At 55.0% G+C, this 69,083-nt stretch overlaps 1 protein-coding gene across 1 annotated transcript; it reads left to right on the plus strand.

Moving 5' to 3' along the window:
* Positions 1–31,467: 31,467 nt before the first annotated feature.
* Positions 31,468–57,601, plus strand: CTTNBP2NL (CTTNBP2 N-terminal like). The gene is made up of 5 exons (XM_054176543.1): positions 31,468–31,519; positions 40,041–40,148; positions 51,491–51,721; positions 54,815–54,922; positions 55,987–57,601. The coding sequence occupies exons 2-5, from the start codon at positions 40,050–40,052 to the stop codon at positions 57,451–57,453; spliced, it is 1,905 nt and encodes a 634-aa protein (XP_054032518.1). The 5' UTR covers positions 31,468–31,519; positions 40,041–40,049; the 3' UTR covers positions 57,454–57,601.
* The last annotated feature ends 11,482 nt before the right edge of the window (positions 57,602–69,083 follow it).

Here is a 69,083-nt window from a genome sequence, read left to right on the forward strand (position 1 = left end):
AGCCACGCAGCACCAAGCCCTCCCCACCTGAGGGCTGCAGCTCCTTGGCCTGGGGAGAACTTGGCCTCAGGCATGGAGGAGCCCATTGCCTGTGCCACCTGCAGGAGTTTTCCCTTGGATGCTCTGCCCACTTCTGCTTGACATTGTTAATCAGAGACCATATGGCTCTGTGTCCCTTTGCTGTCCCTGTGACATTAAAATGCTAATTCTTTAGATCTGATACACTTGTTACTAAAGGGCCACTGTATTTAGTGGGGATTGAGTTAACCCTTCCTTGGGGATCTTCTTTTCTTTTCCAGGAGAGGCTGAGCAGGACTGGAAGGGAGAGGAGCCTCCAGGTTCCACTTGATGCTTTCAGTGGCCACAGGAGAAGCTGGAGCTGGAGAAGGAGGTGCACTGGAAACCAGTGTGTGGGGGGGGTTGAAACCAACAACCTGCCAGTTGATTATTTTCCATCTTGGCTGGGAGAAGCTGGCACTGCCTGTTCTGCTCCTACAAAGCCATCCATCACTGTCCTTGAGGCTGAAGTTTTCTGAGCATCCCCAGCACAAGATGTTTGCTCCCAGCCCTCCACACCAGCTGCCGAATGCGACTCAGCGCAGAGGTTTGCTTCCAGTCATTAATATTCTCCAGCCTGTGAGGGTGACTCAAATTGTCCCTGCCACTGGGAGGCCTGCAGAGTGGGAAGGTTGTGATTCACTCCTCCTGAACTTCTGCTCTAGGTGCAGCCCACTTGCCTCTGGAGGAGTTGTAACCTCCTCTTCCAGCCTCACACACAAGAGCCTGAGCTCTCAAGGCTGGAGCCGCAGTCATGAGTGGGCTCTGTTATCACCAGCAGGGAACCATTAAGGTTGGAAAACATCTCCAGGATCAGCAAGTCAAGCCAACCCCACCATGGCCACTAAACCACATCCCCAAGTGCCATGGCCACAGGTTTCTTGAACACCTCCAGGGATGGGGACTCCACCAGCTCCTCGGGCAGCCTGTTCCAAAGCCTGCCTTGCAGGAAAGGCATTTTCTCACTATCCAGCTTACACCTCCCCTGGTGCACCTTGAGGCCATTTCCTCTCATCCTATCCCTTGTCCCTTGAGAGAAGAGACCAACCCCCACCTGGCTCCAGTCTCCTGTAGAGAGCAATGAGGTCTCCCCTCAGCCTCCTTTTGTCCAGGCTGAACAACCCCCAGCTCCCTCAGCTGCTCCTCACCAGAGCTGTTCTCCAGCTTCATTGCCCTTCTCTGGACCAGCTCCAGACCCTCAGCACCATTCCCACAGCAGATGTCAGCAGCCCCCCTCAAGAGAGCCTGTGTCTCACCAGCCTTGGACTTGCCAAGCCCTCCCCCCCCAGCTCAGGAGCCACCAGGGTGCTGTGCTGGTTTCCCTGCAGTGGGTGCCCCTCGTTTCCACATCCTCCTTCCCTTTTCATTGCCTCATTCTCTCCCAGGCCTCTCAGCCTGTTCAAGCCAGTGGTTTCACTCTGCCCATCACAAACTGTTCCCCTTCTTGATAAGATTCAGTTAAATGCCTTCTGCTGCCTTTGGGGGGGAAATTTATGCAGAGCTGATAAACAACCACCCCAAAACAGGAAGTCCTCAGCACAAACCTCACTTCTTTCCTTTTTTTCCCTTCATTTTTTTCTTCCTTTCTCTCCTAAAGAATGTTCTGAACAAGACTTGTGGAACATCAGAAATAATGATTCAATCCTTCTGGATTTCAACAGCCAGAATGGGGGGGAGGGTGGAAAAAAAAATGAAGCCTCTGGAGAAGGGCAGCTTGAGCAATGACCACATTAAACAGCACAAAAAGTGTGGAGGGCTTCCTACCTTGGGCCATTTTAGAGGGTAGGAGAGCTCTGCAGAGACACCTTGCCAGGCTGGGCAGCTGGGCAGAGGCCAACAGGATGGCATCCAAGTGCTGGGTGCTGCACTTTGGCCACAACAACCCCAGGCAGTGCCACAGGCTGGGGGCAGAGTGGCTGAGAGCAGCCAGGCAGAAAGGGACCTGGGGGTACTGGTTGGCAGCTGAACATGAGCCAGCAGTGTGCCCAGGTGGCCAAGAAGGCCAATGGCATCCTGGCCTGCATCAGGAAGAGTGTGGCCAGCAGGAGCAGGGAGGTCATTCTGCCCTGTGCTCAGCACTGCTGAGGCCACACCTTGAGTCCTGTGTCCAGTTCTGGGCTCCTCAGGTTAGGAAAGATGTTGAGATGCTGAAAGGTGTCCAGCCCTGGGATGGGGACTCCACCACTGCCCTGGGCAGCCTGGGCCAGGGCTGGACATCCCATTTGGGGAAGAAATTGAAAGAAAAGGGAGAAGAACAAGGAGGGGAAGAGGAGATGGAAGAGGAGAGGGTGCGGAGGGGGAGAGGATGGGGAGAAGAGAGGGAGAGGAGGGGGTGAGGAAAGGAAGAGGAGAGAGGAGGGGAGGGGAAGAGAGGAGAAAGGAAGGGGAGAGGAGACTCCAGGAGAGGAGACTCCATGAAAGGAGAGGAGACTCGAGGAGAGGAGACTCGAGGAGAGGAGAGGAGACTCGAGGAGAGGAGAGGAGACTCGAGGAGAGGAGAGGAGACTCGAGGAGAGGAGACTCGAGGAGAGGAGACTCGAGGAGAGGAGACTCGAGGAGAGGAGACTCGAGGAGACTCGAGGAGAGGAGAGGAGAGGAGAGGAGAGGAGAGGAGAGGAGAGGAGAGGAGAGGAGAGGAGAGGAGAGGAGAGGAGAGGAGAGGAGAGGAGAGGAGAGGAGAGGAGAGGAGAGGAGAGGAGAGGAGAGGAGAGGAGAGGAGAGGAGAGGAGAGGAGAGCTCAGTCAGTCAGCTCCTCTAAATCACTATTAATGTGTTAATTAAAATGCATTGTTTACCTAAAATGCAGCAGTAATGGCTTATTAATTATATATAATGTCTCTCAGTGGCTAATTATTTTATACTCTGCCCAAACTGAGGAAGGATGATTTGCAAACATTAAAAGGTCTGATTCCAGGTTTTATCCCAGTGCCCAGCTCGGATTGGGCTCATGATGTGATTTTGGTTTTTGGGGAGGTTTAGGCTGGAGGTGAGGAGAAAGCTCTTCACACAGAGAGAGTCGTTCACCATTGGGATGTGCTGCCCAGGGAGGTGGTGGAGTCCCCATCCCTGGAGGTGTTCAAGAGGGGATTGGATGTGGCACTTGGTGCTATGGTCTAGTCATGAGGTCTGTGGTGCCAGGTTGGACTTGATGATCTTTGAGGTCTCTTCCAACCTTAGTGATACTGTGATTCGGTGATGCTGTGGTACTGAGACCTTCATCCACAACCTGAGCAGAGCCACTGGGCAAACAAAAGAGGGTTTGTGGCTGGCAGGGGTTTTGTCCTTTATGGCAAAGTATTTCTTGGGGTGGGGGGAGGGTGCAGTGTTTTTGAGCTTCAGAAGGTTCATCCAGGCACCTCATGGAGCTTTCAGCAGTGCCTGGCCCCATTGATTTTGTGCCAGCCTGCACCTTCCAGGGCTGAGGAATCTGGCTGGAGGATCTCTGCCGCAGCAGCTTTTGGCAGGGCTGTCGGGCCAAATCCCCAGCTGCCATCAATCACTGACACCAGTGGAAACTTTGCTGATCTGCACCAGTCACAGGCTTTAAATTAAAATTTAATTGAAAACTTAAGCTACCATTAATTTTCAATGAATGGCTGCTGCAAGGATGCAGCCAGGTCTCCACCGCTTCCACCTCCTGCCTGCCTCTCACAAAGGAACAAAGAAATGCTCCTCAGGACAACCACAGCTGATGTGTTCTGACCCCCTCTCCCTACCTTTCCCTCCAGTCCTGTCCACCAGCACAGCCTCTGTGATGCCTTCCAGCAGGAGATCTCTTGCTTCCAAGCAAATCTCCTCAGTTATCATCACCCTCTCCTAAAGTCTGATTGACTGGAGGAGAATTCAGACAGGTGGGGCTTGGTCTCTCCTCCCAGGCAAGCAGCACCAGAACAAGAGGACACAGTCTCAAGCTGTGCCACGGGAGGTTTAGGCTGGAGGTGAGGAGAAAGTTCTTCCCAGAAAGAGAGATTGGCCATTGGGATGTGCTGCCCAGGGAGGTGGTGGAGTCACCATCACTGGAAGTGTTTAAGAAGAGCCTGGATGAGGCCCTTGGTGCCATGGTTGAGTTGATCAGATGGTGCTGGGTGAGAGGTTGGACTTGATGGTCTCAAAGGTCTTTTCCAACCTGGTTAATTGTGTGAACCTGTGATAGATGCCTTTGGGGGTTGTTGTCTCAGTGTCTGAGTCTTTGCTGTACCCTGCACACACCGCTCAGTCTGGGGGCTTCAAAGAGCAACCACTTTGCTTTGGTGATCTTTGGGATCAGCCAGGAGATCCCAGAACCTGCTCTAGGGTGAGCCAGCCCTGGCAGGCAGGTCCTGCTGCTTGTAGAGAGCAATTCTTCAGGACTCCAGCTGCTCCCCAAAGAAATCCAAGTGCAATATTTACATTCCCTAAGCAGTGTGTGGGAATCCCTTGTCCAAGGTCAAAATCATTACAGTGCTAAAGCAAACACCCTGCTGTGTACATGTAAATATTTGCATGTCCCTGCACACACACACACACACACACACACACATCCTAACTCATCAGTTCCTGCTTTCCCCTGCCATTTCTAGGACAACACTTCATAGAAGATGCCACATAAGAGAAGGCCCAGCTGGGGAGGACTTGATAGAGCCAATGCCCCCCAAGTCATAGAATCAACCAGGTTGGAAAAGACCTCAGAGATCATCCAGTCCAACCTATCACCCAACACCTCCTGACTGATGAAACCATGGCTCCAAGTGCCACATCCAATCCCCTTTTTTGCTTGGTGCCATGGTTTAGTTGATCAGATGGTGTTGGGTGATAGGTTGGACTGGATGATCTCAAAGGTCTTTTCCAACCTGGTTAAGTCTATTCTATTCTATTCTATTCTATTCTATTCTATTCTATTCTATTCATTTCTATTCATTTCTATTCATTTCTATTCTATTCATTTCTATTCTATTCTAGGCAAGCTCTGGCTGTTAGTAGGTGCCCTCCCAGGAGAAAACCTCAGGATTCAGGTTATTTGCTGCCAGCCTCTCTGCTCTGCTGAGCAGCATCCTGGCTCCTGCTGCCCGGCTCCTGCTGCTCAGCTCCTGCTCCTCAGCGCCTGCTGCTCAGCTCCTGCTCCTCAGCTCCTGCTCCTCAGCTCCTGCTGCTCAGCTCCCGCTCCTCAGCTCCTGCTGCTCAGCTCCAGCTCCTCAGCTCCTGCTGCCCGGCTCCTGCTCCTCAGCTCCTGCTCCTCAGCTCCTGCTGCTCAGCTCCAGCTCCTCAGCTCCTGCTGCCCAGCTCCTGCTCCCCGGCTCCTGCTCCTCAGCGCCTGCTGCCCGGCTCCTGCTCCTCAGCTCCTGCCGCTCAGCTCCTGCTCCTCAGCTCCTGCTGCCCAGCTCCTGCTCCTCAGCTCCTGCTGCTCGGCTCCTGCTCCTCAGCTCCTGCTCCTCAGCTCCTGCTGCCCGGCTCCTGCTCCCCAGCTCCTGCTGCTCAGCTCCTGCTCCCAAGCTCCTGCTCCCCGGCTCCTGCTGCCCACCTCCTGCTCCCCAGCTCCTGCCGCCCAGCTCCTGCCGCCCAGCTCCTGCTCCCAAGCTCCTGCTCCCCAGTTCCTGCTGCCCAGCTCCTGCCTCTCCACTGCAGCGAAGCCCTGTGGAGCAGGAAGGAGCAGGGAGTGCAGGATGATGGATGCCACGAGTGATCTAATTTCCCGATCGGTTAATCCCGAATTAAAACCCTGGTGGTGAGATTTCGGTCTCCGTGCGGCAGGAAGCGGCCGCCGGAGCGCAGCCTCTCCTTGTAAGGAAGTGACAGCAGGGGACAGCAGCGGAGGACAGCAGCACAGTGTCCCCCATTAAGAGTTTCCACAGCTCCTGTAAATGATGAAAAATCTTTCAGATGGGATGTAACAGGGCGTGGAGAGCAGCAAAGGCGCTGGGGTGAAGACGACTCGGGAGAGAGGAGGCTGCAGGCAGCAGCAGCAGCTCCACAGAAGCTCTGCTGCTGGGGCTTTAAAAGAAGAGAGCCAGAGGAACTGCTGCTGAAATTCAGGCCAGAGCTGGGGAGGATTTCTCAGCCCCAAAGCCTCTGCAGGGCTAACTTGACGTTGGTATAAGCTTCAGAGAAAGAGAGATGTCGGGAGCAGAGGTCACAGGGAAGAGCTCAGAGAGATGAACTGTGAGGGTAATTGGAAGAGAGGGAGGCAAGCAGCCAGAGGAGGGCTTTGCACTGGCACTGCTGGGATGTGGATGGATGAGAAGAAGGAGCCAGGATGGGCCCAGCCTGCTAAAAAGAGGCCCCTGGGATGCAAGGGATGTAGGGGGACAGCCCCCTCCCTACTTTATCACCTTGTAAAATGTGCTGAATGATTTCAGTCAATGACAGTTTGTTGTGCCTGCATCTCCAGCCAGCAGCTTGCTCTCCATCATACAGCTGTCAGAGATTCTTGGCCCAGGAAGGCAGCAGTGGGGAGCTGGGGCAGCCAGCAACCCCCATTAGAGGCTCAGTGTCCACTGAGAGCCAAGTTGAACCCCTGAAGTTTTCCAGTGTGCAATGGGTGGAAGCAGACCCCATGGTCCCCATGGGGTGGTCCAGCAGGGAGGCTTTTCCAGGAGCTTTGTGCTCAGCTCCATCCCCAACTGTTCCAAGCTGTGGAGTGAACAAAGGAGCAGCTGCAGCAAGGTATCAGCTCTGCAGCTCAGCTGTGAACTTCAGTTTCTTGTCTTGTGACTTCCACCAGGAGAGAGCCCAAGCAAGGATAACCTTCCACCAGCATCAGGTGTCTCAAAACCTGCCTCTGCTCCTTTTTCACAAGAACAAATTGAACATGATGTGGGCAAGAGAAGGAGCAAAGCCTCCCCAGGCCTCCTGCATTGTGGTGCCCTCTGCCTGGCTCTCAGGGCTGGGCCATGCTGGGTGGGAAGCTGCTCAGCAGATCCTGGCCACAGGGCCCAAAGCATCCTTGGACACAGGACCCAGCCATTCAAAAGAGAGGGTTCCTGTCCCCAGCATGAGTGGTGTGGGTTGGTGCTGTCACAGCAGCCACCAGCACTCCCTCCCTGGGGAGCTGGGGTGTCCTTGGGAGCGAGGGAAATGACCTGGAAACCAGTATGGAATGTGTGAGACCTGGAAACTGTGCCAGGGCAGCCTCTCTTCTTGTTCTCTGATGTAAGATTAGAGTTGTTGGAAAGAATTCATCTCCAGGGTCTTCTCTTGCCAGATTTGGGCATCTTTGGCCCAGTCTGCTGTAGCTTGTCCCTGGGCTCCTGCTCTGCTCTGTCCATTTCCAGCACTATGACTTAAAACTCACCCCTCCTTACACAGGCATCCCTCCCCCTCTTTGTTTCCCTTCTTCCATCCCTGTTCCCACACACCCTGGTCCTCTTCACTCCTGAACTCAGCCCTGGGCCAGGGCTTCTTCCCTGAGTGCTCCTCAGAAATGCCTGTTGGAGCTTTTCTGCTCCCCAGGGATTTTCCAGGGGCTCCTCTGTGCTGTGCACTGTTTCCAGCATGAAGCAGCATCACACAGTTGCTGAGCTGCTGGGGTTCAGGTTCAGGCACTGAAGGTCCATTCTTGGCCTTGCAGAGTTCAGGACAGGTTTCTTGCAAACAAGATCTGCAAGATGTGTCCAGTTCTGGGCTCCTCAATTTAAGGCTATTGAGGCACTTGAAGGTGTCCAGAGAAGGGCAACAAGGCTGGGGAGGGGTCTGGAGCACAGCCCTGGGAGGAGAGGCTGAGGGAGCTGGGGTTGCTTAGCCTGGAGAAGAGGAGGCTCAGGGGAGACCTTCTTGCTCTCTCCAACTCCCTGAAGGGAGGTTGTAGCCAGGTGGAGGTTGGTCTCTTCTCCCAGAACAAGAGGACACAGTCTCAAGCTATGCCAGGGGAGGTTTAGATTCGAGGTGAGGAGAAAGTTCTTCCCAGAGAGAGCTGTTAGCCATTAGGATGTGCTGCCCAGGGAGGTGGTGGAGTCCCCATCCCTGGAGGTGTTCAAGAGGGGATTGGATGTGGCACTTGGAGCCATGGTTTAGTAGTCAGGAGGTGCTGGGTGCCAGCTTGGACTTGATGCTCTCTGAGGACTTTTCCAACCTTACTGATTCTATGATTCTGTGATTCTGCTTCTCCTCTGGCTGCAGCACAAACCCCAAAGGCAGGCAGCCTGGGTCCCTGCTGGGAGCAGGCTCTGCCTCCCAGCTCATGCAATCCATTTTCCACCACTGCCCACTCCAGGAGGTAGCTTCAGGATCTTCATCAGAGACAAATTGTGCTGAAGTGCATCCCAGAGATAAAACGCTGCTGTCTCTGCCTCTGAGCAGCTTAAAGGCACCAAAGTCTGTTTATAAACTGTCCCTTCCTTCCCTCTGCTGCTGGAGGAAGCCTGATGAAATGCCTGCAGGATGGATTGTGCTGGGAAGTCAAGGGCAGCAATTTCCAGGGTGACACCGGTGGTAAGGCTGAAAAGAAGTCAGTTCAGTCGTTTTAGGCAGGAATTGATTAAAGAATCTGCAGAGGCAATCAGCAAACCTCATTGTGGCCTTCCAGTATCTTAAAGGGGGCTACAAGAAAGCTGGGGAGGGACTTGTGAGGGTGTCAGGGAGTGATAGGACTGGGAGGCATGGAGCAAAAGTTGAAGTGGGGAGATTCAGATTGGATGTGAGGAAGGAGTTTTTCGCTGTAAGAGTGGTGAGAGCCTGGCACAGGCTGCCCAGGGAGGTGGTGGAAGCCTCATCCCTGGAGGTGTTTGCAGCCAGGCTGGAGGTGGCTGTGAGCAACCTGCTGTGGTGTGAGGTGTCCCTGCCCATGGCAGGGGGGTTGGAACCGGCTGAGCCTTGAGGTCCCTTCCAACCCTGACAATTCTGTGATTCTATGATTCAAACAAGAAAGGGAATAGGGTGGAGCATCTATCCTGCCCCAAGAGGTACTGAGCTCTTCTTGGGCCTCAGCTCCCCAGCACCAGCTGCTCTCTGTTTGGAGCCTGGGTGAGGTGTGATGGCTCGAGCAGCGTGAGCCCCACAGCCAGGAGCAGCATCCCCTGCACACAGGGCTGCTGCCAGTCTGTGCTCCTTAGCAGGTGGTGTTGTTGTTGTTGCCCTCACCTCAGATGCCAAATTCTGGCCCAGACAATCCACTTATAGCTTCAATTGCTCTAAGACCATCAAAGAGGAGAAAGTTCTTCCCAGAGAGAGCTGTTGGCCATTGGAATGTGCTGCCCAGGGAGGTGGTGGAGTCCCCATCCCTGGAGGTGTTCAAGAACGGATTGGATGTGGCACTTGGTGCCATGGTTTAGTCATGAGGTCTGTGGTGACAAGCTGGACTTAATGATCTTTGAGGTCTCTTCCAAGAGGTGAAGAATTTTCTCCTCACCTCCAGCCTACACTTCCCCTGGCACAGCTTGAGACTGTGTCCTCTTGTTCTGGTGCTGCTTGCCTGGGAGAAGAGACCAACCCCTTCCTGGCTACAACCTCCCTTCAGGCAGTTGTAGAGAGCAATGAGGTCTCCCCTGAGCCTCCTCTTCTGCAGGCTAAGCAACCCCAGCTCCCTCAGCCTCTCCTCCCAGGGCTGTGCTCAAGGCCTCTCCCCAGCCTTGTTGCCCTTCTCTGGACACCTTCAAGTGTCTCAACATCCTTTTTAAGCACTCACAAGCCCTCCCCCCTTTGTTTTCAGGATGGGCATTAACCCACCACACACTGCTGGCCAAACTGGGAGGAACAAAGGGAAAAGGAAGGAGAGGGAGGAAGGTGAAGGAGCAGCTGCTGCTCCCTGTGTGCCTGAAGAGCAGAGGATGGATTCATCCATCGGGCAGGTAGAGATCTTGAGAAGGGGTGGGGGGTGGGGGTGGGGCAGGGGGGAGAACAAAATTCAGATTGATCAAAAGATTAAATATTCATAGGACATTATTCATTAAGATTCATCTTGCCAAGTGGGTGAAATGAGGCAAGGGAAGAAATTAGCTTGCTTGAGAGTGTCAAAGTGATTATGTGATTAAATTGCAATTTGTAATTTCTCCTTCAAAAATGTTACTCCCTGATTGGTGTTGCTGCCCCTCTCTATTTTTCTTGAAGTCTCCCATGACTGTGTGTGTGTGTGAGCAGGGAATGCACAGGGCTGCAGGAGCAGCCTGCAGACATCAAGCTGCAGGCACTTGTGGGGGCCAGAGCAGAGTCCACTCCCTGCTGCCCTCCTCTGCCAGCCTTCCCCGTGGTTTATTCGTCCTAGAGGCCTCTGGCATGCCTCGTGACCATCCTCTTCCCCCCTGCACATCACACAATCACAGAATCAACCAGGTTGGAAAAGACCTCAGAGATCAGCAACCAGCAGTAGAGATCAGGCAAGCAGCACCAGAACAAGAGGACACAGTCTCAAGCTGTGCCAGGGGAGGTTTAGGCTGGAGGTGAGGAGAAAGTTCTTCCCAGAAAGAGGAATTTGCCATTGGAATGCACTGCCCAGGGAGGTGGTGGAGTCCCCATCCCTGGAGGTGTGCACAAAAGGCTTGCATGTGGCCCTTGGAGCCATGGTTTAGTAGTCATGAGGTGTTGGCTGACAGCTTGGACTTGATGATCTCTGAGGTCTTTTCCAACCTTATTGATTCTATGATTCTATGATCATCAAGTCCAACCTATTGCCTAATACCTAACACCTCCTGACAACCAAACCATGGCTCCAAGTTCCACATCAAAGCCCCTCTTCAACACCATCCAGGTATGGCAACTCCACCACCTCCCTGGGCAGCTTGAGACTGTGTCCTCTTGTTCTGCTGCTGGGTGCCTGGGAGAAGAGACCAACCCCCTCCTGGCTACAACCTCCCTTCAGGGAGTTGCAGAGAGCAAGAAGGTCTCCCCTGAGCCTCCTCTTCTGCAGGCTAAGCAACCCCAGCTCCCTCAGCCTCTCCTCACAGGGCTGTGCTCCAGACCCCTCCCCAGCTTTCTTGCCCTTCTCTGGACACCTTTCAGCACCTCAACATCTTTCCTAACCTGAGGAGCCCAGAACTGGACACAGGACTCAAGGCGTGGCCTCAGCAGTGCAGTGTACAGGGGCAGAATGACCTCCCTGCTCCTGCTGGCCACACTGTTCCTGCTGCAGGCCAGGATGCCATTGGCCTTCTTGGCCACCTGGGCACACTGCAGGCTCATGTTCAGCCTGAGCTCAGCCTCCTCTGGTTGTGCCTAGCCCCAAAGGAGAAGCTGTCACTTCTTTGCTGCCCAATGAGGATTTAGTGGCTGTTTGCAAAACCACAGCATTCATTCCTGGCTGCTTTCTGGACAGCACAAGGCTTGCACAGGTTAATTACACAAGGGTTTGGGTTTGCCCCTCAAGGTAATGAGCATGGTAAGGTTTACAGCCCTGCCCCCTCCCCCAGGTTGGGTTTTCACATTCTGCTTTACTTGGAATTGCACCTACAGCACAGGAAATAAACCCAGCCATGGCCAAGCTTCTGTCTGCAGCAAGCTGTGAGCCAAGGCACTGATGCATCCTCACAGCACTTGAAGTTCTTGGTCTGGGAGATTTGGGAGTCTCTGGAGTGGGGGGAGAGGTGCTGGGGGACCCTCGAGCTGAGAGGGATGGGGAATGGGGAGGGATGTGAGAAGTGATGGTGTGGGGAAAGAACCTTCTTTGCCCAGACATCATTAGGGGGTAGATGAGACACATTGAGGAGGTGGAAGAGAGTTAACCTTGGCTCTTAAGCCAAGCATCCTGCTCCTGATGAAATGAAACTTCTCCACTTGCAGTGCAGACGCCTGAGAGAGAGCTGGAGCACCACTGTGGAGGGGAGAAGGTGGGAGAAGGGAGTTTGGCAGCACGTGGACAGAGGCAGGGTGGCAATCTCAGAGGTCTTGAGGCCTTCTGTCCTTTTTCTCCTTCCCTCACCTTTTCCCATGTGCATGGACAGTGAGCTGCAGCATGGGGAAGTTGGGTGAGGAGCAGCCTGGCTTGGGGATGTCTGGGATCAACTCCCTGCAGTCACTTTGGGGACAGCAACTCATTGACCCCTCCCCTGCCCTTCTCTGATGCCTGAAACAAAAGCAAAGCACAAAGGGCAGGTGAGGAGCCGGGCTGGGACCAGCCTGATGCATGCCTGGATCTGAAAGCAGGACACTCCCCAGGTCCCCAGCAGGGAAAGCCACAGAGAACTTCTAACAGCACAAGTCGAGGCTGACAAAATGAGAGGTGGAACCTTGCAGACAGGGAGCTGCAGGAGAACTGAGCCTGATTTAAGTGCCTTAAATCAGTTTACTTGCTTGCTTCTGCTTGACTTGCAAGACATCGTTATAATTACTTGGCATCAGCCAGCCATTACTCAGGGGTTCTGGGCCAGGCTAGCAGAAGACATGATTGTCTCATAAACCTAATGAGCCGTATTGATTACTGGAGGATAAGGACTGAGCTATAAACAGCTCATATTCTTTATTTGTCTGGTTGTTAGATCTGTGTTTGCAGCCCAGCCTTGGCAGGGAGCTGCGTGGGGCTGCCGCCGCGGGAGGCATCGCCTCTGGCCCCAGCACAGCCAAGTGTCCCCTTCCAGCCTGCCCAAGGAGCTGTGCAGGAGGGAATCACACAATCAATAAGGTTGGAAAAGACCTCAGAGATCAAGTCCAACTTATTACCCAATATCTAACACATCCTGACAACTAAACCATGGCTCCAAGGGCCACATCCAAGCCTTTCTTGAACACCTCCAAGGACAGGGACTCCACCACCTCCCCAGGCAGCACATTCCAGTGGCCAATTACTCTTTCTGGGAAGAACTTTCTCCTCACCTCCAGCCTAAACCTCCCCTGGCACAGCTTGAGACTGTGTCCTCTTGTTCTGGTGCTGCTTGCCTGGGAGAAGAGACCAACTCCTTCCTGGCTACAACCTCCCTTCAGGGAGCTGTAGGCAGCAAGAAGGTCTCCCCTGAGCCTCCTCTTCTGCAGGCTAAGCAACCCCAGCTCCCTCAGCCTATCCTCCCAGGGCTGTGCTCCAGACCCCTCCCCAGCCTCATTGCCCTTCTCTGGACACCTTCAAGTCTCTCAATGTCCTGCTTAAATTGAGGATCCCAGAACTGGACACAGGACTCCAGGTGTGGCCTAACCAGTGCTGAGCACAGGACAGAATGACCTTCCTGCTCCTGCTGGCCACACTATTGCTGATCCAGGCCAGGATGCCATTGGCCTTCTTGGCCCCCTGGGCACTGCTGGCTCGTGTTCAGCTGCTGACAACCAATACCCACAAGTCCCAAGAAAGTGAATGTGGATCCTGCTTTGGATCCTGCTTTGGGTTCTGCATCCACCTGAGGAGATGCTGGTGGGAAGTGCAGCTCAGAGTGCTGGTGAGCTGGCAGCAGCAGTGGTGCAGGGCTTAGGGCACTTCTGAAGTCATCTGGCCAAGGAAGGGTCAGCAGCAGTCAATGCAGTGCAGTCCAGCCAGCCTCTGCCAGGGAAAGGAGAAAGTGTTTGTAGTGGAGTGGGTGCCAGGCCCTGCTTTTCTGGGGAGAACATGCCCCTGAATGGTGCCCGGTGGCAGGACAAGGGATAGCAGGCATGAGCTTGACCACAGGGAGTTCCATCTAAACACAAGGAGGAACTTCTTTACTTTGAGGCTGGTAGAGCACTGGAAAAGGCTGCCCAGGAGAGGTGGTGGAGTCTTCATCTGTGGAGTCATTCCAAACCCACCTAGACATTGTGATCCTGGGCACCCTGCTCGGGGTGACCCTACTAGAGCAAGGGCTTTGGCCTAGGGGATCTCCAGAGGTCCCTTCCAACTCCCCACCATTCTGTGACTCCACAGCAGGGCTTTGGCATCAAACCAGTTGCTCTATTTTGTGCTGCAGGACAGCTGTCTGCTAGGACTGTCCAGCATGGGAGGCCCCCAGTGCTCCCAGTTAAACCCTTCCAGTGGTCAGCTGCTAGTAAGGGTGCAGGAGCTGAGCCCTGGCTGGGCAGCACCATGGGCTCAGCTCTGCCCTGCACCGTGGTGCTCCCAATGGCAAGGCTCTGCCATTGCCACTCTTCCCACAGCTCCAACTGGGAATGGCTCTGAGCTGCCCTTCCTCTGCATCTCACCTCTTCAGCAAGCAACCTCTGATGTTGTGTGGATTTAATGATCTGAGCCAGATGGTACTGGGGGCACTCAAAGTGTGGGCTCCTTGCCCAGAAGACCCACAGGAGCCTCAGGGCTGCCCCTGCTGAGGTGGTTCCTTACTGCATCCCAGGCTTTGGTGGTGCCAAGAGGAGCAGCATCACTTTGGATGCCTGAGGGACATGAACCAGCTGCAGAGCACCAAGCCCAGCCTGGCCAGCAGCGTGGGGCTGGTCCTCACCTGCTCCCCAGGGACCTGCTCAGCAATGCTGCTTGCAGGAAACAGTCGAGATGAGGAGGTAGGAAATTAAATATGCTGATTAGAGCTAAAAATAGCAGCTTGATTCTTGGTGAGGCATGAAAAAAAGCCCCTTGTACCAGAAAAAAATGCTTTGGGCCTCTGCCAGGCAACAGATGCAGGAAACCTTTTGCAGCCTCGCTGGGGAGCTGGTGGCCTTGCCGCTGAACCTTGGAGCTTCTATTTTTAGCAGCAGATCAATGCTGGCTCCTCTGCCCGTGCAGGGAGGGCAGCCTGGCCAGCCAGCACCACAGGAGTGGAGAAGCCCAGGTGAACTCTTCCCCCCTGGTAGACAAAGAGCCATTCCCTCTCCATCTCTCAGGTGAAGCAGATGGAAAGTCCCTGTGGGCTCTGGAGGGTGCTGGGGACACCTCGCTGAGCTGGCAGCTTTAGGGGACCCCTCCTCCTCCTCCTCCTCCTCCATGAGCAAGAAGCTGAAAGCTCATTGATGGGTGATGGGTCCATGGATTAGGTGAGGTGTGGGTGGAGATGGAGGTGGCATGCTCTGGAGCAGGGTGTTGGGTAGGAACCCCCTGTGTGAGGAGCTCTGTGCAAGCTGATGTGAACCCACCTGGCAGTGCCCTTGGTCTGGCAGTCATGGCCAGTGCTGCCTCCCCTGATGTGGGGTGAGATGTCTCCTCTGTCCCCTCCAAAGCGCACCAGGGCCAGTGGTGTCCTGGATAGCAGCCCCAGGTATCCAGAGGGTGTTGCTCCCGAGGCTTGTGTGCTTCAGACAAGCTACAAAGCTGCTCTTTCCCCGGTGGCTGCTTCCTTCACAGGCGGCTGCATCCCGTTTCTGCCCATGCGAGGGAGCTGAGACGTCAAAGCAGCTCCGTTCCCCTGGGCAGAAGGTGCAATGCTGCACCCCTGTGGGAACTGGAAGCCTTGGACCTCAACCCAGGGATCTCTGGGTGGACGTGAGGATGCTTTCTGTGATCTACAGCATCCCCATCTACATCTACACGTGGCCCAGGCACTGAAGGAAGGAGAGAAAAGGGGATCCTGGGTGGATGTTATATGAGACTTCACTCTCAAAGCCTTGGAGGTGGTGGGGATGCAGTTCCCAGTGACAAGGAGGGCAGAGAGGCTTTGCAGAAGGACCTCAACAGGCTGGACAGGTGGACAGAGTCCAAGGGCATGAGATTGAACACATCCAAGTGCCAGTTTCTGCACATTGGCCACAGCAACCCCAGGCAGTGCTACAGGCTGGGGGCAGAGTGGCTGAGAGCAGCCAGACAGAAAGGGACCTGGGGGTACTGGTTGGTGGTAGGCTGAGCATGAGCCTGCAGTGTGCCCAGGTGGCCAAGAAGGTCAAGGGCATCCTGGCCTGCATCAGGAACAGTGTGGCCAGCAGGAGCAGGGAGGTCATTGTGCCCTGTGCTCAGCACTGCTGAGGCCACACCTTGAGTCCTGTGTCCAGTTCTGGGCCCCTCAAATTAAGAAGGACATTGAGAGACTTGAAGGTGTCCAGAGAAGGGCAAGAAAGCTGGGGAAGGGTCTGGAGCACAGCCCTGGGAGGAGAGGCTGAGGGAGCTGGGGTTGCTTAGCCTGCAGAAGAGGAGGCTCAGGGGAGACCTTCTTGCTCTCTGTAACTCCCTGAAGGGAGGTTGTAGCCAGGTGGGGGTTGGTCTCTTCTCCCAGGCAAGCAGCAGCAGAACAAGAGGACACAGTCTCAAGCTGTGCCAGGGGAGGTTTAGGCTGGATGTTAGGTGGAAATTCTACACAGAGAGAGTGATTGCCCATTGGAATGGGCTGCCTGGGGAGGTGGTGGAGTCACCATCCCTGGAGGTGTTCAGAAGGAGACTTGATGGGGTGCTTGGTGCCATGGTTTAGTTGATTAGGTGGTGTTGGGTGATAGGGTGGACTAGATGATCTCGAAGGTCTCTTCCAACCTGGTCTATTCTATTCTATTCTATTCTATTCTATTCTATTCTATTCTATTCTATTCTATTCTATTCTGTTCTAAGGGATGGAGACAGAGGAGATTTCCCCAGCTTGCAAGGAGCCTGGAGTCATGTCTTGCAGACAAGCAGCAGTCAGCACTGTCACATCTTGCAGGCAGGTTAATCCTCCAGAGCTGAAACACTTTTCATCTCCAAGTTGCTTTATTTGATCATAGAGGGAGGGGGAGGGAAAAAAAAAAAAAGAAACAGGAGGCCCATGCAAATAGGAAATTATGCAGATCACCTCCTCTATTAGGCTGATAAATTTGGTGGCTGCCATCTCAACTCACGCTGCCTGAACGCAGTTTCTGCAGGAAGCTGCTAACTGCGAGCAAGGCTGATGGGGAGGGAGACCACCAGGGCAGTGCCCAGCTCCCCTGGGCTGCAGACCCCCAGTGCTGCTCCCTGCAGCAGCTGCTGGGTTTGGCTGAGCAGCCTCTGCCACTTTTGGTTCCCTCTGATATGAGAGCTGTTAGAACTGGTTGATAGTAGGCTGAACATGAGCCATGTCTCCTCTTTCTAGGAAGAACTTCTTCCTAACATCAACCTGTCACCCAGCACCTCCTCACTACTAAACCATGGCACCAAGTGCCACATCCAATCAGCTCTTGAACACCTCCAGGGATGGGGACTCCACCACCTCCCTGGGCAGCACATCCCAATGGCCAACAACTCTCTCTGGGAAGAACTTTCTCCTCACCTCCAGCCTAAACCTCCCCTGGCACAGCCTGAGACTGTGTCCTCTTGTTCAGGTGCTGCTTGCCTGGGAGAAGAGCCCATCCTGGGTGCCCCCCAGCTCACTGTCCTGAGCCTGGCTATGCTGAGAAAGCACTTGAGAAAGCACTGAGGTCTGTGAGCCAGGCAGAGCAGTTCTCCAGTCCCCAGCAGCCCCAGGACTCTGCCTGCTGATTTAATCAGCTGTGAAATCACATTGATCTCCTGGCTGCCTCCTGCCAGTCGTTTGTAAGTGAAGTCCTAATCCAGGGGCTCTGATCATTCCTCCTGACTTGCCTCATTGCTCCTGGCCTTTCAAATGGTCCTCTCCCATCTCCTTTCTTCTCTTCTCCCATTCCCTCTTTGCCAGCTCAGAAATAACCGGAGCAGGATCCAGGTTCTCGGTGCCTTCTCCTCTGCCGGAGCCACATCAGCACTGCCTGGTGCCTGCCTCACTCCTCAGGAAATCAGGAATCTCGCTGAGGCTTTTGGGGTAAGAGATGAGCTGGGCTCAAGGGAGGGGAGGGAGCCTGGCACTACATATTAAACACCATATTGGCCCCAGCAACCCCAGGCAGTGCTACAGGCTGGGGTCAGAGTGGGTGGAGATAAGCCAGGCAGAGAGGGACCTGGGGGTACTGGTTGGACAGCAGCTGAACAGGAGCCAGCAGAGTGCCCAGGTGGCCAAGAAGACCAATGGCATCCTGGCCTGCATCAGGAACAGTGTGGCCAGCAGGAGCAGGGAAGTCATTCTGCCCCTATACTCAGCACTGGTTAGGCCACACCTTGAGTCCTGTGTCCAGCTCTGGGCTCCTCAGGTCAGGAAAGAGGTTGAGCTGCTGGAAGGTGTCCAGAGAAGGGCAACAAAGCTGGGGAGGGGTCTGGAACACAGCCCTGGGAGGAGAGGCTGAGGGAGCTGGGGTTGCTTAGCCTGCAGAAGAGGAGGCTCAGGGGAGACCTTCTTGCTCTCTCCAACTCCCTGAAGGGAGGCTGTAGCCAGGTGGGGGTTGGTCTCTTCTCCCAGGCAAGCAGCACCAGAACAAGAGGACACAGTCTCAAGCTGTGCCAGAGGAAGTTTAGGCTGGAGGTGAGGAGAAAGCCTGCTGAGCTGAAGTAGCCACTAGTGAATTAACCCAGAATCTCTGGCCTTGGCATGGTTTTGGCCTTGGCATGGTTTTGGCCTTGGCATGGTTTTGGCAGGTGAGGGCAGGATGGAGCTGCAGAGCCCTGCCTCGCTCTTTGCTTTCTGCCCCATTGAGCCCCATTAGGGAAGCCCTGGGTGCAGCACTGCCTGCAGAGAGAACCCTCCTCAGCACATTAACCTAACAGCAGAGCTGGCACACAGCTCATCCCTGAAAGCCAAGAACTGCAGAGTCAGAGGGAGCTGCTGGAGGCTTTTGCTAGTGCTGGCAGACTTCGTGTGGAGAGCTTAGGGGCTAGGGCCACGCTCCTGTGGGCAGAGGATGCTCCACGAAGGTGCCAGGGGATAATCTGGATAATGTGACACCAGGATCTGAGTCACACAGGAGAGTGGCTTTGGACAGCCTGGACTCCCAGCTGTGCCTGGGCTGTGGGGCTGAGCATGATCCTCCCCTGTCTCACAGATGGCTGAGCACAGGACCTGATGGGGTGGAGAAGGAGCAGAAAGACTCCAGACTCCTGTGCTGTGGCAGAGCTGGATCCAGCCTCTTCCCAGCACTGCTCCCCACCCTGTGACAGCAGCTTCTCAAGGGCTCATGTAGGGGAAACTCAGGAGAGCTGATTCCTGCAAGGGGCTGGAGGAAAGCCTCAATCTTGTGGGCTTGGTTTCTAAAGCCCCAAGATGCCATTTCCAGCAGAGAGAGAAATAATCTGCTGCAAGGGCAGGCATGGGATTACAGCTCTCATGCTGCTGAGAGGAGGGAGCTGAATCCTGAATGAAGACCTTGTGGGGATGCAGTGAGGTGGGTTGTAAAGGCAAATTTAAAGTCAGGCCACACATATCATTAAGGATGGGGGGAGCTTAAGAGGCTTTATTATTAATTAACATTTATGTTGCAGTAATGTCTAGGGAACCCCAAATGAAATCCTGGTCCCATTGTGCTGGGGCAGAACAAACCTGCTGTGCAGTGTGGCCTCTGCTGCAGGAGCACACAAAACAGATCCACTGGATGGGGGAAGGAGGTAAATGGAGCTGCAGAAAGGGCAGATTTAGACTGGAGTTTAGGAAGAATGATCTCAAAGGGCTTTTCCAACCTGGTCTATTCTATTCTATTCTACTCCATCCTATTCTACTCTACTCTATTCTATTCTTATTCTATTCTATTCTATTCTATTCTATTCTATTCTATTCTATTCTATTCTATTCTATTCTACTCTATTCTATTCTTATTCTATTCTATTCTATTCTATTCCATTCCATTCCATTCCATTCCATTCCATTCCATTCCATTCTACTCTATTCCATTCTACTCTATTCCATTCCATTCCATTCCATTCCATTCCATTCCATTCCATTCCATTCCATTCCATTCTATTAAAGAAAATCTTTCCAGTGAGGGTGGTGAGACACTGGAAGAGGTTGCCCAGGGGGGTCATGGATGCCTCCTCCCTGGAGGTGTTCAAGGCCAGGCTGGATGAGGCCTTGAGCAACCTGGGCTGGTGGGAGATGTCCTTGCCCATGGCAGCAGAGTTGGAACTGGATGAGCTTTAAGATCCCTTCCAACCCAAACCATTCTGTGATTCTATGAGATAAGAAAGGGTACTGGGTTTGGGGCAGGTCCTCAGCAGCTCTCCAAGGGAAATGTCACCGTTTCTGTGTGATGGCTCCAACAGCCTCCTCTGACATCATAGAATCATAGAATCAATAAGGTTGGAAAAGACCTCCAAGATTATCAAGTCCAACCTGTCACCCAACACCTCAAGGCTACCAAAGCATGGCTCCAAGTGCCGCATCCAGTTTGGCTCTGAGGAAGATCCTGAAGCTACCTCCTGGAGTGGGCACTGGTGGAAAATGGATTGCATGAGCTGGGAGGCAGAGCCTGCTCCCAGCAGGGACCCAGGCTGCCTGCCTTTGGGGTTTGTGCTGCAGCCAGGGGAGAAGCAGAATCACAGAATCATAGAATCAATAAGGTTGGAAAAGACCTCAGAGATCATCAAGTCCAACGTGGCACCCAGCACCTCCTGACTACTAAACCATGGCTCCAAGTGCCACATCCAATCCCCTCTTGAACACCTCCAGGGATGGGGACTCCACCACCTCCCTGGGCAGCACATCCCAATGGCTAACAGCTCTCTCTGGGAAGAACTTTCTCCTCACCTCCAGCCTAAACCTCCCCTGGCACAGCTTGAGACTGTGTCCTCTTGTTCAGGTGCTGCTTGCCTGGGAGAAGAGCCCAACCCCCTCCTGGCTACAACCTCCCTTCAGGCAGATTCTTCTTTGCTGCTCAGCCAGTGTATCTGGCAGCAGCAGCCCACCTGCAGAACCCTCCTGCTGCTGTTAACCTGCCCCAGGGGGAGGTGCAGGTGGCCTCATGTGCCAGAGCTGGCTGCCTAGGGCTGGCTCCTCTGCCGTGGGCCGTGGCTCTGTGACCTTCATAACCCCCCCGTGGGAACGGCCCCGGGTGTGAATGTCACTGAAACATAAGGTTACTGCTGTAGGCACCAGCTGCTCATCCTCTCCTTCTGCTGCAAAATCCAAGCCAAGCATGGAAACTTCTGGCTGCTGTGCTGTGAAGATGCTCCTCTGTATCTGCCTGGCAGCAGAAGCTGGAGGGTGAGCAGCTGAAGCTGGGGGGTGAGCAGCAGAAGCTGGGGGGTGAGCAGCTCTGGCCCCAGGTTTTACTTAGCTGGGCTCTTTCTGCATGAACCAAGACCCAGCAGTAGCTTTTTTCCCTTCCTTCAGTGATAGATGGAATACATTTTCCAAGCTGTCTGCATTTTCTGGAGCATTTTCTGTATCCCAGGTGAAGACAGACAGAGAGTACAGAGTGCTCCTGGTGCTCCCTCCCACAGCAAGTTGGGCACAGAGTGAGGAGCACGGAGCCAGCGCTGCCTGTGCTGCAAGGTTTGCTTCTCCTCTGGCCAGGTTCCTCCTCTCCAAGGGTGCAGGGATCATCCTAAAAATACCAACTCCTGCCAGCAGCCAGCATTTCTTATTCCAGATAAACCCACAGAGAATAAGGCTGCTCTCTACTGACTGCTCCCTGAAAGCAGGTTGCAGTGAGGTGGGGGTTGGGCTCTTCTCCCTAGTATCAGGTGATAGAATGAGAGGAAATGGCCTGGTCCCAACTCCAGCACAGGAGGTTCCACCTCGACATGAGGAGGGATTTCTTCACTGTGAGGGTCACAGAGCACTGGAGCAGGCTGCCCAGAGAGGTTGGGGAGTCTCCTTCTCTGCAGCCTTACCAGCCCCATCTGGATGTGCTCCTGTGTGACCTGTGCTGGAGTCTCTGCTCCTGCTCTGGCAGGGGGTTGGATTTGATGATCTCCAGAGGTCCCTTCAAACTCCTAACATCCTGTGAGCCTGTGATCCTAGCAGAAGCTGGGAGCAGCCCCAAGATCTCCTGGGTGGGTTTTATAGTGACACTTGTGCTAGCATCAGGAGCCTGCAGCCCCTATGGCCCAGCCTAACCCCTCACAGCATGGAGCTCCCCACATCCCCACACTGCTGGGCATGGCTGGTCCCTGCTGTGGGACCAGTCTGGCAGCACTTGGGCTGAGATCTCCTCTGGGCTGAGCTGCTCAGCAGCCACCAAACACAGCCAGGGGCTCCTGCAGCCCATAGTAGGTTGAACATGAGGCAGCAGTGCCCACGGGGTGTGTGGCCATGGCACTGAGCTGCCTGATGGCCACCAAACACAGCTCAAGCCAAGAGCATCCCCAAGTGACAATCCAGGCTGGGTTCTTACCCCAGGGAGCTCCTGTCTGCAGAGGATGAATGGTGCAAAGCCCTGAAAGGTTACCTGGGCTGTTAACTGCTGGAAAACACCTTTGCATGGAATATTTATTGGGGGGAGGGGGGGGGAGTGGAATGTTACCAAGTGCTCATCCCAGCCTGGCACTGCACCAGTCCTTGGGGGGGGTTATGTAAAGACTGCAGGCCCCCAGCACAGGCTGAGGTTATTTTCTCATCATAAGCCTCTTGATTAAAGAGAAAAGGGGGGGGGGAAGGGGTAGGGGGTGGGGAGGGAAATCACTGTGATTGCAATGTCCAATTGTCAACTGTGGTCAGCCTGGAAATCAATCCAATAAAAATGGAAAGCAGGGGGCTGGGGGCAGGGAGGCTGCAGAGGCAGGAGAAAGGTTTTGCTTGGAGACTTTAATTAAAATGCCATAAGAGGTTTTCAGGACACACAGCAGCTCTTCCTGCTTTGGCAAAGAGATAAAAGCATCTCAGTAAATGCTGACACGCTCTGGCAACCTGCTGCTGCTCCCAGGACAGCTGAGAGATGGTGTTTGCAGTGTCCTCCTTGGGGTGTGCAGGCCTGGGGCTGGTTACACTCTTGGTCAATGTCTGAGCACAGCACAGCCAGGGGGATGGAGCTGCAGCATCCCTGAGATCCAGAGCATCCCTCTGACCTGCAGCATCCCTGAGATCCAGAGCATCCCTCTGACCTGCAGCATCCCTCTGACCTGCAGCATCCCTGAGATCCAGAGCATCCCTCTAACCTGGGGAGGGGTCTGGAGCACAGCCCTGGGAGGAGAGGCTGAGGGAGCTGGGGTTGCTTAGCCTGGAGAAGAGGAGGCTCAGGGGAGACCTTCTTGCTCTCTGCAACTCCCTGAAGGGAGGTTGTAGCCAGGAGGGGGTTGGTCTCTTCTCCCAGGCAAGCAGCACCAGAACAAGAGGACACAGTCTCAAGCTGTGCCAGGGGAGGTGAGGAGAAAGTTCTTCCCAGAGAGAGAGTTGTTAGCCATTGGGATGTGCTTCCCAGGGAGGTGGTGGAGTCCCCATCCCTGGAGGTGTTCAAGAGGGGACTGGATGTGGCACTTGGTGCCATGGTTTAGTAGTCATGAGGTGTTGGGTGACAGCTTGGACTTGATGATCTCTGAGGTCTTTTCCAACCTTATTGATTCCATGATTCTATGATTGCTCAAAGCCTGACTAGGCTTAAAGGCTTAAAAATGAGCTGAAAGGGAGAAGGGGCCATGGTCAGCATCTGCAGTAACTGGCAGGCCCCACTCAGCAAGGCAACACTGGCCAAAGCAGAAGGAGAAAGGAGAAAGGTTTCCTCCCCAGATTACTCAGGGAAGAAATAAAACACAGATTCTGGGGGGTGAGCAGTGCACAGCTCCTGTTTCCCCACTCCTGTCCATGCAGAGGGATGATAAGAACACATCAGCTGCTGCTTAGCTCAGGCAGGATTTATCCTTCCCTTTTCTCCTCCTGGCTTTCACACTTCTCCCTGCTCTGCTCCCCTGACTGCAGGGGCAGAGATCATGCAGGGTCCTAGGGCTCTGGCAAGCAATGGTCCCTCAGGGAAAGCCATTTCCCAACCCCTGGAGCCGAGGGTAACTGACAGAAAGTGAAGCCAGGGGCAAAGAAGGTGTTAGGTGAGGGTCATTTCCAAGTGCATTCTGCTCTCTCTCTCACACCCTGCTCTGGTGAGAGCAGCACTCTGTGCTTTGCAGAGAGAGGTCAGCACGAGAAACGAGCTGGCAAACAAACTCCTGCTCTTATCAAAGCCTTCCATCACCATCAGGAAAGTCAGGCAGCAGAGCAGCAGCTCCTGGAGTGCTTCTTGCGGGTAAATTGCTGAAGAGGTTCAGGGAAGCACAGTGACATTGCTCCTCACTGCCACATGTCAGGAAGCTGCAGCTCCGGGATGGGTGGAAAAATGTGGGAGGGGAGGGCAGAGGAGGGGAGGGGAGGAGAGAGGAGAGGAGAGGAGACTCGAGGAGAGGAGAGGAGACTCGAGGAAAGGAGACTCGAGGAGAGGAGAGGAGACTCGAGGAGAGGAGACTCGAGGAGAGGAGACTCGAAGAGAGGAGACTCGAGGAGAGGAGAGGAGACTCGAGGAGAGGAGACTCGAGGAGTGGAGAGGAGAGGAGACTCGAGGAGAGGAGACTCGAGGAGACTCGAGGAGAGGAGACTCCAGGAGACTCGAGGAGAGGAGACTCGAGGAGAGGAGACTCGAGGAGACTCGAGGAGAGGAGAGGAGACTCGAGGAGAGGAGACTCGAGGAGAGGAGACTCGAGGAGACTCGAGGAGACTCGAGGAGAGGAGAGGAGACTCGAGGAGAGGAGACTCGAGGAGACTCGAGGAGAGGAGAGGAGACTCGAGGAGAGGAGACTCGAGGAGAGGAGACTCGAGGAGACTCGAGGAGAGGAGAGGAGACTCGAGGAGAGGAGACTCGAGGAGAGGAGACTCGAGGAGAGGAGACTCGAGGAGACTCGAGGAGAGGAGAGGAGACTCGAGGAGAGGAGAGGAGAGGAGAGGAGAGGAGAGGAGACTCGAGGAGAGGAGAGGAGACTCGAGGAGAGGAGACTCGAGGAGAGGAGACTCGAGGAGAGGAGAGGAGAGGAGACTCGAGGAGAGGAGAGGAGACTCGAGGAGAGGAGAGGAGACTCGAGGAGAGGAGACTCGAGGAGAGGAGACTCGAGGAGACTCGAGGAGAGGAGAGGAGACTCGAGGAGAGGAGACTCGAGGAGAGGAGACTCGAGGAGACTCGAGGAGAGGAGAGGAGACTCGAGGAGAGGAGACTCGAGGAGAGGAGACTCGAGGAGAGGAGAGGAGACTCGAGGAGAGGAGAGGAGACTCGAGGAGAGGAGACTCGAGGAGAGGAGAGGAGACTCGAGGAGAGGAGAGGAGAGGAGAGGAGAGGAGAGGAGAGGAGAGGAGAGGAGAGGAGAGGAGAGGAGAGGAGAGGAGAGGAGAGGAGAGGAGAGGAGAGGAGAGGAGAGGAGAGGAGAGGAGAGGAGAGGAGAGGAGAGGAGAGGAGAGGAGAGGAGAGGAGAGGAGAGGAGAGGAGAGGAGAGGAGAGGAGAGGAGAGGAGAGGAGAGGAGAGGAGAGGAGAGGAGAGCTCAGTGAGGACTTCATCTGCCAGCTTCATGTGGGACAGCTCCCGGGGTGACCAAGTCCTTCCTGGAGACCACAAGCAGTTTGCTCAGCTGCGGATTCAGAGGCAGCATCCTGAGGAGGGCTCTTGATGTTTCAGCACATGCATAGGAACAGGTACAGCGTGCACCTAGAAGGACAAAGATGCACAGTGGCCTTTTCCTTGCAGCTGGCTCCTTCCATTTAGCAGAAAGGTCAGCAGAAATTCTTGGGGCTTTTGTTTTCAACCGAGGACACAAAAAATTAATAATCACAATACTAAAAAGAATTTAGTCCTTAAATCAGAGTTGTGTGAAGGATGCAGAGGAAGAGTCGTTTGGGAGCAGCAAAGAATCAGCTTCCCAAACGAGCAATCTCCCTCTTGTGTCGTAAAGCAGGCATTTCTCCGTTGCCTCCGGAGAAGTGGTGGCTGCTAAATCTTGCATACTGTCACAAAAGCCTTTCCTGAAGTGCTGAGGAAGCCAGTTCAGACGGCGCTGGAGTGCCAAGAACGAAAGGGGAACACTCAGCAATTGAGATTGCAAACTGCCTGATTGGAAATGAAAAAAAGAAGAAGGAAAAAAGGGAAGGGGGGGCTGGGGGGGTGGGTGGATGTGTGTGCTCCAAACATCCTTTGAACTGGAGCAGCTTCTTGGCTGCTCTGATGGCTCACTCCGGCACTGCCATCCTTGGCGCCAGCCTGGCTCTGCAGGCAGGGAAACCCTGGCTGAAGGTCATTTCCCTGCCAAGCAGCTTCACCCACAAGGTCCCAACTGCAGCACAGGAGGTTCCACCTCGACATGAGGAGGGATTTCTTCACTGTGAGGGTCACAGAGCCCTGGAGCAGGCTGCCCAGAGAGGTTGTGGAGTTCTCCTTCTCTGCAGCCTTTCCAGCCCCATCTGGATTTGTTCCTGTGTGACCTGTGGATGGCATCCTGGCCTGCATCAGCAATAGTGTGGCCAGCAGAAGCAGGGAAGTCATTGTGCCCTGTGCTCAGCTGTGCCAGGGGAGGTTCAGGCTGGCTGTTAGGAAGAAATTCTTCCCAGCAAGAGAGATTTGCCACTGGGATGTGCTGCCCAGGGAGGTGGTGGAGTCAGTGTTCCTGGAAATGTTCAAAAAGAGCCTGGATGAGGCATTTGGTGCCATGGTTTAGTTGATTAGATGATGTTGGGTGATAGGTTGGACTTGATGGTCTCAAAGGTCTTTTCTGACCTGGTTAATTCTATTCTATTCTATTCTATTCTATCCTATCCTATCCTATCCTATCCTATCCTGTTCTATCCTATCCTGTTCTATCCTATCCTATCCTATCCTATCCTATCCTATCCTATCCTATCCTATCCCATTCCATTAGCAGAAGATCTGAAGGCTCACACTAGAAATGCTGCTCCTGCTCTAAACCTGTATTCTCATTCTGACTGAGGGTTTTCCTTTTGTTCCTCTCCCTTGAAACCCTGGAGCTGTGTTAAATAGCTTCATAAAACTTGCTGGGCTTTTAAAAGCAGAAGTTACTGCCTTGCCTTGCCTTTAAAAGTGCACCCTGGGTTTTATGCATTGGGGGGTGGTTTGCTTTTAAACAAGTGAGTGCTGAAGAGGTGCCATAAACATTTTTATTCAGTTGCTTATTGAGGGGGGAAAAAAAATCCAATTATACCTCAGGGAAATGGGAATGAAGCATTTCATTAAGATCTATGGCACAGAAGCAAACAAAGCCTCAGACTTCCACAGGAAGTGTGCAAAAAAAGAAAGGAAAATCCTTTCAGCAGCATCCCCCTGAGTACATAACCTCTCTGGTACCTGAATTACCATCACAAGCCCTTCCTGGGCACCAGAAAATCCTTTGACAGGCATCAACTTGCTCTAGAAGGAGGAATAGAATAGAATAGAATAGAATAGAATAGAATAGAATAGAATAGAATAGAATAGAATAGAATAGAATAGAATAGAATAGAATAGACTTTTGAGATCATCAAGTCCAACCTATCACCCAGTACCATCTGATCAACTAAACCTCCCTGGGCAGCACATCACAAGGGCCAATCTCTCTTGCTGGGAAGAACTTCTTCCTAACTTCCAGCCTAAGCCTCCCCTGGCACAGCTTGAGACTGTGTCCTCTTGTTCTGGTGCTGCTTGCCTGGGAGAAGAGACCAACCCCCACCTGCCTACAATCTCCCTTCAGGGAGCTGGAGAGAGCAAGAAGGTCTCTGAGACTCCTCCAGGCTAAGCAACCCCAGCTCCCTCAGCCTCTCCTCCCAGGGCTGTGCTCCAGACCCCTCCCCAGCTTTCTTGCCCTTCTCTGGACACCTTCCAGCAGCTCAACATCTTTCCTAAACTGAGGAGCCCAGAACTGGACACAGGACTCAAGGTGTGGCCTCAGCAGTGCTGAGCACAGGGCAGAGTGACTTCCCTGCTGGCCACACTGTTCCTGATGCAGGCCAGGATGCCATTGGCCTTCTTGGCCACCTGGGCACGCTGCTGGCTCACATTCAACCTACTATCAACCACTACCCCCAGGTCCCTTTCTGCCTGGCTGCTCTCCAAATAGGAGAAGCCTTCAGCAATGTACATCCCACACACACACACACCCCAACACGAGCTCCACACAGCTCTGGAGATGGATGGCACAGAATGGTTGTGAGGACAGGACCTGTAACTCCCAGGGAGGCAGGGCTGGATCTTCTCCCAGCTGGCTTCTTGTTCCCACAGCATCACAAACATGACAGCTGTGCTGCTTCCTAATTGCTGGGATTTGTGGTTTATCTCCTTTGCCTTGTGGTACTTCAGGAGAAATCTCCTCGCTGCTGCCAGCCTGTTTCCTCCTTTTGGTTGGTTGCTGATGTGCTGCAGTATGACCATGCTGGGTGAAGGTGCTGGTACCCCCAGGCTGTGGCCTCCCCTGGGCTCCCCACAGAGCTCAGACCTCCCACTCCCACCACTCAGTCCCGTGGGACCCCCCCCCCCCCACAACTGCTGAGAGTCACTTGCTCTCATCTTCGAGTCGTGTCACACACTATGAACAGCCAGAGGCCAACCAGAAGCACCTGCAGATGCTTCTGCTCACACTGAGGCAGGGGCAGGTGCTACACTGGTTGGGGTCTCCCCTCACCCTCCTGTCTCTGCTCCTCCTTTACAGCAGAACTGCACTGCTCAGGCAAGTACCTGACACACCTGGCAACCAGCTGCATGCCAAGGAGAATGCACTCCAAAACAGTGGCCAGCAGCCTGGAGAGGGATGTCTTCCAGCCCTGGAAAGCCTCTTCCTCCTGTGCAGCTGATTTATTTTCCCCCAGATGCAGACCAGCAAGCAACTGAATACATTTTTCCATGTGGGTTCATGGGCTCTGCTAAGAGAACTTTCTTCTTTCTCCTGCACTGGTTTGCTGGGATTCAAGGCTGCAGTTGTTCAGTTTGCCCTCCCTGAGACCACCTAGGATGTTCAGGACTCCCAGTCCCCTCAGATGTTTGCTCTGCAGCCGTGCTGGTTCCACCAACTGTCCTCACCACCCTCCAGAACAGAGAAGCTTTTGGTGCCAGATGTTGCCTGATGTAACTCGGGCATCTGTGACCTTTACATGCTCAATTCGTCTCCAGTCAATCCTCAGCCTCACACAGAGCTCTTCCCACACAAAGGTCTCCTTTCTCCGTGTTTCCCAGAGCGGGACTGGGCAGCAACTGGAATGTTTGCAGGGAGCAGCTGGCAGAGCTCGTCCCGCAGACAGTCGGTGCCAGGCTGGAGACCCAGCCCCTGCCCTGCTCTGCTCAGATGCCAACAGAAATAACGCTTAGCTGAGGTCGGTGGCGTTTGGAGAAGCGATTCTGAGCTCTGGCAGCCGCGGCTCAGCCCCCGGCCGCTTTCCGCGGTGCAGTGAGCGCTGTGGCCACGCGGGGGAGCTGCAGCCACGCAACCGGCAACCGGCTCCCGACCCCCCGCGTCCCGGGCGCGGCCGTCCCCAGCCCGCTGCCGCCTGGCTCCACCCGGGCTGTGGAGTGGGTTGGGGCTGCAGACCCACGCTGCTGCCCACCGCCGTCCTGGGCTCACCCATGGGAGATCGCCCGGGTCTGGAATCGCTGGATTTCAACCTGGCTGCCTGGAGATGGGAAGGTGCAGGTGGCTGGGAAAGGCGGGGTCAGGATGCTCATCCCAGTGATGTAAGAGCACGAATCCCCCCTCAGCTATAACCACTCCATCAGCGCTCGGTTTCTACACACGATTTTCCCTCAAGCCCCTGTTGTTGTTTGCAAGGAGATGAGGAGCTGTGCCAGCTCCCGCCCCGGATCTCCCTGGCAGACTCCGTGTCCCGCACCCGCAGGATGTGGTGGGCAAAGGCAGCTTTCGTTTTGACCAACTTCCTTCAGTCGTGGCACTGCCCTGGCCCCCTTCCCCTTTTCTCCAGCCGAAGACACTGAGTGACCATCCTGCAGACAGCAGGTTCCCCTCTGCCAGCAGCCACCTTTCCCCCCAAGACTGCCTGACCTCTGCATCCCGCTCCCCTTACACCCTCTCCAGCCCATCCTTGCTTTTCCAAGGGCTTCACCAGCATCACTTCTCTGGTGAGGGTGGCAGTGGTGTGTAGGAAGTTACAAGAAGCCTGGGAGAGGAACTTTGATACGAGTTGCTGCTGTTTTTCACGTACGTGATGAAAAGATGCCTGCCTTCAAACCATATTCCAAGGATAAAAGAAGAGACAAGCATGTGAAAAGCAGAGAGCCAGGAGAAGCAGAATGCAAGAGAAAGGGACTCACAATTTAGAGGTCTCAGAGTACCCATGGCAGTGCCACAGGGGCACTTACAGCCTGGCATAGCTCAGGAGAGGAAACCCACAGGTTTTCTTTTCCCCTAGGCTCTGAGTTTGCTAGACCAGAGGCAAAGTTCCTGTATTTATCCAGGCTCAGACAACCCTGTCTAGACAAAACCTTTTTCTTCTGAAGATGCAAGACAGCAGACTGCAATGGTTAGAGGTGAGGTTTATTGCTGGCACTGGCACCCTGTGAAGTCCACTGACTGTGGAACGCTTTTTGCAGTGGATTTAGAAGTTGCTACTCCAGAAGCTGCCCCTGGCAGCGCAGGTCCCGTCCTGCAGCCCCACTGAACCCAGCACAGCCCAAAGCCAGACTGCAAGCACTGGGAAAGGCTGATCACAGCTGCTCTCAGCCATGCAGGATGGAGCCCATCCACGGGAAGGGCAGGGATGGGACAATCTGCCACATTCTCCACAAAAAGGGTGAGCTCTCGTTCCAGCTGCCACGCTGGCTTAGGGCTTAGCAGACTGCTGGCTAAGCAGCTCCAACAGCAAAAAATCCTGCTGCCCTCAACAGTGTCAGCCACCCAGCCACGGCCCAGGGCTGGCTGGGGCACCCCTGAGGCAGCATCCCCTCCAGGAACAGCCTCCAGCCAGCTCTGGGCTCTTTCCTCAGCTGGCAGCAGGTAGACAAAGCTGAGCACGCTGAGCTTTCCCCAGTGCCGCCGTGCAGCACCTGCTCCTGCCATCCCAGCCTCACTGAGTGCTTGTGAAACACCTCCAGAGGAGAGTTGTGACAGAGGCTGAGTGCCATGCCCAGGTGAGTCACCCTGCAGAGCAGAGCCTCGCAACGCTCCAGCACGAAGAAAGCACAGTTGTAAAACACCCCCAGGTAAAACCTCCGTCCAGAGGAAGGCCAAGCTCAGGCTGGGGTGTTGTAAAGGGAACAGGTGTGGGAGGTGCTGGGAGCCCCAAAACGGTCAGGGGAACAAGGGTAGGAGGTGGTAGAAGGGGAGCAGAGCTCAGAAGGGCTGGGTGGAGCACAGGGCTGCCCCAGGACAAGGTGCTCTGAGGGGCACAGGCTTGTGGAGGGCATTGTGAGAGGCATGAGCCTGTCCTGGGCACTGTGAAGGGACCAGACCCAAGAGGCGTTGTGAGGGGCATAGGCTTGCTCCAGGCCAAGGTCCTGTGAGCGGCACAGACTTGTCCACGGCACTATGAGGGGCACAGGCTCGGCCCTGGCCAAAGCGCTGCGAGAGGCAAAGGCGTGCCCCGGGCACTGTAAGGGGCACAGGCTTCTCCGAGCCAGAGGCGCCCTTCAGCCCTGGGTTGCGCGGGGCTCCCGCTCGCAGGGGAAGCTGCTTCTGCTCCCCGGCTCCGGACAGCGCCCGGGCCGAAGGCGGTGGCTCGGGAGGGGCTCGGGACGCGCCCCACCCGACCGCGGCGGAAGTGACGCGCCAATCACGGCGGCCCGCTCGCTGCGCCGCGAACAAAAGGGATCCTCAGCCGCCGCCCCGCCCTCCTCGCCCGGTGCCGCCGTCTGATTGGCTGATGCAGCAGCCACCGCCCGGCCCACGCCCTCGCCCCTCCTCTCCCGCGGTGGATTGGGCCGCGGGCGCGGCCTGCGGCGGCGCTGATTGGCAGCGGCGCTGTCCCTCACACAGGCGGCGCGCAGGGGCGGGGCGGCTGGATGGGGAGCGGAGCGGCGCGGTAGTGGCGGCGGCGGCGGCGGCCGGGCCAGGTTGGTGGGGCGGCCGGGAGGGGGGCGCGGTTCCCTGTACGGGGGCGGAGAGGCCCTGCTCCTTACGGCCGAACCCGATCCGATTCGGTGCTGCCTCTGCGGGTGGGCCGCGGCAGGTGCGGGGCGGCCGGGGTCTAAGAGGGGCGGTGGCGGGGCCAAACCCTGCTGCGGGTGGGGACGGTCGTGGCCGGGTGCTGGGCGGCTGGAAGCCTGGGGGGGCGTTACCGGGAGGTGCGAAGGCCGGAGGAGCGCGGAGGCCGGGGGGGCTGGAGGGCTGGGGGGGCGTTACCGGGAGCTCGGCGTCGCCGCGGCCAGCTCTAGCCGGGGCTGGGCTGGGCCTGGCGGGTGGGCGATGCTGCGGGGCGAGGACAGCAAAACGGCGGAGTCGGCTGTTGTTTCCCGAGCCCGCCCTGGGACCCGCGGTCTCGATCCGCAGCGGTCCCGGGAGCCGAAGGAGATCGGGGCCAGGCAGCTTCCCGGGATGCTGCCGGCGCGGGCTCCGGGGCTTCCCTTTGTTGGCCGCGGTTTTACCGACCCGTGGCGATTCGGGAGTCAGTGACAGAGCACAGCCCGAGCCCGGCTCCTGCCATCTCCGTCCCGGGACGGCCGGTGCAGGTGCCCTCGGGCAGCGACCGGGCACAACTCGGGGCTGATGGAGCTCTGTGACCCGGGGTGACCCGGAGTTTGCCCCCTCTCCGGGGCTCCGGCGGTTGGGTTACGGTTGATGGCGGGGCCGGAGGGGCCTCGGCTCGGCTGCACGTTGCCGGTTAGTGTCCCCCCGGTCGGGCTGTGCATGGTCCCTATGCCCCGGCCGCCCTCCTGGGCTTGCTCTGGAGGCTGGAGGATCGCGGGGATGGTTTTGATTTTCTTTCCCTTGTCGCCCAGTGGCTGTTCAAGGGCTCCAGCATCATTTCAAACCTGAGTTTTAGGTATTTCTTTCATCCCGAGTAGAGCTTCAGGAGATAATGGGGTGAGGGGGATGTTTGGGGGGGGGGGGCGGGGGGTTGACCTTTCTGCCTTCAGCTCTAAGACAGAGGTGGGTGGATTGAAGCTGGTTCTGCACAGCTCTGATGCAATGCCAGGCGAATGTGGTGAATGCACAAGGTGTGTGTTTGCTGGTTTGTGACATACACACCTCATTAACAACTCCAGCATCACCCTGTACGGGCAGCAGTGCCTTGGAACTTGTCTGTCAGGAGCTTTCAAACCAGTCGTTTGGGCTCTGGCGTGGAGGCAATGACACAACCGCTGGTGCAGGCTTCTGGAAAACAACAGTTCCCCTTTGGGGACGGGGGGAGGAAAAATGCAGCTGATTCAGGATGATGGACACAGAGGCATCGTTGTCTTGGTGTGGCTGTAACTGTGGCTTGGGAAGGGAAAGGAAAATCCCCTGCTTAGGAGGGGGGGAAAAGGAACAACAAGCTGTGTTCTGCACCATGGTGTTAAAGAAAGTGGAAGAGTTTTGAGCCAAGTGCTTGCAAAGCATCTTGAAGCTTCCCCTTGACGAAGTTCCCTGTCGGTGCCCTGGGCTGGGAGCTCTGATGTGCTCTCCAGCTCCTGCCCACTGTGCAGTGACTCAAAGCCTGGCTGAAGTGGGTGGGTGAAGTTCTCCTGCGCTGGCAGCCTTGGTTGGCTCGGTTGGTGCTTGTCTGTCTGTGAGCCAAGCGAAGTGGAACCTCTCCTGCTTTCATAATGGCCACGGCGCGATTCCGCCCGCGGAGGAGCTGCCATGCTCCAGAAGCTTATCTCCTGTTCCTCAAGTGGCACATGCCAAAGATAGCTTGCCCTGGTGTGTGAGCTCGAGTGCTTGCACATCCACTTCAGCCGGGCTGGCTGTTTATTTGCAGCTAAACCCTGGCAAATAGCTTTGTCTCTCTGAAGGGTGGGCATGGCCCCGCTGAGGAGGCTCTGCGGTGGCCTGCAGCACAGCCAAAGGGAAGTTTACCTTTAGACAGGCGTTAAGTAATTATCCTTGTTTATGCTCTAAACTCTTGCTTTTGGTCCAAAAACGGTGGCATGTCTCAGAACCGAGGGGGAAATACTTACACCATCAGCCTGAACGGCGAGGTCCTGGCGGTTGGACTGGGCAGCGTCTTTCGCTGAACAGAGGAGGGTGATAAGCCCTGGGTATTTCCAGATCTTGTTTCTCGTGCTCTGAAACCCAATCCTCCTGGTAAAGGGTTAGAAATCATGGGTCAGGTTCTACAGCTGGCAAACGGAGATCTGCTTGGCAGAAGGAGACTGCAAGAGGGGAGAGCAGGGGAAGCGAATGGAGTTGCGGGGACCTGCCGTTAAAATCGGGCTGAGGGAAGGCACAGGGATGTGTAACCTAAAACAGCCCTGGAAAAGGTCAGCTCAGGAGCCCCGTGGTGCTGGGAGGGCCAGGAAGGGATCCAGATTTGGCTAGGGGAGGAGTCGCTCGAATAGGTGCTTATTAGCTCTTTGATCCAGAGATTGCTCCTGCTAAAGGATAACATCAAATGCAACGAGAGAGAGGGAGAGAGGGAGAGGGGTTTGGTTTGGTTTGGTTGGTTGGTTCCATTTTCGGTCTCCCCGGCACCGAGAGGCCCTAAAAGGGAGCGTTTGGGGTTTGTTAGGGGGCTGCCCGTGACAGGTGTCTGCTGAGTGTGTGCTAATGCTTTGCAAAGTGCCCTGTGCAGAACAAAACAACAAACAAGCAATAAATCACTGCCCAACACAAGTGCTGTGCAGAGGATTTTTGAAGGGAAATGGCTTTATTGTTGCATCTGCTCCCAGTCTGTGGCCTCAGCAGCGTGGGGTAAGCAGAGCAGCCGAGGTCCTCTGTTAGCAGAGGGCTGCACACAGGGAAGCTGAGGCTGGACCAGGTAGATCTCTTCAGGCTTAGCAGTTGGCACTGAGTGAATGATTGCGGTGCAAGCTGGCTCCTGCTCTTTATTTCTGCAAGCATCCTTGCTTACCTGCGTGTTTTAGGACAGGGCTTGTTTATGTTATTAAGCTGATTACAGACTGCAGCCATAAAGGCGTCTTAAGGACAGCCTGGCTTATTTCTGTGCCAGTGCGAAGTACCAGGCACAATGGGAGCATTTAGAGTGCAGAATAGAGGCAATTAGTGCCCCGATGAATAGCTTCCAACTATCAAACTGCAGCTGGTAGCTGTCCTGGCTTTGAGGTGTGTTCAGCAGCCGCTGGAGAGGTGCAGCTCCACCTTGCCATGTCATCCGAGTTAGGAGCAGATGTTGGTCAGTTAGAGGGCAGAAGGGCTCTGCAGAGGGACCTCGACTGACTGGACAGAAGTCCAACAGGATGGCATTCAACAAGTGTCAGGTGCTGCACTTTGGCCACAACAACCCCATGCAGAGCTACAGGCTGGGGTCAGAGTGGCTGAGAGCTGCCAAACAGAGAAGCACCTGGGGGTGCTGATTGACAGACACCTAAACACGAGCCAGGAGTGTGCCCAGGTGGCCAAGAGGGCCAAGGGCATCCTGGCCTGCATCAGGAACAGCGTGGCCAGCAGGAGCAGGGAAGTCATTGTGCCCTGTGCTCAGCACTGCTGAGGCCACACCTTGAGTCCAGTTCTGGGCTCCTCAGTTTAAGAAAGACATTGAGAGACTTGAAGGTGTCCAGAGAAGGGCAATGAGGCTGGGGGGAGGCTGTCCCTGTGAGGAGAGGCTGAGGGAGCTGGGGTTGTTTAGCCTGGAGAAGAGGAGGCTCAGGGGTGACCTCATTGCCCTCTACAACTCCCTGAAGGGAGGTTGTAGCCAGGTGGGGGTTGTTCTCTTCTCCCAGGCAAGCAGCACCAGAACAGGAGGACACAGTCTCAAGCTGTGCCAGGGGAAGTTTAGGCTGGAGGTGAGGAGAACGTTCCTCACCAAGCGAGTCATTCATCATTGGAATGTGCTGCCCGGGGAGGTGGTGGAGTCCCCATCCATGGAGGTGTTCAAGAGGGGATTAGATGTGGCACTTGGAGCCATGGTTTAGCCATGAGGTCTGTGGTGCCAGGTTGGACTCGATGATCCTTGAGGTCTCTTCCAGCCTTGGTGATTCTGTGACACTGTGATCTCTTTTGAAGAGAAAAACACAGACACAGTCACATTCAAAGGCCATGGTCAGAACTCACCACAGCAGGGCTGGATGACTGCCTTTGCTCTGAGGTCCCAAAGGAAACTGCTCCTTTCCAGGTCTGCCATAACTTGATGAGTGTTTGGCACAAAAAAAAGGGTTATTGCTGTTTTCCAGCAGTGCTGATCTGGTCTCAGCACCCGTGAATTGACTCTGAGCAAGGGCTGAGATGGTGTTGAAGGCAAATTGTGCATCTCCTGAGCAGACATTCAGATGCTCCTGGTTTAAAACCTGCCCAGGGAGGTGATGTAGCCTGGCCTGAAGTGCCAACGTGAGCAGGGTAAATGTTGAAGGCTAAATCCAGGCCCCCACTTTGCTCACCCTGTGTGGCTCCTTAGGCATCAATTCACTGCTCCTGTTGCACTCTCTCCCTCTTTATCTAAGATGAGTAAATTGTGAATCACACTCTTCCTTCAGTCTCAGCTAGCCAGGCTCCCTGGGTAACAGGACCATCAGCAGACCCAAAGCTGAGGGAGATGGTCAAGGTCACATCCTGGGTTACTCTGTGAGGGTCCCCTGGCTGATCTTACAGAATACACAATTAGCCAGGTTGGAAAAGGCCTTTGACATCATTGAGTCCAACCTCTCACCCAGCACCATCTAATCAACTAAACCATGGCACCAAGGGCCTCATCCAGGCTCTTCCTAAACACCTCCAGTGATGGGGACTCCACCACCTCCCTGGGCAGCACATCCCAAACGCCAATCTCTCTTGCTGGGAAGAACTTCTTCCCAACATTCAGCCTAAACCTCCCCTGGCACAGCTTGAGACTGTGTCCTCTTGTTCTGGTGCTGCTTGCCTGGGAGAAGAGACCAACCCCCACCTGGCTACAACCTCCCTGCAGGGAGTTGCAGAGAGCAAGAAGGTCTCCCCTGAGCCTCCTCTTCTGCAGGCTAAGCAACCCCAGCTCCCTCAGCCTCTCCTCCCAGGGCTGTGCTCCAGACCCCTCCCCAGCTTTGTTGCCCTTCTCTGGACACCTTCCAGCATCTCAACATCTTTCCTAACCTGAGGAGCCCAGAGCTGGACACAGGACTCAAGGTATGGCCTTACCAGTGCTGAGCACAGGGCACAATGACTTCCCTGCTCCTGCTGGCCACACTATTGCTGATCCAGGCCAGGATGCCATTGGCCACCTGGGCACACTGCTGGCTCTTGTTCAGCCAGCTGTCAACCAGTTCCCCCAGGTCCCTTTCTGCCTGTCAGCTCTCCAGCCACTCTGTCCCCAGCCAGTCCAACCTTCAACCCAGCACCACCACCATCAGCTCACAGGGATCTGGGGGTGTAGGCCTTGCTGAGTAGTGACAGCTCTGCCCTGGCCTGCTGCAGTGGGGTTTCATTAGTGAGTTCCCTGAATCATGCCTCGGGTCAGGCCTTGCTCCGTGTTTGTTTGCCAGGCTGACAGCCATGGATGGCTTTGCTGAGCACTCCCCTCCTCTGTCTTCCTCTGGAGCATCTGTTAATGCCCCTGCAGCAGGCACCAGCAGTGCAGTGCTGACAGATGTGTGGTGTCCAGTGAGACTGTGCTGGGAACAGCTGTGCCCCCCCGGCCAGTCCAGTGCCATCTCCTCCAGCAGCCAGCCTGGCAGGCTCTGTGGGAAGCGTTGCTGCCTTGTGGAGTTCCCTGGGAGAAGGAAAAATCTGGGAAGCAGGAACGTGGCTGCACACTTGGCAGCTGGGCAGAGGAGGCATGGAGCAGGTTTCTGATTTCTCTGGCCCCAGGAAGGCTGCCTGGGAGCAGGACTTTGTGTTCCCAGCGACTGGAAAGCTGCTTTGGCACAAACAGGACTGAACTTGCACTGGTGCATCATTCTCCCAGGCACAGTTATGCAAATCAGCCACGGGGAGCCCTGACTCCAGAGTTCAGCTGGGGGTTTGAGCTGGATGGAGCCTGTAGGAAAGGTGCAGTTAACCCTTTGTCACTTGCCAGGCTCCTGGAGCCCGGGGCCCAAGCAGCTGCTCTGTGCTGCGGCGTTTTCCGCCCGAGACTGAACTCGGACCTGGGGAATGCACTGGATTGGGGTGCCAAGCACGAGGCTGGATCTGCAGCAGGGACAAGGCTTGAGCCTGACATTGTTTCCCTTGCTAACAGAATCATGCCATTCAAAGGGGACACAGTCTCAAGCTGTGCCAGGGGAGGTTTAGACTCGAGGTGAGGAGAAAGTTCTTCACCGAGCGAGTCATTCGTCATTGGGATGTGCTGCCCGGGGAGGTGGTGGAGTCGCCGTCCCTGGAGGTGTTCAAGGGGAGATTGGACGTGGCACTTGGTGCCATGGTCTAGTTGTGAGGTCTGTTGGGACAGGTTGGACTTGATGATCCTTGGGGTCTCTTCCAACCTTGGTTATACTGTGAGACTGTGATACTGTGAAAGGCTTCTTGCAGGGCAGTGTGGAGTGTGCCAGGGAAGCCACAGGGGGAAAAGGCTTTCTGGTACGTGCGGCTCGGGTGATGGAGCTTCATTCTTGTGAGGGCAGTGAAATGATACCTAATAAGTGATGGTGCTGCTGAAGCAGTCTGAAAGGGCAGTAATGAAATGTGTGCTGTCTGGGGCATTGATTTCTGTGAAGTGGTTTGGGCCTGTTCCATTCAGAGCACATCATGGCATGCCCGGGAGTGCGTGGTGGCACTGCACTGCTGGCTGCACCCTGGGGTTGGTGGAGGTGACCAGCTTGTACTGTGCTGTGACCAGCTTGTACTGTGCTCAGCCCAGCTCTTCACCCCTGGGCCAGTGAGGTCTTGCAGCTGTGTCATCCAGATGGGCTGCAGCCAAAGCAGTTGACCAGCAGGACAGGGGAGGGGGTTCTGCCCCTCTGCTCTGCTCTGGTGGGACCCCACCTGCAGCACTGCTCCAGTTCTGGTGCCCCCAGCACAAGAGGGACAGGGAACTGTTGGAGCAGGTCCAGAGGAGGCCAGCAAGATGATCTGGAGCACCTCCACCATGGGGACAGGCTGGGAGAGTTGGCAATGTTCAGCCTGGAGAGGAGAAGGCTCTGGGGGAGACCTTTGAACGGTCTTGCAGTACGTGAAGGGGGCCAGAGGACAGCTGGGGAGGGACATTGTACAAGGGCTTGTGGTGGTAGGACCAAGGGCAATGGATTGAAGCTTGAGTGAGGGTGGGGAGACACTGAAACAGGTTGCCCAGGGAAGCTGTGGATTCCCCCTCCCTGGAGGTGTTCAAGGCCAGGTTGGATGAGGCCTTGAGCAAGCTGGGCTGGTGGGAGATGTCCCTGCCCATGGCAGGGGGGTTGGAGCTGGATGATCTTTAAAGTCCCCTCCAATCCAAACCAGTGAATGCAAGTGTGACTCACAGCAGGATGGCTTCTCAGTGTCCATGTTTTTCCCTCCCCTGTTCTTTCTGGTTAGTTCTTGGTGAAGATGATACTGTCCTGTGAGCCTGTGTGTTCTGCTGCACCATCTGGGTGTCCATCTGTGTGTGACCCTTGGGGGACTGGTGAAAAATGCATCCCCTGCCTCTGGCCTTGGAAGCTGGAGGGAAAAGGTTCACCTTGTGCATTGCCCTCTGTCTCCCCAGGGCAATTTGCAGTCTGAAAAACTGGGAGCTGAAGTGAAATGGAGATCAAATCACAGCTCACAGGATGTCAGGGGTTGGAAGGGACCTAAAGAGATCATGGAGTCCAACCCTCCTGCCAGAGCAGGACCATAGAATCCAGCACAGGTCACACAGGTTCACATCCAGACAGGCCTTGAAAGTCTCCAGAGAAGGAGACTCCACAGCCTCCCTGGGCAGCCTGTTCCATGCTCTGTGAGCCTCAGGATTTCCCCCTTGTGTTGAGGTGGAAGCTCCTGTGCTGCAGCTTCCATCCATTGCTCCTTGTCCTGCCCCAGGGAGCAAGAGAGCAGAGCCTGGCCCCTCCCTCCTGACCCCCAGCCCTCAGGGATTGATAAACATTGATTAAATCCTTATTTATTAAAGACTTAGAGTCTTCTCTTTTCCAGGCTAAACAGCCCCAGGTCCCTCAGCCTCTCCTCACAGGGCAGTGCTGCAGTCCCTTCCTCATCCTGGCAGCCCTCTGCTGGACCCTCTCCAGCAGCTCCCTGTCCCTCTTGAGCTGGGGAGCCCCAAACTGAGCACACTGCTCAAGATGAGATCTCAACACCATGGAAGCTCCAAGACCTGTGTCCACTCATGGGTGCCCCAGAGGGTGATGGGGTCCAGCTGAATTCCACACAAGAGGATCTACAAAGGTGTTTCATGAAACAGGACTAATCCACCTTGCAGTTAGTTCAGATCCTGCCCCTGGTGTCCCTGTGCACACAGAGACAGGCAGAGCAGAGGGGGAGGAGACCCTCAGAGGTCCTAGCTGAGCACACTGCTTGGATGTATGAAGAAGCACCTGGTAAACTCTCTTCATCTCTCATTTGTTGTTGTTGTTTGGGTGTGTGTTTGTTTTTCCCCCCCAGGTTTTCAGGATGAATCTGGAAAAACTCAGCAAGCCAGAACTCCTGACCCTGTTTAGCATTCTGGAGGGAGAGCTGGAAGCAAGAGATCTTGTCATAGAAGCCCTGAAGGTATGTTGTGAGTAGCCTGCTAAGAGACCAAAGGCAAACCTACCCCCACCACCCCTGCTCTAGCTGCTGCATTGTGCTTCCATGGAGGGGAAGAGCAGAGGTCTGTTGCTGGCTGAGAATCCCATTGGAATGCAATGGGAATGGAATGGAATGGAATGGAATGGAATGGAATGGAATGGAATGGAATGGAATGGAATGGAATGGAATGGAATGGAATAGAATAGAATAGAATAGAATAGAATAGAATAGAATAGAATAGACCAGACCAGGTTGGAAAAGACCTTTGAGATCATCAAGTCCAACCTATCACCCAGCACCATCTGATCAACTAAACCATGGCACCTAGCACCCCATCCAGTCTCCTCCTAAACACCTCCAGGGACGGGGACTCCACCACCTCCCTGGGCAGCACATCCCAGTGGCCAATTACTCTTGCTGGTGATGGTGGAGCTGAACTGACCCTGGCAAGCTGAGTCTTCAAAGTGCCCAGTGCAGGCTGGAGGTGAGGAGAAAGTTCTTCCCAGAGAGAGTTGTTAGCCATTGGGATGTGCTGCCCAGGGAGGTGGTGGAGTCCCCATCCCTGGAGGTGTTCAAGAGGGGATTGGATGTGGCACTTGGTGCCATGGTTTAGTCATGAGGTCTGTGGTGCCAGGTTGGGCTTGGTGATCTTTGAGGTCTCTTCCAGCCTTGGTGAGTGTGTGATTCTGTGTGTGGGTTGATGCTGATCCTAGAGTATGTTTGAAGAGCCTGTGGTCCGTGTGTGGCAGTGCTGGGGTTCTGAAGGATGCCTCAGCCTCAGTAAGGTGGACAAAACAGAGTGAGGTAACTGATGGAAGGGGTTGAGTTCTGAAGCAGTGGCTTCTGCCAGGATTGAATGTTGAAGGCTCTTTCAGGCTGAGCTCTCCCTGCTCATCATGTTCAAACTTTGGGGCTCTTGCAAAAGCAGAATGGCAGCTTGCAGGCCTGAGAGCTTCAGGGGCTTGGGATTGCAGCAAAAGCTTCTGTAGCTGCCTTCCAAACACAAACAAAGCTTGGGGAAGCAGAGGGAGCTTCCCTCCCAGCCCACCCCCAAAGCAGGCAGGATGCTTCTGTGTGTGTTGTTGGTTAGGTTGGCTTTTAGACAGCCTCTTTCCTTTTGGGGGAGCAGTGTTACCCTCTCACAGCTCTCCATCAGTGGAAGGTTTGGCTCCTCTCTTGGAAGAGACTCACAGATTGTGTTGTGTCCTGCTCTTCTCACCCTGTGTGGTCAAGGATGGGTTACAAACCATGCAGGGCTGTGGTGCTTCAGCATGGAATGTGTGTGATGGAGCCCAGAGAGCAGCAGCAGCAGCAGCTCCCTTTTGAAGGCTTCTCATTGTGTGCCTCCCCAAAAGCAGAAGGCAATTAGCTGTTCTGTTGGAGTTTAACCTGCAGCTCCCTCTTGCAGGAGGAGATTAATCTAGCTGGAACAGCCTTTGACATCATTTCTCAGGGACTCATAACAGAGGAGAAGCTAAATGAAAGTGTAACCCAGGCTTGGTAATTATGCAGGGTAAAATACCAAGCTAATCAAAGGTTAGTGCTGCTTTCCCCTCCCTCTGAAAGGGATATGCTGCAAAGGTTCATTTTAGGGCTGCAAAGGAAAGCTGGAGGCAGGAGGAGAAGGCAGGAAAAGCTTGGGATCAGAGCTGGCTCTAGCTGCCTGCAGCCCAGCCTCCTGAGCACAGCTTCCCAGGAAAAGGAAACCCCTCCAAGGCCAGCACATGGAGAGATGCTGCAAGTCTCCAGCTGGGCTGTTGCTGGGGCCCAGGAGCTGTGCCCAGGAACACCACAGCTCCAGCCCAGCTTCCTGCAGGCAGGAGGCTGCAGTGCCTTGCAATATGTGGAAGGGAAAAGTCCTCTGACTCCTCAATGTGGTGGCTGGGCAGAGTTTCAGGCACAGACAGCCCCAGCTTTGCTGTGTCTGTGTGTTTGGGACATGCAGTCAGAGAGATCCTGGCTTCCTGTGCTTTTCTGCTTTGTTTGCTGACAGTAACTCTGTTGACAGCTGCCCAGGGGCTTCACCAGCTCCAGGGCTTGTGCTGTGTGTGGCTGTGATGAAAGGAGACCCACCTTGCTGATGTGTTTGCTGGTGCTTTTGTGCAGGGAAGAATGCTGCCCTGAAGGAAAAAAATCCTGAATTGAAGCCTGGAACTCTGAGAGCTTCTCATTTTCCTTGCCTGCCTTGGACAGGTTGAGCTGTCACCACCACTGGCACCATCCAGCTCTGGGCTCCTCAGGTTAGGAAAGATGTTGAGATGCTGGAAGGTGTCCAGAGAAGGGCAAGAAAGCTGGGGAGGGGTCTGGAGCACAGCCCTGTGAGGAGAGGCTGAGGGAGCTGGGGTTGCTTAGCCTGCAGAAGAGGAGGCTCAGGGGAGACCTTCTTGCTCTCTCCAACTCCCTGAAGGGAGATTGTAGCCAGGTGGGGGTTGGTCTCTTCTCCCAGGCAAGCAGCACCAGAACAAGAGGACACAGTCTCAAGCTGTGCCAGGGGAGGTTTAGGTTGGATGTTGGGAAGAAATTCTTCCCAGAAAGAGAAATTGGCCCTGGGGATGTGCTGCCCAGGGAGGTGGTGGAGTCACCATCCCCTGGAGGTGTTTAGGAAGAGCCTGGTTGAGGCCCTTGGTGCCATGGCTTAGTTGATTAGATGGTGCTGGGTGATAGGTTGGACTGGATGATCTCTGAGGTCTTTTCCAGCCTGGGTAATTCTATTCCTATTCCTATTCCTATTCCTATTCCTATTCCTATTCCTATTCCTTTCTATTCTATTCTACTCTATTCTATTCTACTCCTATTCTGTTCTGTTCTACTCTACTCTATTCTATTCTATCTGAGCTGTATCATGCACTGAGAGGAGTCCAAATGTCCTGGGCTGGTGGTTGTCCACTCCCCTGGCTGTGGGCTCATGGCTGGCTCTGTTCCTGTGTGTTACAAGCAGCATCTTCTGCCTCTGCAGCCAGGTTCCTCTGGAGGTGTGATGCCTTCAGACTGAGTGCACATGGGAAGAGGTGGAGGGGAGCCTGGTGAGTGTCTCCACTTAGACATGGAGGTGGCAGTGCTTAGGAGTCAGGGGTTTGTCTGCCCAGTTCCTTCTTGTTTAGTGAGACAAATGCCTAGGATCAGAGAATGTTAGAGCTTGGAAGGGACCTCCAGAGATCATGGAGTCCAACCCCCCCCTGCCAGAGCAGGATCACCCAGGGTAGTCCACCCAGGAATGCATCCAGGTGGGTTTTGAAAGTCTCCACAGAAGGAGACTCCACAACCTCTCTGCATTTCCCCTCATGGAGTGGTGTGGCATCTAACTCAGACTGAAATGCTTCTGAGCTCTCTGGGTGTTTGAGGCAGAGCTTTTGGGAGACTGTAGGCTGGAACCAGCACTTGGGGAGGGCAAAAGCCTGGCTTTGGAAACATGTGATGTGATCCTGGTACTGATATTCCTGCCTGCTTAGGGACAACATTTAGCACCTGGCATTTAGCAGAGAGAATCCATGTGTGCAGACAGCAAAGCCTAAAATAGTTGTCTTCTCCCTCATGGTATCAGGCCACTTGTTGCCTGCCACTGGCCCTGTGCCCCACTCTGTCAGAATCTAGCTGCTGAGCCTGGCTGTGCAGAGACCACTTGCTTGGTTTGCTGCTTTGCTTTCCTCTTCACCTCCCCCCCAGAGCACAGAATAGAAATCACAGAATCATAGAATCAGTGAGGTTGGAAAAGACCTCAAAGATCATCCAGTCCAAGCTGTCACCCAACACCTCATGACTAACTAAACCATGGCTCCAAGTGCCACATCCAATCCCCTCTTGAACACCTCCAGGGATGGGGACTCCACCACCTCCCTGGGCAGCACATCCCAATGGCCAATCTCTCTGGGAAGAACTTTCTCCTCACCTCGAGTCTGAACTTCCCCTGGCACAGCTTGAGACTGTGTCCTCTTGTTCTGGTGCTGGGTGCCTGAGAGAAGTGGCCAGCCCCCACCTGGCCACAACCTCCCTTCAGGGAGTTGGAGAGAGCAAGAAGGTCTCCCCTGAGCCTCCTCTGTGCTGGGAGCAGAAGCTGGCCAGGCTCAGGGTGGGACTGGTGCCATCCACACTGCAGAGCAGGAGCTCCCAGGGCCAGAAGTTGCAGCTTTGTGCTGCTTGACTTTTCCCTTCCTGCTGGTTTTTGAAGCTGCTGGCAGGTTTTGTGTGGGCAGCTCTGGCTCAGCTGGTTTGTTCACTTGCTAGGATGATGGCAACTGAGACAGATCCTGGATCTGAGCAACTGAATGGCTGCTGTGCCTCTGCTGGGCGCTGCTGCAGAGCTGGAGCTGAAGCAAGGCCCAGGATCCCCATTCCAGCATTCTGACATTTATTTATCTTCTTGCAAAGCCAGTGCTGTGTCCCCCCCCCACCCCCATTTCCCTCCTGTCAGCAACTGCTGTGACCTCAGCTTTCTTCCCAATAGCTGTCTCTGGGGAGAGAAGCTAATAAGGAAGTTCAGGGCAGTCAGAAGCTATTTAAAGATCATCCCATCTCTCTGCAGCACCAAGGAGGAACTTGTGTGCAAATTAGCACTGGGGAGAGCTGAGTGCACAGGAGCTCCTTGCCAGCACCTTTGTGGGGTGCCCAGGGTTAAAACCTGGCCCCAGAAATTACAGGCCAAGAGGAATGGCTCCTGCTGCTTCGTGGCCAAAGGAGCCCTTGAAGCAAGGCTTGGAAACTCCCTGTTTGGTGTTCCAGTACAACAAAGGTTATTGAAGGCAGAGAGATGGTGTTGTCACAGAAACAAGGTTTCAGTGAAAGGAAATAAATGACAGCAAGAGGTTCTGGAAAGCATTCATCCCCCCACAAAAGCAGCTAGCAATCCCAAGAGGAAAGCAAGAGCTTTTCCCCCAGCAAAGCCAAGCCAGTCTGCACAGGAAACATCTCCTTGGCCATGTCAGATGCAGTTCCTGCTCCAGGAAAGCAGAATTGTCTCTTTACAGCCTGGCCAGCAGTGCCCTGAGGTGTGAGCTAAGAGCCAGCCAGGCTTGGGTGGCCCCTCTCTGCATGTGCCCAGCTATGGGATCATGGAATTACGAAGCTTGGAAAGGACCTCTGAGACCAGATCAGTTCTGCTGATCCTCAAGAGTTCACTTTGAGGCATTAGGGCAGATGGAGACTGGAGATTAAGAAGAAATTCTTGCCAGTGAGGGTGGGGAGACACTGGCACAGGTTGCCCAGGGAGGTTGTGGATAGCCCTTCCCTGGAGGTGTTCAAGGCCAGGCTGGATGAGGCCTTGAGCAACCTGGGCTGGTGGGAGGTGTCCCTGCCCAGGAGCTGGGTGATCTTTAAGGCCCTTTGCAACCCAAACCATTCTTGATGCTATGAATCTGTGAGCTGCTGAAGGCTTTTCCTAGTCTAGACAACTTTTAATTAAATGTTTATGTTCTGCTGGCTGCTGAGGAGGAAGAGCTGGACTTCAGCAGGCTGTTGATGGCCTGACAGTCTCATCTGTTTGTCATGCTGGCTCAGGAAAACACTTAAAGCTGCTCAGAGCAGCGAGGAAGAACTCCTTGTGCTCTCCCAGGCAGGAAATACACCACTGCACTGCACCCAGCAGCCCAGAGCCTGACACAGGGAGGAGCAGAGGGAAAGCAGGGCTTGGGTCACACCTTCAGTACTCAAAACTCAGAGGTTAGAGGTCCAGGGGGTGGCCCTAATCCTAGCTTGCATCCTAGGTATGCATCAAGAACAATGTGGCCAGCAGGAGCAGGGAGGTCATTCTCCCCCTGTGCTCAGCACTGGTTAGGCCACAGCTGGAGTCCTGTGTCCAGTTCTGGGCCCCTCAGTTTAAGAAGGACATTGAGAGACTTGAAGGTGTCCAGAGAAGGGCAACAAGGCTGGGGAGGGGTCTGGAGCACAGCCCTGGGAGGAGAGGCTGAGGGAGCTGGGGTTGCTTAGCCTGCAGAAGAGGAGGCTCAGGGGAGACCTCCTTGCTCTCTCCAACTCCCTGAAGGGAGGTTGTAGGCAAGTGGGGCTTGGCCTCTTCTTCCAGGCAGGCAGCACCAGAACAAGAGGACACAGTCTCAAGCTGTGCCAGGGGAGGTTTAGTCTGGAGGTGAGGAGAAAGTTCTTCCCAGAGAGAGTTGTTAGCCACTGGAATGTGCTGCCCAGGGAGGTGGTGGAGTCCCCATCCCTGGAGGTGTTCAAGAAGGGATTGGACACAGCACTTGGTGCCATGGCTTAGTCATGAGCTCTGTGGTGCCAGGTTGGACTTGCTGATGTTTGAGGTCTCTTCCAACCTTGGTGATTCTGTGATTCTGCTTCATTAGAGAGAACTTCCCAAGAAGCAAAGTTCTCCTGTGTCCCTCTGTTTGCTTGCACCCTGCTGCCCCTCTCAGGGCTTTTCCCCATGCTTGGAGGTGGCTGTGGAGTGCCCAGCAGCAGCCTGGGCTGGGTGTGAGTGCAGGGCAGCCCAGGCCAGCTGGGTGAATGTCCCAGTTTGCATTTACAGCCTTTTTTTTTTTGCATGCCTGAGTCACTCAGAGAATTCCTCACCCACTTCAAGTGGCCTTTGGTTGAGTCAGTTTATAAATTGTTCAGAGGAGCTGAAGATTTCCTGCCCCTCAAAAGGGGGGGTGGAAATCAACCCAAACAAAAGGCCTGCAGTTCTTCCTGTGATTCATTAAGCCAGGGCAGATCATTATCCAGGGCCACCCTCCCATTTCCAGGGCTGATCTTTTCCTTCCTCTTCTGTTTTGTTGGTTTGAGGGTTTTTGTGTGTGTGTGTGTGTGTCTGTAAAGTTAGAACAATATCTTAGGCTCTGATCAAAGGCATCCACTGCTCCTGGTGGGCACTGCTGATAAAGGAGGAGGGGTGCTGGTGGGCCTGAGCTGCTCCTCTCTGTTTACTGCAAGGGTTAAAACAGCATAGCATAGCATAGTGTAGCATAGCACAGAGTAGAGTAGAATAGAATTAACCAGGTTGGAAGAGACCCTTGAGATCATCCAGTCCAACCTAGCACCCAGCACCATCTCATCAACTCATGGCACCAAGCACCCCATCCAGCCTCTTCCTAAACACCTCCAGAGATGGGGACTCCACCACCTCCCTGGGCAGCATATCCCAAGGGCCAATCTCTCTTGCTAGGAAGAACTTCTTCCTAACATCCAGTCTAACCCTCCCCTGACACAGCTTGAGACTGTGTCCTCTTGTTCTGGTGCTGCTTGCCTGGGAGAAGAGACCAACCCCCACCTGGCTCCAACCTCCCTTCAGGGAGTTGCAGAGAGCAAGAAGGTCTCCCTTGATCCTCCTCTCCTGCAGGCTAAGCAACCCCAGCTCCCTCAGCCTTTCCTCCCAGGGCTGTGCTCCAGACCCCTCCCCAGCTTTGTTGCCCTTCTCTGGACACCTTCCAGCATCTCAACCTCTTTCCTAACCTGAGGAGCCCATAACTGGACACAGGACTCAAGGTTTGGCCTAACCAGTGCTGAGCACAGGGCACAACTGCAAACCAGCGTGGTGGGATGAGTGCCCCTGATGGGATTTGGTCAGGTATGGAAATAAGACTGACTTGGCTGGGGGGTTTTATGCCTCTTGTCAAGGTAATTGATGCTTGGAGAGCAGAGATTGGCTCTTATTAGGGTTTTGGGGATTTTTTATGCTAATACACAGTTGTGTATTAGAACACAGGCAGGAGCAGCAAAGCTCAGCAGCTGTGTGAGCAGAGCAAGGTTTTATTGCCTGCCTGCCAATCCTCTGACCTGCACAGCTCAGTCACAGCAGTTTGCTTCCCTGTCCCAGTCTGCCTGCACCCACTGGTGTGTGTGGTGCTGTCTGGAGCATCTGTGGGCCACCAGCAAACAGCCATCTCAACAGGCACTGCCTTCTGAGTTGCCTTTTCATCTTAGTCAGACTCAGCCCTTCCTGCCTCAGAGGTGTCTCACACAAGGCCCTGAGGCAGGGCTGCCAGTTTGCCATTGCTGCTGGGCAGTTCCTGCCAGTGGCAGGGTTCTGAGGGAGTGTGGTGAGGCTGGCAGGGAGCTCAGCAGGAGCTTGTTTGCCTCCCTGCAAGGGCTGAGTGCCAGCTCCCGGCATCTAGCAGAGTCAGGACTTTGTGGAGCTTGGGCTGAGAGCTTCCCCAGCTCTGAACAGCTTTGGTAGCCTGGCGTGGCTCAGCTTTCTGTGCAGGCTCCCGAGGGTGCCCAGCTGTGGGCAGAGAAAGCTGAGGGTGCCCAGCTGATGAGGCAGGACCATGAGGGCTGTGGGCTCTGTCCAGAGGAGTGCAGCTGGCATCACAGCTCCCCTCTGCAGTGTGCCAAGGTGTGCCTGCAATTCAGCTGCTTGCAAGGCGATGGCATGCTGGGGAGGAGGAGTGTGAGCAGAGGGACTGAGCTCCTGCGTTTCAGGAGAGGGAGGTGGAGGTAAGTGGGGCAGAGGAGAGCTCACAGCCTGGCCTCGTGAGCATGGCCCTGTGCAGAGCAGGCCCTGGAAAAGCAAAGGTGGGAATGATCTGCTGAGGGCTGGTTGCCATGGCTGCCATGAAGCAAGCAGAATCCAATTTAACCTCAGATCTGAAGGCCTTGGGTGCCTCAGCCCTGCCAGGCACAGTCAGTGGCACCACAAGGAGAGACCAGGCTGCGGCTCTCAGACCCTCAGCATTTACCCCATAACCCTGCCAGCTGAAACCAGGGATTAAATCTCTTGGAACCAAGGTGGATCAGCTCTGAGGACTCTTGCCAGTCTGGATGTGTTTTCCCTCTTATGCCTGCTGGTGTTTGGTTATCTGTTTCCAGTGTGGTTTCTTCTCGTGGGGGAGAGCAGGGAGCTGATATTTCATGTTTATGAAATGTTGTTGTTTGGACCTCCCCAGCAGCTGTTCAGGAGGATAAGGCTGTTGCTATCCCAACAGACACATCTCCAGCTGGAATCACAGAATCATGGAATTGTCAGGGTTGGAAGGGACCTCAAGGCTCAGCCAGTTCCAAGCCCCCTGCCATGGCCAGGGACACCTCACACCACAGCAGGTTGCTCACAGCCACCTCCAGCCTGGCTGCAAACACCTCCAGGGCTTCCACCACCTCCCTGGGCAACCTGTGCCAGGCTCTCACCACCTTCATGGGGAAGAACTTCTTCCTAACATCCAATCTGAATCATAAAATCATAGAGAATCAATAAGGTTGGAAAAGACCTCAGAGATCATCAAGTCCATCCTACCACCCAACACCTCCTGAGTGACTAACCCATGGCTCCGAGTGCCACATCCAGTCCCCTGTTGAGCACTCCAGGGACAGTGACTCCACCACCTCCCTGGGCACCTACCCATTTCTATTTTTCCTTCCATTCCCCCCAGTCCTACCCCTCCCTGACACCCTAAAAAGTCCCTCCCCAGCTTTCTTGTAGCCCCCCCTTTGGAGCCTGGAAGGCCACAACTAACTGGCTGATTGCAAACACTGTGAAGCTTAGTAGCTGTGAGTCTCCTTGGCTCTTCATGTGTCACCAGGAGACATCAATTCTCATGTGTCACCAAGGGGGGAGAAAAACCAAAGCCTTAATCACTCTGATCTTGCTTCTTGAGAAATGAAGCTTTGTTTAGTCTGCCTGAGAGCATGAAGGGAGTTTCAGTAACAATGTGGAGATTTATAGGGCTCTTGCAAGAGTAAAAACTCCTTTTAATTGCTCAACATGACATTCTTTGATGGTGACATCAAGCCAGCCACACCACTGCTCTTCCACCAGCCCAGCAGTAAATGATTCATGGAGCAGGAACTGATATTTACCTCCTTGCCTCTGCACACTTGGGGAGTGTCAGAGCCCAGGGAGCAGGTAGCTGTGGTATGAGGATGTTAGTGGAGCTGCTGTGCTTTCATCCTTTGTCTCCAGTTGGTTTGCTTTTAGTGAGGGACCACCACCTTTTGCCCATTGTAAAGGCATTAATGAGCAGTTTTATTAGCTAGGAGCCTAAGTGAAACCTTAGATGTTAACAGCTTAAAGAACTCCTTTCTGCTGACAGGAGGTTTAGTGTCCTCACCACACACTTTTTATAGCCTTGCTGTACTGGATCAGAGCCTGCTGTTCTTCACCATCAGGGTGGTGGTGAGGCACTGCAACAGCCTGCCCAGAGAAACTGTGGGGACTCCAAGCCTGGAAATGTTCAAAGCCAGGCTGGATGAGGTCTTGAGCAACCTGGGCTAGTGGGAGGCGTCCCTGCCCATGGCAGTGGGTTGGAACTGGGTGATCTTTAAGGTGAAAGCTGGGGAGGGACTTTTTAGGGTGTCAGGTAATGATGGGGGGAAGGGAACAAAACTAGAAATGGTTAGATTCAGATTGGATGTTAGAAAGGAGTTTTTCACTGAAAGAGTGGTGAGAGCCTGGCACAGGTTGCCCAGGGAGGTGGTGGAAGCCTCAGCCCTGGAGGTTTTTAAGGCCAGGCTGGAGGTGGCTGTGAGCAACCTGCTGTAGTGTGAGGGGGGTTGGAACTGGATGGTCCTTGAGGTCCCTTCCAGCCCTAACACTTCTATAATTTTATGATCCCTTTCAACCCAAACCATTCTGTGATCTTTAAGCTCCCTTCCAACCCAAACCCTTCAGTGGTTCTATGATCTTTAAGCTCCCTTCCAACCCAAACCATTCTATGATCTTTAAGCTCTCTTCCAACCCAAACCATTCTATGATCTTCAAGCTCCCTTCCAAGCCAAACCCTTCTATGGTTCTATGATCTTTAAGCTCCCTTCCAACCCAAACCCTTCTATGGTTCTGTGATCTTTAAGCTCCCTTCCAACCCAAACCCTTCTATGGTTCTATGATCTTTAAGCTCCCTTCCAACCCAAACCATTCTATGATCTTTAAGCTCTCTTCCAACCCAAACCATTCTATGATCTTCAAGCTCCCTTCCAACCCAAACCCTTCTATGGTTCTATGATCTTTAAGCTCCCTTCCAAGCCAAACCCTTCTATGGTTCTGTGATCTTTAAGCTCCCTTCCAAGCCAAACCATTCTGAGAGCAGCATGTGAAGAACATGGTGTTTATCCCCTTGTTGTTGGCCTGATACTGGTCAGTTATGGCATAGTCCAGCTTGGCTTTGAAGGCCACACTGGTGTCCTGGACTGCCCTGCTGTGCAGCAGGAGCATCTCTGCACTGGTTCCTCTTCTGAACTGCTGTCTCTTGCCTGTTAAGCTTGAACATGACTCTTGTGTTCCTTCAGGGTACTCTTGTGGCAGACAGCAGGATACGAATCAGACTCTGTGAAGAGCTCTTCATCTCCAAGTGGAAGACTGGGGGAGAGGGAGGATCACTGCAAATGGTTTTCTTCTTCAGCTGCTTTTCTGTTTTCCTATCCTGAGCTGCAGCTCTGTTGTTGTGTTGCAGGCCCAGCACAGAGACACCTTCATTGAGGAGCGCTATGGGAAGTACAACATCAGTGACCCCTTAATGGCTTTGCAGAGAGACTTTGAAGCTCTGAAAGAAGGAAACCACGGGGAAAAGCAACCAGTATGCTCCAATCCCTTGTCTATTTTGAAAGTGGTGATGAAACACTGCAAGAACATGCAGGAAAGGATGTTATCCCAGCTGGCTGCTGCCGAGAGCAGGCACAGAAAGGTAGGTCCTGCTCCAGAGGGGATGTGCAGAAGGCAGGAGCTGCATTTTGCTTGCAGCTCAGCTTGGATGCTAGGAAGAAATTCTTCCCAGAAAGAGTGAATGGCCATTGGGATGTGCTGCCCAGGGGGGTGGTGGAGTCACCATCACTGGAAGTGAAGAAGAGACTGGATGGGGCTCTGAGTGCCATGGTTTAGTTGATGAGATGGTGTTGGGTGATAGGTTGGACTTGATGATCTCAAAGGTCTTTTCCAACCTGGTTAATTCTATTCCTATTCTATTCCATTCCCATTCCCATCCCATCCCATCCCATCCCATCCCATCCCATCCCATCCCATCCCATCCCATTCTCTTCTGTCTTTAAGTACCTGGAGTTTTGGTAACCAACAGGAATCTGCACCATTGTCTGAACCTCTCACTCAGTACTATGCAGCTGTAAGCTCTTCCACTGGTGTCTAGGAGCTGCCTTTTCCAATGTCAGGTCTGTTTGGTGGTTGCTGGCCCAACACAGAACACAGAATCACCAAGTCTGGAAGAGACCTCTAAGCTCATCAAGTCCAAGCTGTCACCACAGACCTCATGATTAAACCATGGCTCCAAGTGCCACATCCAATCCCCTCTTGAGCACCTCCAGGGATGGGGACTCCACCACCTCCCTGGGCAGCACATCCCTGTATTTTCTCAGCTATCTCTCTTGCTTCAATATTAAAACTTAACCAAATCATCTACAAAGACCTCAGGTGCCAGTAGCCACATTCTGTTTCTCATCAAGGGGTTCAAAGCTGAACCTTCTGTTTCACTGCTCATGGATGGGGGTTAATTTCTCTTCCCTTACTCTGCTTCCATGGGGATAAGCCAGAGCCAGTTCCTTCCACTCTGTGAAGAGTCTGAAGCATTTCTGTGGCAGAAGCTTTAATATGACACAAGCAGCCAGCCAGCTTGGCTTGGCCAGCCCAACCACTGTGCTTAGGGTGAGCAGCTGGAGGCACCTTCGGCTTTTGGGTTGTCCTCTAAGTCATTGGCAATAGCAGCAAGGCTGTGGGGCACTTCTCAGCCAAGTATCCAACTGAACCCTGCTGTTAGAGTCAGGTATCTCCCCCCCTCCTGGTTCAAAATATGTTCCTTGTGTACTTAAAGGTATTTCAACATTGTTTGGAAGCCTAAATTTCAGGAAGGCTGAGGGGCTGAGCATGTGCTGGGAGAAGCCTGGAGTTCTGGTGCTGAAACAGGGCAGAAAACCTCTTGGGAAGTTTGTGTTCTGGCTCTTTTTTGGTGGTTGTTGTTGAGTTAATAGAATTTCAATTATTCAGCATCAAAGCTGAAGGAGCTCCTTCACAGGGTCCTTATGGCAGGCAGCCTCCCTTCAAGAGCTCATCTTGTCCTTAAGTGGAAGAGCAAATTGATGTGCTTTAAAATAAACTTTGCACTGCAGTCCTTAAATGCCCTGTGAGAAAGTGGGGGCAAAGCCTGGATGTGAATTGCTGCTGAAACCTGGGTGAGGAGCATCCCACTGGAGCTGTCAGTGCCCCTGGGCCCAGGCTGGGGGGGGCTCTGGGGCCTTTCCTCTGCTCCTCTGAGCTTTGTGTCCTGCTGGGAAGTCCTGATGACCTTATAGGGGCCTTCCAGGACCTGAAAGGGGCCTACAAGAAAACTGGGGAGGGACTTTTTACAAGGGCTTGTAGTGACAGGATGAGGGGCAATGGTTTGAAGATGGAAGAGAAGTGATTGAGACTGGAGGGTAGGAAGAAACTTTTCACAGTGAGGGTGGGGAGACACTGGAACAAGTTACCCAGGGAGGTGGTGGATATCACCTCCCTGGAAGTGTTCAGGGCCAGGCTGGATGAGGCCTTGAGCAACCTGGGCTGGTGGGAGGTGTCCCTGCCAAGGCAGGGGGGTTGGAGCTGGATGGTCTTTAAAGTCCCTTCCAAGCCAACCCATTCTGTGAGTCTGTTCTATGAATCTGAGTGCATCATGCAGCCAAGGGTGGATCACAAGAGCTCCTCAGGGCTGTTCTGCAGCCTGCAGGAGAAATGTGTCATTCAGCTGTTCAAGCAGTCAAATGAAGATACTGCCAGGGAGGTTTTCCCAGCTTCCTTCACAAACTGACTCAACCCATACCCAGTAACAGCATCTTGGAGGATAGGATAGGATAGGATAGGATAGGATAGGATAGGATAGGATAGGATAGGATAGGATAGGATAGGATAGGATAGGTTAGAAAAGACCTTTGAAATCATGAAGTCCAGCCTATCACCCAACACCATCTCATCAACTAAACCATGGCACCAAGCACCCCATCCAGCCTCTTCCTAAACACCTCCAGTGATGGTGACTCCACCACCTCCCTGGGCAGCACATTCCCAGGGCCAATCTCTCTTGCTGGGAAGAATTTCTTCCTAACATCCAGCCTGAACCTCTCCTGGCACAGCTTGAGACTCTGTCCTCTTGTTCTGATGCTGGTTGCCTGGGAGAAGAGACCAACCCCCACCTGGCTACAACCTCCCTTCAGGGAGTTGCAGAGAGCAAGAAGGTCTCCCCTGAGCCTCCTCTTCTGCAGGCTAAGCAACCCCAGCTCCCTCAGCCTCTCCTCCCAGGGCTGTGCCCCAGACCCCTCCCCAGCTTTCTTGCCCTTTCTCTGGACACCTTCCAGCATCTCAACATCTTTCCTGACCTGAGGAGCCCAGAACTGGACACAGGACTCAAGGTGTGGCCTCAGCAGTGCTGAGCACAGGGCACAATGACCTCCCTGCTCCTGCTGGCCACACTGTTCCTGACACAGGGCAGGATGCCCTTGGCCTTCTTGGCCACCTGGGCACACTGCTGGCTCGTGTTCAGCCTACCATCAACCACTACCCCCAGGTCCCTCTCTGCCTGGCTGCCCTCAGCCACTCTGTGCCCAGCCTGTAGCCCTGCCTGGGGTTGCTGTGGCCAAGGTGTTGAACCTGGCACTTGGATCCAAAACCTGCTTTCTGGGCTGTGTTTTTTGGAGTTGAATTGAGGTGCCTGAGGCCTGTGGGTGGCTCTCCTGTGTCCTTTGGCTCTGGCTTTGCGCGGGGAGGTGCTGGCAGATCCAAGTGCCCCCTGTTTGTCTGGCAGGTGATCCTGGACCTGGAGGAGGAGCGGCAGCGGCACGCCCAGGACACGGCGGAGGGCGATGATGTCACCTACATGCTGGAGAAGGAGAGGGAGAGGCTCACCCAGCAGGTAGGCTTTGGCTGCTGGAAGTGACCCAGCCCAGGGAAAACCCAGGCTGCTGGGTGGTGAACTCCAGGAGCTGATGTCTAACTGCACCTTGGTGTTGAAAGAGAAGTGGGGAGCTCCCTCCTCTGCGGGGCACTCCCAGCTTTTGTGGGTTCCACAGGAAATCAGCCAAGCTGAAGTTGTTTTGGGGAGGGGGGGTTTGGTGGCTGAGCAGTGCTGGAAGCTATTAACAGGCAATCAGATGCTTTGAAATCCTCCTCCAGCCTGAAAGCTGAGAAGTTCTCAAGAGCAGGCCTGCAACTGCAAATGACAGGGCTCTCCAGCACTCAAATCCAGAATAAGTCATGAAAGATCTCCCTGGGGGGAGTTCTTCAGAGCTGCTAATAAATATTTAAGCTGCTGCTGCTGCTTTGTGTTGCTCAAGCACTGTAGTCTTCATTAAGCAGACAAAACACATCAGCATTCTGAAGTGGAAATGCCTTTAAAAGGCAAAGCCACAAAGCAGCAAATGAGGCAGAAAGAGGCTCTGCTCCAGATCAGTGGTTGGGTCAGCACTGGGCAGGCTGGGTGCAGGTCTCACCAAAGGTCAGTTGAATTTCACACATGATCAAACTGCTGGCAAGTAACAGCTCTTAGTACATGCAGCATGAGTCATACATGAGTGCCTTGGAGGTTCCTGGGGCAAAAACCTCCTCAGGGAATGCTAGGGGTTGGAAGGGACCTCTGGAGATCAAGTCCAACCCCCCTGCCAGAGCAGGATCTCCTAGGGCAGGTCACACAGGAACACATCCAGGTGGGGTTTGAACGTCTCCAGAGAAGGAGACTCCACAAACTCTCTGGGCAGCACTCTCCCTTTACATCTTTGTGAATGAGCTCACCCCTTGGTCTGCTTCCCTCCAAGCTGCACGGGCTCAGCTCCCTCAGCCTTTCCTCGGCCATTGCCATCTTCCGCTGGGGAGTTTCTCCAAGATCCATAGCAGCCCCATTCCCCGCTGGGCTGTTGCACTTCATTTACCTGCAGGAGGTTTCCTGGCTCCCTCACAGCCCTTTCCATTCTCATCCTGCAGCTGGAGTTCGAAAAGTCCCAAGTGAAGAAGTTTGAAAAAGAGCAGAAGAAGCTGTCGAGCCAGCTGGAGGAGGAGAGGGCACGGCACAAGCAGCTGTCCTCCATGCTCGTAGTGGAGTGCAAGAAGGCCACTGCCAAAGCGGCTGAAGAAGGGCAGAAGACAGCAGAGCTGAGCTTGAAACTGGAAAAAGAGAAGAGCAAGGTGAGTAAACTGGAAGAGGAGCTGGCGTCCAAGAGGAAGCGCGGTCTGCAGATGGAAGCCCAGGTAGAGAAACAGCTCTCGGAGTTTGACATTGAAAGAGAGCAGCTGAAAGCCAAGCTGAACAGAGAAGAGAACCGTACCAAAGCTCTCAAAGAAGAGGTGGAATGTCTGAAGAAGGTCCTGAGAGAGCTGGAGGCTTCTCGCCAGGAGCAGAGCCCCCCCGAGCCCTCGCGGCCGGGCCCCTCGCTGACGTCCAGAGGTGTCGCAACCGAGAGCCCCCCGGTGAGGTCCGTGTCCTGCCAGACTGAGGGCCCGCAGGCCGTGCCTGCCGGTGCCAGCAGAGCTGCCCACGCCGCGCCCAGCCCCGCCGCCCCTCCTCACCCCCATGCAAAATCCAACGGGCACTGCGAGGGCGACCCGCAGGCGGGCGGCGAGCTGCCGCAGCCCGGCCCGGCAGAGGGCCAGGCCCAGAAGGAGAGAGCTGCTGCCGCGGCCTCGGACGGCGCGGTGGAGAACGGCTCCCCGGTCAGAACGGAGTCCCCCGTGCACCTGATGGCCCAGCTCTCTTCTGCTGGGGTCTCCCTGTCCCCCAGCAGCACGGCTGCCTCCTCCCTGACTCCTTCTCCCTGCTCCTCACCCGTTCTGACCAAACGCTTGGTGGGCGCCTCGGCCGGCAGCCCTGGCTACCAGTCCTCCTACCAGGTGGGGATCAACCAGCGCTTCCACGCGGCTCGGCACAAGTTCCAGGCCCAGGCCGAGCAGGACCACCAGTCCAGCGGCCTGCAGAGCCCTCCGTCCCGGGACCTGTCTCCTACTCTGGCAGACAACGCTGCTGCCAAGCAGCTGGCTCGCAACACGGTCACCCAGGTGCTCTCCAGGTTCACCAGCCAGCAGGGACCCATCAAACCAGTCTCCCCCAACAGCTCTCCTTTCGGCACGGACTACCGGAACCTGGCCGCCGCCGTGAGCCCCAAGAACGAGTCCGCTCACTCCCCGGGCCCCGGCAAGGTTTCCAGCCCTCTGAGCCCCTTGTCTCCTGGAATTAAGTCTCCAACCATTCCCAGAGCGGAAAGGGGGAACCCTCCACCCATTCCTCCAAAGAAGCCTGGCCTGGCTCAGTCGCCCGCCGCTCCGACGCCGCTCCCCAAAACCCCTTCCCAGGGGCCCCCTCTGGGTGCCCCCACGGACGTGGCGAGCAGCTGCTCCAGCACTACTGTGGTGTCCAACGGCAAAGAGCTGGAGATCCTCCTGCCCACCAGCAGCTAGTCCCTAGAGATGGGGATGTGACATTCCACAGCTTAGCCTCCTGCAGCTCAGACACTGTTTTATTTCCACTCCAGTTTATTTATTTCCATAGGAGCAGATTTCTGTCTGTATAAAGCATTTAGTATTTGAGATAGAGAGAGAGATATAATTTTTTTCTTCCTTGTCTTTAACAGGTAGGGAACTGATTCTGTTGGTTTCTGAAGAAACCTTCCCTACAGCTATACAGCAGCCTCAGAATGTCTCATGGCAGCAGTCCCCGAGTCACTAGGGATAAGGAGAACCATAACCACGTGGTGGGACCTAACTCAGCCTCTGATGGCACTGAAAATGCTGCTTTGGAATCATGCAGCAGTGACTTTGTTTGCAGAGTTGGGTTGGTGGGTGAGGGGGTTTTTTGTCCCCCCTCCCTCCAGATGAACATTTTCTAACAAGTGCCTGAACTAAGCCTGAGTTCTGAATGTGATTCTCTGAGCACAGCGAGGGGGGCACCCCCTGAGCTGCAGAAACAGCTGCTCCTGGCAGCCCCAGAGGCTGAACCCAGCGCTGGGCTTTCTTTTGCATTCTTGCCATTGGCTGAAATGAATCAGCACAGCACCAATTCTGTCAGGGGAGCACCAGGCTGAGGCAGGCAGCCACCCTTCAGCCTTTAGGTGATGGCTCCTAGGTAAAATACATTAGCAAACTACCAATTCTGTCAGGGGAGCACCAGGCTGAGGCAGGCAGCCACCCTTCAGCCTTTAGGTGATGGCTCCTAGGTAAAATACATTAGCAAACTACCAATTCTGTCAGGTGAGCACCAGGCTGAGGCAGGCAGCTACCCTTCAGCCTTTAGGAGGTGGCTCCTAGATAAAATACATTAGCAAACTACCAGTTCTGTCCAGGTGAGCACCGGACTGGGGTAAGCAGCCACCCTTCAGCCTTTAAGAGTCCACCCTTCAGCTTTTAGGAGATGGTTCCCAGATAAAATGAATTAGCAAACTACCAATTCTGTCAGGTGAGCACCAGGCTGAGGCAGGCAGGCAGCCACCCTTCAGCCTTCAGGAGATGGCTCCCAGCTCCTTGAGGAAGCACACACAAGTTTCTTTGGGTGGAACTGAGCTGTGCCACAACCCAGGTCACTTTTCTCTTGGTGTCCATCGTCCAGGCAGTTCTTTTGCCTTTCCTATAACCCTCTGCCTGTGTGCCCTGGGTGGCTGAGCTCTGCTTTCTGGTTTGGCACCTCCCATTTCCAATGCCTTCAAGCATTCTGCTGTTGTGTGCAGGGCTGCTGAGGAAAGGATCTTGGCTGCCACTTGACAGAGGTCTTTGCTGTTACTTGCAAACCCACCAATCACTGCTCCACGTGGCACAGGATTTTAGCCACCTGGGATCTTCTGCTCCAAACAAAAGCAATAAGTCTGTCCCTCCTCTCTCAGCTGTGTGCAGCTGAGCTGGGTTTTCCCCCACCAGTGAGCTGTGGGATCTTGCTGGCTTCCCTTGGCTGCGACTGTGGAAGCAAATCCTCGCTGCTGGGTGCTGGACTCTGTGTGTCTCCACACAAAATACACAATTGTGGCAGGAAAATCTTGATCTGCTCTCAGTGCTCTGCCTCACAGGGAGAAGATGTGGCAGTTCACTGAGGTTAAACAAAGGACTTTGCAAAGAGCTGACAGAGTTTGAGGGAAATCTTGTGTGTGTGAAAAATGACTTGGGCCCAAGGGAGGAGGAGCAGCTGCTGGCTGTGCTCTGGAGGGTTTGTCCTCGCTGAGAGGTGCTGCCTGTGCTGCCCATCACTGCTGGCATGGCTGGTTCTGAGCCACCGGTGAGAAGAGCTGGGCAAAGGCAGCCCAGGCCAGAGGCAGGGCTGGGAGCACAGCCCTGGGGTCCTGCTCTCAGGTGGGGCTTGGCAACTGGTACAATTCAGATCCTAAGTGTAGAGGCTGCGCCGTGTGGGCCAAGGTCCAGCACTGCCCTCTGCAGCAGGGTCACTTTTGCAGCCCCCCACTGCCAGAGGCAGTGTCCTGTCTCGTTTCTCCCTATCTCCCTGGACACAACACATCCACCTGCCTCGCTGCACCACCCTGCAGCTGGAGGCTGCCCCGCTGCACATGGCCTTGAAGGTTCCTTCTGGCTTTGAGTCTTGTCCTGGGGGGAATCAGAGCTCATGTGCTGCCTTGGGGTGGCCGTGGTGTGAGGTGGCCCTGCTGCCCTGTCTCACACAAGTTTTTCCCACCAGAACAAGGGGCTTAGAGGCTTTTTGGTAGCCTCTCATGGTGTTGCGTGCTGCTGCTCCTGGCCTGGTGGAACAGGCTGTGAGTGAGGCAGGCAGCAAGAGAGAGACCTGGGCAGCCACTTCTGGAAGCACATTTATCACTTTGATTTACTTTGAAGTCTTCACAGCAGACTTTTGGGTTTTATTTCCTCTTGAGGAGAGTAAAGATCAAATCTGATGGGCAGGTGGAAATTGTTTTGGCCCATGTTATCACCTGGGATTCAAAGGTGAGGCTTTTGTATACACTGCTTTAAGGTGTTTCTTTGCTTTTACATTAATCTAAGAGGTATTAGCCCCTTTCTTTACCCATAGCTCTAGAGAGGTGTCCTCTGGTGAAGTCTGGTAGGAGATGCACTGAGTTCTGTTCTTCTCAAGTTGGGGGGAGGGGGGGGATGCAGAGGAATGTATTTTTGCTAGTAGCTGATCAGAGAGAAACTAAGCACAAAGGTATTCCAAATGGATCCAGCTCATTCAGTAAGACTTGTTAGGGTTAGGATTTGTTTAACTGTCGATGTAGAGATTCTGTGTGGAAGCAACCAAATGTTTCTCCTTCCCACTGCCCAGCTGTTAGAAGCAGATTGGGGGGGCGAAGGGGAGGGGGTTGCAGAGTTTGTCACTGGCTAATGGAGTCTAATGAAGTGCAAAATGTACACACCTAAGTATTAGCTCATTAACAGCTGTAAATTTGTAAAGCCAACTGTACCAAGCTGGAGTCTTTAATCGTTTTTATAGAGCTGATGGCATTAAACGTGTTAAACATTCATATCCTCAATAAAGGAGTTTATTTTCAAGACGTGCAAATGGCCTCAGAGGTTGTTTGGAGTCCAGCCCTGCGTGGGGAGCGAGCAGGAAGCAGCCCAGGAACGTCCCAAGGCTGGATGTGTGCTGGGAAGTGGCAGGAAGCAGCAGATTCCTTCAGGGGGTGGTAGGTCACCAGCAGCTGTGGCTGGCTGTGGTCTGCTGTCCATCCCCCATCTGAAAGCTGATGCCTGAGGTGTTCTTGGTGGCAGTGCCATGGTTCAGGTGCCAGGGCACAGCAAGCCCTGCCCAGCAAGCTCTGCCCAGCAAGGGGCTTTTAGCCTTTCTAAAGTAAAAGCAGTTGTCTAGGTGCAGCTGGGAACGGGCTGCCTGGGGAGGTGGTGGAGTCGTCATCGTTGGAGGTGTTCAGGAGGAGACTGGATGGGGTCCTTGGTGCCATGGGTTAGTCGAATAGATGGTGCTGGGTGATAGGTTGGATGTGATGATCTTGAAGGCCTCTTCCAACATGGTATAGTCTATTCTATTCTATTCCATTCCATTCTATTCTAGCTCTTTGCCACAGTGCTCTGGTGTGGCCCTGACTGCTTTGAGGGTAAATAAAGACTTGGGGTTTGGGGTGAGGTGCCAGGACCCTGCTGATCTCTTCAGGCTGGACACAGAATGTCCCATGGAGGTTCCCTGGGTGCTGCCTGCACATGGAGGGGCATGGCTCAGGAATGTCACAGGATACAGCCAGGACTTCCAGCCCAGCAAAGTTCCCTCTGCCCGGGCTGCAGCATTGTCCCTGCAGGGAACCAGCCCCTTCCTTCCCTGGAGAGCTTGGGGCTGCTCCAGGTGCCTCCCAGCCCAGCCTCGGGGCTGAGGCCACAGCTGTGTTATCTCTAACACACACCTCAGCTCTGACCTGCTTTTCTTATCTTTGCATCAGCTCAGCTGAGCAGGTTTTGCAGCAACCTGGGCAGAAGCTCTTTGTGATCTCCTCAGGCTTGATGCCACTCTGGAGCAGCACAGCCAAAGCAGCAGCCACCAAACGAGCTCCACATCCTCCTATCACTGTCTTCACCACGGCCAAGGAGTCTGGTCCAGGCTGAAACGGGACTGGTGAGTCTGGACCACAGCCCCAGGTGCTTTTTATAGCAGCAGAGGTGGATTAAGGTCCTTGCCCAAGCCTGGAATGTCCCCAACCCCTGCCCTACCCACAGCGTGGGGCTCTGCCCAGCCCACGCTGCAAGCAGTGAACCGAGGGTGTCAGTCCCGGCTGGGGCGAGGCCTGAGCCCGTTCCCAGCGCCAGGAGCCCAACCCTGCCCCATTCTCTGTGACCAGAGCGAGTCAGAGCCGCCCCTGAGCACCACCCTGTCACCCCCAGCCCCTGCACACCAGCTCTGCTTGCAGGGCTGAGAGGCAGGGGAGAGAGAGGGGCCAGAGAGGTCTTTGCCATCCCTCCATCACACAGGGGAGAGCTACAGCCCTGATGGGATGTGCCAAGGGATGCCTGCGCTTGGGCAGTGCCGTGGTGGCATCCCCTGGGCTGGGGGTGGCCAGCTGCCTGCCTGCCTTGCTCCAGTGCCGCTCCAGCCCTCGTTTTCCCGGTGCAAACTCAAACGCTGCAGCGCTGGCCAAAGCCAATCGCTCTTTCTTTCCTGCCACCGGCCCGGGGCCGGTCGTGCGGAGATGCTGGGTTCGTACAAGCGGATGCGAGCGGCTCCGAACCCTCTTCCCCGGCGCTGCGGCAGCGGGGAGCGGGCGGTGCGAGGCGGAATGTGGCCGCTAGAGGGAGACCTGCGCCCGGGAACCTGCGGGAAGAGCCGGGAGGCACCGGGAGCGAGCTGGGGAGGCACCCGGGCAGGCACCGGGCAGGCACCGGGCAGGCACCGGGAGCAGCACGGCCTGTCTCGGCCGCCTACGGCTGCTTTATCCCGAGTCTCCGCTGGAACCCGGGAGAGGGCAATAGGCTTTGCCAGCTCCACTGCAGGGCACCCCCATCGCAGGGCACCCCCATCTCGGGCTGTGTACCCTCTCAAGCCATCTCACTGGGGCAGGCACGGAATTACTGCGCTGCCACAGAACCTATTCCCAGTTTTCCCAGCTCTCTCTGCAAGTGCTGGCTCCAGAGCATTTTGTGGATGAAAAGCACCCAGAGCTCACCTCCTGGTGTTCTGAGCATCCAGAATCCTGGAGCAGTAGTAGGAGCAGCAGTAGGGCAATGAACCACACCGTCTGGGGGGGCTGCAGTGGGGGTCCGGGGGCTGCAGGATGCTGGTGAGGTTCTGTTGAGCAGGCCAGGGTGACCACATCACATCAGCAGCCAGGAGCATCCCTGGGGAAGCGTGACTGTCCCTCAGCCTCTGTACCCTGCAGCCCTGCCAGGAGCAAGCCTTGGCTGGGTGTGCAGCCGCCCTGCAGCTTCTTCTCGGGGCTGTCAGGGCCGCGGTGCCTCGGGCAGGGTTTGTTTGCACAACCCGGACCTGGCTCTCGCCCTGGGCCAAGGGAGGCTTCAGCTGCTGAGTGTTGTTGTGAGAAGCATTCACCCACAGGTTTAGCACAAGCAAACATGCCAAGGAGCTGAGCTCTGCTCACCCTGCTCTCCTGCCTGGCTGTTGCAGCCTCGGCCGCCGCTGCTGATAACCCCTGGGTGCCGGCCAGGCGCCACGGTCGCCGCCACGGCTCCGTCACCCACCAGCTGCCGGCCGCAGGCAGCATCCTGCCCTGGCCAAAGCCACAGGGCAAAGGGGCTGGAAAAAATCACTCTGTGGGCAGTTGTCTCCTTTGGGATGTGGACAGAGGAAGGAGCAAACACAGGGCCAGATTCGGAGGGTGAAATGCCACCTGCCTGGGCTTCAGTCCTCTGCTTCCCATCTGTGCATCTCACTGGTGGTGCCTTCAGTGCTGGGCACTGTGACTGTACCTGCTTGGGGGTCACAGGCAGCTCCTGTCCTGCACCTACAGGACTGCAAGCTGCCTGTGTAACCTGGGCAGGCACAGCTGCAGCCCTGGCTCTGGAGGTGTCATTGCGACACAAAACAAGCTGGGCTCAGCTCACCAGGAATCTGAGTGTCCAGCTGGAAGCATGCTGCCCCACTGGGCTACTGGTTCCCATGCCCCATATGCCTCCAGTCTGTTCTGAGCTCTGGCTGGGAGAGACCCTTGGCTGGAGCGGGGGGGTGATGAGAGGCCAGCCCCACTCATCAGGCTGCTGTGGTGGGGCAGGAGGGTGGCTGAGCCCCGTGGAGAGCCATGCTGGATATGTCTGGGTGGTGATTTGGAGGCTGAAAATGGTGCTGGATGTGGGATGTGGTCTGGCTGCTCTGGTCCCAGAGAGTCTCAGGCCACCCAGGGTTGGTCCCCAGGCTGGGGGCTGTGGAGTGCCCTGCCACAGGCTCCAGTCCCCCTGCGCTGCCCTCCCACGGGGTGAACGGCTCTTGAGAGCCGTGCTGGAGAGGGAATCCAGCTGAAGAGCTGATTCTGATGGTTTTCATCCTGTTGTGAGAGAAGGGGGGAATTTGTTCCGTGTGGAGTCCAAGAGCTGTTTACATGCTGATGAAGCAGCTCCATGTGCTGCTCGGGGAGAGCTGGGGCAGCAGCACGTTCCCTGGGCACGAGGTCTCCTTGCCCCAACACACCATGGCAGAGACCTCCCAGGGCCCCCACACTGCCCAGCAGTGCCCTGCCACGGTCCAGGGATGGATCTGCTGCTGCTGCCAACACTAGGGTGCCAGAGGGGGTGAAATGTTACCCAGCGCATGGGGCAGGCAGGGCTGCAAACCTCAGAGACATCCTGGTGACTTGGGGGATGGGGAGCAGGGTCTCCAGGGTGCCCTGGAGCCACAGCTGCCCATGGGCACATGTAGGGCCAAAGAGGAGCTCAGGGCATTTAACACAAGGCAGCATGGCGACAAGATGGGCTGAGGGAGACACCAAGTTTCCCAAGAGCTCATCTCCACCCCAGGCCAGGGCGAGGCTGGCCCCGGGCATAGCAAGGGGCCAGCATCTCTGCCACAGCTGCCTCTCGTCTGCAGGAGCCTCACGGGCAGCAGGTGATTAATCTTTTGTCACAGAGGACCGGGGAGAAGCAGCCATTAATAAACGCCCTGGCCGGGCAGTACCACGGCTCTGCCCTCCCCTGCCCCTGCCCGCGCCCAGGGCCGTGCCGAGGGCCGGGCACCGGCGCAGCGCAGATGTTGTTGCAGGGGACTGAGGTCAGGGCTGTTTGACGGGGAGGAATGGCCGCGGGGAGGGTGTTTGTTTTTGTAGCAGCTGGATGTGTCTCGAGGAGGGATGGGAACGTCTCCTGTCACTCGCGGGCCGGGAGGAGGCTGGCAGGGCAGGGATAAAGCTCCTGACAAGTTTGGACTAGCAGGCGAGTTGATTAGCTGAGAGATGAAAATTCACAGCTCTGCCCTCGCTGGGGCTGTGAGCTGCTGGAGATGTGTTTATGCGAGGGGAAAGCACCCCCGTGCCTGCTGCCTGGCCCCCACCGCCGCTGAGCCCATGGCCCCGGGGAACCACGGCACCCAAGTGCCCTGGGTCAGCAATGGGACCCCACTGCTGGGCTCCCCAGGTGCCCTGGGTCAGCAATGGGACCCCACTGCTGGGCTCCCCAAGTGCCTGGGGTCAGTAATGGGACCCCACTGCTGGGCTCCCCAGGTGCCCTGGGTCAGTAATGGGACCCCACTGCTGAGCTCCCCAGGTGCCCTGGGTCAGTAATGGGACCCCACTGCTGGGCTCCCCAAGTGCCTGGGGTCAGTAATGGGACCCCACTGCTGGGCTCCCCAAGTGCCTGGGGTCATTAATGGGACCCCACTGCTGGGCTCCCCAAGTGCCCTGGGTCAGCAATGGGACCCCACTGCTGGGCTCCCCAAGTGCCTGGGGTCAGTAATAGGACCCCACTGCTGGGCTCCCCAAGTGCCTGGGGTCAGTAATGGGACCCCACTGCTGGGCTCCCCAAGTGCCTGGGGTCATTAATGGGACCCCACTGCTGGGCTCCCCAAGTGCCCTGGGTCAGCAATGGGACCCCACTGCTGGGCTCCCCAAGTGCCTGGGGTCAGTAATGGGACCCCACTGCTGGGCTCCCCAGGTGCCTGGGGTCAGTAATGGGACCCCACTGCTGGGCTCCCCAGGTGCCCTGGGTCAGTAATGGGACCCCATGGCCAGGCTCCCCAAGTGCCTGGGGTCAGTAATGGGACCCCATGGCCAGGCTCCCCAGGTGCCCTGGGTCAGTAATGGGACCCCATGGCCAGGACAACCACGGTGGTTCTGCAGAGCCCAAAGCAGTGGCTTTGCTGGGGACAGCAGGGACTAAGGACCTGGGGCACAACTACCTGAAGGGAGGTTGGGGTGAGGCTGGAGTTGATCTCTTCTCCCAGGTAACCAGCAGTAGGATGAGAGGAAATGGCCTAAGCTTCACCAGGGGAGGGCTAGGTTGGGGCTATTGGAATGGAATGGAATAGAATTAACCAGGTTGGAAAAGACCTTTGAGATCATCCAGTCCAACCTATCACCCAACACCATCTGATCAACTAAACCACGGCACCAAGTGCCTCATCCAGGCTGTTCCTAAACACCTCCAGGGATGGTGACTCCACCACCTGCCTGGGCAGCACATTCCCACGGCCAATATCTCTTTCCATGAGCAACTTCCTTTCCTGCAAGAGTGGTCAGGGATTGGAACAGGCTGCTGAGGGAGATGGTAGAGTCACCACCCCTGGAGGTGTTCCAGGAACATGTGGCCATGGCACTTGGGGACATGGTCTAGTGGCCATGGTGGTGTTGGGCTGCTGGTTGCACTCCATGATCTTGGAGGCCTTTGCCAAATGGAACAATTCTGTGGTTCTGTGACTTCTCCACAGCCCCCAGCGTGTGCTGTCAGAGCAGGTCATGGATGCACCCTGTGTCCCCACCATGGCCAGGAGCACTGGGGTCTGGACAGGTGACTGCCTGGTGGATGTGGGGCAGGCTGTGGATGTAGTCTGCCTGCACTTCAGCAAAGCCTTTGACACCGTCCCCCACAGCAAATCCCTGGCCAAGCTGGCAGCCCCTGGCTTGGACAGCAGCACTCTGAGCTGGGTTAGGAACTGCACAGTCCAACAGGATGGCATTCAACAAGTCCAAGTGCCAGGTGCTGCACTTTGGCCACAGCAGTCCCAGGCAGTGCTACAGGCTGGGGTCAGAGTGGCTGAGAGCAGCCAGGCAGAGAGGGACCTGGGGGTGCTGGTCGATGGTAGGCTGAACATGAGCCTGCAGTGTGCCCAGGTGGCCAAGAAGGCCAATGGCATCCTGCCCTGTGTCAGGAACAGTGTGGCCAGCAGGAGCAGGGAGGTCATTGTGCCCTGTGCTCAGCACTGGTTAGGACACACCTTGAGTCCTGTGACCAGTTCTGGGCTCCTCAGGTCAGGAAAGATGTTGAGATGCTGGAAGGTGTCCAGAGAAGGGCAACAAAGCTGGGGAGGGGTCTGGAGCACAGCCCTGGGAGGAGAGGTTGAGGGAGCTGGGGTTGCTTAGCCTGCAGAAGAGGAGGCTCAGGGGAGACCTTCTTGCTCTCTGTAACTCCCTGAAGGGAGGTTGTAGCCAGGAGGGGGTTGGGCTCTTCTCCCAGGCAAGCAGCAGCAGAACAAGAGGACACAGTCTCAAGCTGTGCCAGGGGAGGTTTAGGCTGGAGGTGAGGAGAAAGTTCTTCCCAGACAGAGTAATTGGCCATTGGGATGTGCTGCCCAGGGAGGTGGTGGAGTCACCATCCCCTGGAGGTGTTTAGGAAGAGCCTGGATGGGGTGCTTGGTGCCATGGTTTAGTTGATTAGATGGTGTTGGGTGCTAGGTTGGACTGGATGATCTCTGAGGTCTTTTCCAACTTGGTCTATTCTATTCCATTCCACCCTATCCCATCCTATCCTATCCTATCCCATCCTATCCTATCCTATCCCATCCTATCCTATCCCATCCTATCCTATCCCATCCTATTCCATTCTACTCTATCCTATTCTATTCCCTCCTGGCACTGCCTTGGACATGAATTTGAAGGCAGGGTGGGAGCCAGCAGGGGCAGCAGGAGCTGTCAGCTGAGAGCCAGGCTGATGGTAGCGATTAGCCCCTGATAGGCAGAGATAAATGGCTGCAGCTGGAGGCTGAACAAATCGATGCTGGGCGTTGTATAATTGTCTTCAAAATAAGGTAATGACTGGCTCTTGGAATGCTTTGATCTTATCAGAAAGACAAGGAATACACTAATGGCTTTAATTAGACTTTGGGGATGGAATGGAAGTCGGCCTCCTGGGTGAGCTGGTTTCTGGAATTGACCACTGGTGGGGATAGAAAAAGGCTTTAATCATATTTAGGCTCTTTAATACCCTCAAGAGTGGTGGCTGCATGTGTGATACAGACCCTACTGTCATGCCTGGGTTAGGGGCTGGGGGGGAGGATCTGCAGTGCTGCTTGTGCCTTCAAGAGCCTTTTCTCAATGTGCTTTCCCATTCAGGTTGGAGCTCTGCAGGTTCTGCTGGTTTCCTTTAGGGGGTTCTAAACCAAAACCAAGCTGCCAGGAAGCAGTGGAAGCTGCTGCTGGTTGCTGCCAAGAAGCAGGGGAAGCTGCTGCTGGTTGCTGCCAAGAAGCAGGGGAAGCTGCTGCTGGTTTGTGCCAGGAAGCAGTGGAAGCTGCTGCTGGTTTGTGCCAGGAAGCAGTGGAAGCTGCTGCTGGTTGGTGCCAGGAAGCAGTGGAAGCTGCTGCTGGTTGGTGCCAGGAAGCAGTGGAAGCTGCTGCTGGTTGGTGCCAGGAAGCAGTGGAAGCTGCTGCTGGTTGGTGCCAGGAAGCAGTGGAAGCTGCTGCTGGTTGGTGCCAGGAAGCAGTGGGAGCTGCTGCTGGTTGGTGCCAGGAAGCAGTGGAAGCTGCTGCTGGTTTGTGCCAGGAAGCAGGGGAAGCTGCTGCTGGTTGGTGCCAGGAAGCAGTGGAAGCTGCTGCTGGTTTGTGCCAGGAAGCAGTGGAAGCTGCTGCTGGTTTGTGCCAGGAAGCAGTGGGAGCTGCTGCTGGTTTCTTCCCCAGCAGCATTGTGGTGGCCACGCAGAGCATCCAAGAGGCAGCCAGCAGCAGGTTCCACAGCTGCATTCCTGCATCTAATGGCAGCAGGCAAGGGAACAGGAAGACCCCTGTTTCTCCTGGAGCATGTCTTGGTGTTCTCCCCCAGAAGTCCTAGAATGAGAGGTGCTGAGTGCTTGGAGGGCAAGCAGGGGCTGACTCGGGGCTGACTTACCACATGAATCTGCTGCTCATCAGCTGGGGAGTGCAGGTGGCTGAAGTTCTGCCCCATGTCCCTCTCTGGGGCTCCCAAGATGTAAACAGAGGGGAGGACAGGGTGGCTTCCAGGGGCTTCTGCCTCTGCTTCATAGAATCACAGAATGGTTTTGGTTGGAAAAGGCCTCCAAGATCATGTAGTCCAATCATCACTCCACCACCCCCATGGCCACTAAACCATAGCCCCAAGCCCACACATTTCTTGAACCCCCTCCTGGGATGGCAACTCCACCACCTCCCTAGGCAGCCTGCTCCAATCCCTGACCACTCTTGCAGCAAAGGAATAGTTCCTAATCTCCAGCCTAAACCTCCCCTGGCACAATTTCAGGCCATTTGCTCTCC

Source organism: Dryobates pubescens, chromosome 35, assembly GCF_014839835.1.
Source record: "Dryobates pubescens isolate bDryPub1 chromosome 35, bDryPub1.pri, whole genome shotgun sequence".
Taxonomy (NCBI): domain Eukaryota; kingdom Metazoa; phylum Chordata; class Aves; order Piciformes; family Picidae; genus Dryobates; species Dryobates pubescens.

Coding starts and splice junctions, on each gene's coding strand:
- CTTNBP2NL (XM_054176543.1), top strand. CDS start 40,050: ATGAATCTGGAAAAACTCAGCAAGCCAGAACTCCTGACCCTGTTTAGC. Junction 51,722..54,814: donor CCGAGAGCAGGCACAGAAAG/GTAGGTCCTGCT, acceptor TTTGTCTGGCAG/GTGATCCTGGACCTGGAGGA. Junction 54,923..55,986: donor GGGAGAGGCTCACCCAGCAG/GTAGGCTTTGGC, acceptor CTCATCCTGCAG/CTGGAGTTCGAAAAGTCCCA.